The sequence below is a fragment of the Pinus tabuliformis genome, chromosome 2_1 (assembly GCF_031772625.1).
Source record: "Pinus tabuliformis cultivar Carrire ecotype Pingquan chromosome 2_1, CPIR1, whole genome shotgun sequence".
In the NCBI taxonomy this organism is placed as follows: Eukaryota; Viridiplantae; Streptophyta; class Pinopsida; order Pinales; family Pinaceae; genus Pinus; species Pinus tabuliformis.
The window spans coordinates 614,409,507-614,481,595 of NC_142299.1; the positions used below are offsets into that span (position 1 = coordinate 614,409,507).

The following is a 72,089-nucleotide window of genomic DNA, read 5'->3' on the forward strand; positions in this document are numbered from 1 at the left end:
GCTTGCAAAAAATTATTCCACCCAGAAGTTGACCTTCCTATTTTTTGACCATGATTTGAGAGGAAGCCACATCATTCCCTTTTACTCATGAAAAATGAGCTAGCCACACAGGAATTATGGAGAATAATATAGAAGGGTCAAATTATGAATCGTAGTTAAGAGTTGAAGGATTCAAACTTAACCACTAGTTGGCTATCAAGTTGTGTTGTAACTAGGCCACTTGGAAGAGCTGGAGAACTAAATATTATATAACAATAACAATAACCAAGCATTTGAAACCCAAACTAGTACCAAGGAACCAGTGGAATAGGCTACTATTGAGAAGGATGAGCCTAAGAAGAAAAAGGTCGACAACTCTCCATCTTGTAATTTAAACTAACCCTTTCTCTAAACAAAATGATTGTTCAAAAGAAATTGTTGGACTTGAGAAAAAACTTACAATCTTGAAAAATAAATCTCGATATGAGAAACCCTTAAGATTACAAGCTCTCAGTAAGCCTACCAAAATGATGGATACACCATCCTCCTCTCCTGATACTGAGAAATGGAAAATGAAGGAACATAGAAATAAATTATGTGTTGTGTGTGGAGAACTCCTTGGTGAGGGAGGATAGTAGGAGGGTGCAAGAAAACCAAGACTTATCGCAGTAAAGGTACAAATAGATTATTGGGATGCCACTACTCCATAAGTATGTGTGGCACTCGAGGAAAACAAGCTGGTTGCAAGAGAATGTGTTGATATTGAGGGGCAGAGTAATGATGAAAGAATGAAGGCTAAACATAAGAACATATTGACGACATTGTTGTTACACAAGTAACAAATTTTGAGGCAACACAACCTGAGGAATATAAAATCTTGGTTGAACCTACTGATGATGTTGTTGATACAAAAAAACTGGGAGCTGAAGCAACACAACTTGAGGAGGATAAAACTTTAGCTGACTCACAAGAACCTACTGATGATGTTGTTAGTACACAACAAGTAGTAGTTGAGCAATTTCAACCTACAAAAGAAGGAGAAGAAACTTAGCCAAACTCACAAGAACCGGTACCCAAGGTAGTTTATCTTGTAGTGGACTGACACACCCTAGTATATTTATAAAAATATGACAGTGATGTTGTTGTTACTCAAATGACAATAGATAAAGTAGTTAAATTTTATATTGATGTTTTGGTTATAGAGAAAAAATAATGGAAGCAATTAGACCTATCATTGTTGTATGACATAATTACCTAAGTGAGAATAGAAGGATAATTCATGATCTTCAGGAGGATTGGGTGGAAGAACTACATTTCAAATGCTTAGGTGGGAAGAGCCCAAATAGTATAGAAGGAAGGAAAATAAACAATTGAAGGATCTTAAGGATGAAATCCAGATGTAGCAGAAAGAAGAGGAGAAATTGTATGACCTTTCACATGAGTTGTTTAGTTTCAAAGGACCTTCCCTATGCTACCCCCTATTTCTTCATGAGTAGTAGTTCTGTTTCATAAGAAAGTGATAAAAGAGAAAATACCCTACCAATTGACCGCCATTAGGATAATTTGAAACACCTTTCCTCAAATTAATGTTGTGAAACAACATTTTTTATGTGATTTGTATATGCATGCGTTTTTTCTGATTTAGAGAAAGAATTTTGAAATTCTCGCCATATGTTGGAGACAATCAACTATGGGTCTTTACCTCGTTTTCCAATAACTAGTTAAAATGGAAATTGGTTAATGATATTGTAAAAAAAAATTAGGAGTAAAATAAGTTATGGATTAGGGAGGGAGAAATCACTGTTCCTATAGTAAACAATACTTTTGAAGGTATTCTTGGATCCAAAAGTGAGATACTATTGTGGACATCATTCAAAGAAAATTCCTTGATCTCTTCTGTTGAACTCTTTACCTGCAAAAACAAGATACTTTGGAGTGAAGTAGACTTAGATGGGAGACATATTCCATTGGGTTGAAGAAAATATAAACATATTGGTATCCTAATTTTATCCAAGCTGTCTCAAGAGTGATAAGGTACATTAATTATATTAGGATATTTGGACCTAATTGGATTGGCCTTAAAGTATGATTTCCGTTGATATGGCTCCTCGTGAAAAAAAAATAAATAGTATTATAATAATCTCAACCCAGGATATGAAAAACTTTAGTGGTTGGAGTTAATTGTTTCTAATGGTTGTGGAGCTATTGTGGATGGAATTATGAATGCCTATGATTTCACAAAACTTCATTTATAACACTCCTAGTTTGAGAAAGAGTTATATTGATCAATGGTTTGCATGGGGACATGTAGTTGTTACAGTTGGGGGGATATGTTGGTTTTAGGAATTGGCTTATCCATATAGCCTTTTTCCTCATACTTTTTTTCTATTTCATCCTTAATAGCCATATTTTTTATATCTGCTATCCTATCTTTTGATTCATGTATTCCAAATATTTATGTCACTCTAATGCACTAGTTTTTTCTTGAATTTGAAAGGAGCTTAGTTGTTTTAGGTTTTATTACTAAGAATATGTTGAGGAAAATGTTTGAAGGATGATCTAACTGGCCCAAGATGTTGTTACCCCAACATTTTCAAGGTTTTTTTTTACATTTGGTTGACATAAATTTGTTATTCCATCATTTTTAGGATCTTGTTACTCGAGGATGACACATTGTTGTTACTCCAAGATTCCATTGTGATGTTACTCCAACATATCTAGATGTAATTTTACTACCTTACCATTACTGGAAAAACTTCAATGTTGTTTTGGGAAGTTGTTATGTGCACCATTATATAGCCTGGTCAACATGGGTTTCTATGCCAACAATAATCTGATTCTCGTAAATGATGTGGCCAATCTTTTCACGGTGGTTGTAATCCCCCAACTTCCTAGATATTTGATGATTGAGCGATCATTATAGAAATAAATTTATTTGTAATTATTTTCTTGTAATTGGTCATCAAATAAATCTCAGTTAACCTTATTTGGACAACTTTGGAATCAGAAGATTCTCAAAGATATTGTTGATTTGATTTACTTCTAGAATTGGATGTAAAGTAAAACCTATAAGAATGGATCTCTCTACCCTGAGAAGGGTGCTGGCATTATTTTTTCCCGGACACTGTATGTGTACTTCCTTCCAACATTAATTCAAGTTTCATCATGTTCATGGCCCATTTTTATGAATTAGTGTGTAATATGTAGATTGTGTGTTTTCCTCCAACCTAGGGATTGTTGTGACTATACAAAGTAGAATAGCAATTTGTTTTAGTAGCTTGTGGGTTGTAAGTTAGATTTTTCAGAAAAAATTCGATTGTTGTTATTGATTCTATGTGTGATTAAGATATTGTTGTTACTCATGATTTTTGGGGTATAATTCGATTGTTGTTATCTATTCTCTGTGTGATTAGAATATTGTTGTTACTCATGATATTTGCGAGTTCTTGAATATAGGTCCCTATTACTCAATTGTAGCCATCATAGGACTTTATCAAGTTGCTTTTTTACTATTGTTGCCTCTTTTTGTTATAAATTATTGTGGTCCATTGTTGTTGCAGTGTGTTGACTAAGAAACTACCACATATTAATTATTATTGCTTGATGTTACTTGATTCTTGTTACTAATTACTATTATAAGTTACTATTAAGTAGTTTTGTTATAGATCGTTGTATAATTTAGTTATGTTGTACTTTATTGTTTCCAACCTGATATTATTGATTCAGTTATAGTAGTAACATATGATCCTTTTGATTGGATATGCTACTTGGGATTGGTAAATAATTTCTAATTGAATAAGGCGTTGACAGATACCATTTAAACAAGTGAGAATCTATCTATGTTGGGAAAGTAAAAGTTATTTATTTATAAATGAGTGATTAAGTATTATTTGGTTTCTGCAAATAGTGATTGAATGTTGTTTCCTTCCTGCAAAAGTGTGATTTAGATTTTCAGAACAAATTGTAGAATGATTTCCTTCTTATGCAAGTGAAATTTCCAACAATGAGGTTTTAATTCTAGAATTGAATGAAGTGTCCTTTTAATTCTTGCAAGTGTGGAAAATTATATATTTAAATTTGGCCTTTTATTGAGGGTTTCATTCTTGTCGAGGAAAGCATAATAGGAGATAGTATATTGGGAAGTAGTTAATGTTAGTTGATGATTTACGTTAAATGGATGTATTATTATTAACAAAACAATAAAATTCTCGAACATTTTGGTGTTGTTTCCTAAGATATCATTAAAGGTGGAAAAATACAATTGATATTATTTTTTTATGCAAATTGAGATATGTAAGATGCATCAATAAATAAGAATAGAAACATGGTGCCCCAAAAATAATAACTGTGTAGGAGGAAGGGGATGAAGAGGAAGGAGAAATCAAAACTTAGGACGAGTGACATTTATCCAGGAAATAATGTTGAAAGAAAAAGCAATATAGACTACCCCAATAGTGAACTTGTAGAAAACAAGATTCCATAAAGCATCCACCTTCATAATAATATCTTAGAGGATGGAATCTCAAGGGTCAGCAATTCTAAGTATCTCTGAATCATGTGGATTAGTAGGAGGTGAACACTTGGACTTTTCAGAAGGGCATGGGAATACATATGTATATACTTGGGTACACTAAGACCCAAGTATGAAGAATTAACAACCCCTTGATAATTTTATTCCAGATTCAATGAGTCGTACAAGTTAGATTGAAAACCCATCAATAGATCCTTTGTAGTGAGGAAAACTTGTTGCTAGAAAATGAGTGCCTAAAATAACATTGTGAAACTTGTAAATTTTGTGGGGAAATCATATGGGAGATAATATAGTTGCTACTTTTTAATTCCCTATCTAAAACATTCTAGGACAAGATCTAATGAAGAAAAATCCTCTGTCAATCCTCCCAATTTTTCATGGCACGACCCGTGAAAATATTGATAATTTTCTCTTTGAGGTTGACACCTTGTGCTAGAGTTATGAATACAACTCATATGCCAAAAAACTGAAAATTTTCCCTTCTACTTTGAAGGGAACTACATTGATATGGTTTAGTGGACTTGGTGGTAATTCTATGACTTCCTCGGATGCCATGAAGAAAAGGTTTATGGAAAAATAACCAGACTACTCTAGAACAATGGATTAGAGGGAGGAAGAAATTAGAATGTCATAGAAGGAAGATGAGATCATGTACGATTACATTAAATGAATTCAATATAATTTACATGGTCTAGGCATAACGATTTGGATAAAGACATTTCATAAGACAATTATGATCCAAGGAATGAAGGATGATTTTGTGGATATGCTGAACCAAAGGGGATAGGGAGACATATCAAAGGAGCATTATGATGATATCATTTCAATCTTCTTGAGGTGTTAGAGAGGATCATTAAGGAGAAAAATTTTAGCACGAGATGCTTCTGCTAGAGTACAGAAGTCAGCCAATGGAAGAGTAAATGGGGCGTAAATTGGTAGTTTATTCAAAAATTTCAAAACTAATATTATCCGCTCTCTATACAAAAGCAACCCCTAAGCATGAGATGTTTCCTCCAATAGGTGATGATGGGGGGGAACCAATCATTTATTATTTGGGATGATGCCACCTTTTGATTGTGTATATAGAATGTTAGTAGCATTCCACAAGTGGTGGTTGTAACATATTCCTACTTTGTTTGTGTAGTTTTAAAAATGATGTATCGTCACCAATGTGTTATGTGAATGCAAATCAGTAATGAGTGAAATTTGAGAATGGAAATGGTAGGATTCCAATCTATCTCATTATTAAATACATGAGTCAAAGGGATTTATTGTATAGCTTCATAAATGGGTGTAACCATACTAAGGAAAGGTTTTGGAGGTAGTGAATGATTTCTCAACCAAATAAGATTTCTATTCAGAAGGACCTTAGTCAGAGTGACTTGGTTGTTTAGGTGAAAAGTAGAAATGATGAGGTGGATCATTCCGAGGGTGATATAGAATGGTATGGGACTCTATAAATTCTTTGTGATTGGAAAGAATAATGGTACTAGAGCCTACGTATTAGATAAAGAAATGAATGTTGAACTAACATCATAGGAATGAGAAACATGATTCACATTCACAACATCTATAGAGGAAGATTGAAGACTAGTAAGTAGAGTTCTATTGATGTCGAAGCAACATGGAACATAAAAGGCATGTTTGTATGTTCTCATTAGACAATGAATTGGGGTTTGAAGATATCTATCTCATGGTCAATGAAATATAAGCCATGTGTAAGCCATTATTGGATATTTCCACATCAAGACCAATCTCAATGATTGGAAAAGTAAGTCCTTGCCCCAGCATAGGAGATGAACCACAATTTGCAATTAAAAGAGATTATGATCCACTATGAGCGACTTGTAATTCATACACAATAGCAAGTGTATTACAAAAGTGCAGAAGCTTTGGAAGACAATGACAATAATAAATCGACATATTGTACAAAACATAAGCGTGATTTTTGCATAAGGATTTTTTACTTTTTGGAAGATTTAGAAAGGGTGATAACTACCATGGGAATGGATGGGATTAGTTCCATAACATCCAAGGTAATGAGTCCCCAAATCTTGGAAAGAGTAGGACAATAAATAGTAGCATGGAAAATAATATCACACAAAGTAAAAGGAAGGGGTGCCTTAGGTGCATTGATTTGGGCAGGCATAGCTTGAGTTGTCTTATTTGTGCCCCCACTCTTCTTAGCCTTGAACCCCTTTCCAATTGTTATCTTAGAATGATAAAACTTGGGCTATGGTTGAACAAGAATTAAAGTAGTGGGAGGGAATGTAAGAATACGACTAATTTGTTTTAGGGCCAAGTATGGAGTTGGTTGCGAGGGAAAGGTAGGGGATGGAGGATCCAAGTAATAAATTGGAATTCCAAAGGTAATATTAGGTAAGCATAACATTACCATAAATAGTGTACTAAACACTCCTATAGGGTCAAATAACAAAGATATCTAGTCAAATGAGTAGTGACCAAGGGTGGTGTCCCATTGCTAAACAATGAAGCTAGAGATACATACTACCAAATAGATGGCTATGAGAAGGAGGCCTTAGGTATTTGTGAGGCTTGGTATTTAGACACCATGAACACATGAAAGTATGCTAGTGCATTGTTAGGTCCCTATACTACTAGTGTAACCCTTTATTACTATTAGTGCAACCTCCTTATTGTATTATTGTGCCCATATAGTCCCCATGTTGTTATTATTGTTTCCCATAGAAGCCCACTATTGTTATTGTCGTGCCCCTACAATATTATTGTTATGTAGGCTTTGATTGTATTCGGACCCCTTAGAATCCTATATATAAAAAGGAGGCCTTGTCATTTGTATCCTCAAAGAATTGTTCATTTATGTAATGTAAAGGAGGTTTCCCCCTCGAAGAGGCTGAATTTTAAGTCGTTGATCTATCTTTTCTATCTTTTTGTGAGCTGGTTACATAACATTTCGTATCAGAGCTTTGGATTCTAGGGTTTCGCTGCTCCAAACAGGTCATTGTTGCATTTTTGCTATAACTTTTTCTCTATGAAGTTTCAGAAGCTAAAAGAACCCCTTTTGAGTTGAAATCATTATGAAATTCGGGTCCAAATTTTAGATCTTGCCTCACCATATTTGTGGATTTATGATCTGAGGAAGTAATGGTTTTTGCAAGGTCCAGAATTCCATCTCAAATAGGGCATCATGGTATTTTCACTATAATTGTGTTTCTACGAAGGTTCAGGCTCTGAAATTAAAACCCAATTGAGCCGAAAGCCTGGTGAATCTTGGGCCTGAATTTTCAATCTTTTTTCGCTATATTTTCAAAGATACGGTCTAAGACATTTAGGGTTTTGGAAGACTCCTGAATTACATTCCAAACATGTGACCTTGGGAAAATTGCCATAACTTTCTCTCTTAGCATCAGATTGAAATTGTGTAAGACGTTACAAAAAGAGGATGGATTGTACGTTTCTGTGTATTTTTTTCAAATATGAAGGTCGAAACAGGGACATGTGGCACTTCATACAAATTTGCTCTACTGAAAAAGTATATAATAAAAACATCTTGGGAGATTGGGCATAACTCTTTCTTGGAGAATCCAATTTCAACCAAACTAGTGGCATTGGAAAGAGGATGGAGAGGGCTATGGTAGGTCACAATTTTAAACCTTGGAGATTCTAAATTTTAGAGATACAACATATTCAAGATTGAGATCCTAAAAGCAAGAAAAATAATGACTCGAATCAAGAAAATAGAAACACCTGGTAAGAAAAATTGGATGGATGATTTGAAGAATGCAATTGAAGCTAAGATAAATAGTTTTATCTATGCCATGGAAGCTAATATCGATGGTATGGAAGCATATTTGAATAAAGACAAGGAAGATTTGAAGAAATACATGGATGGTTTGAAGGAAGGTGGGACAAAGCTGCTACAAGAAAGACCTCCTAATAATGAAAATGTAGTAGAGGAAACTCATGATGGGAAAAAAAAAAGATGTTAATCATGATTTCATAGAATCTAACATTGGATTGAAGACCCACCATATTCCAAAGAACGATATGAGAAATTTTGATGGCAAGGATCCCATAACATGGATACTACATATGGAGAAATATTTTGATCTACATGATATGGAACTATTACAAAAGGTACGTATTGCATCTTTATATTTAGAACCGAATCAATTTTTATGATATAAAGAGCTTTTTTCCCATAAACCACTTGTCACTTGGTCAATTTTCATAGAGGAAATGATAGCACATTATGAGGATACAAAAAGCAACACCTTCTTTAGCCAATTGATAAATCTCAATCAAAAGGGTTCAATGGCAGAGCACATTGAGGACTTCCAAAAATTGAATATAAGAGTAAATGATATTCCAAAGAAGCAGAGGATTGATTTCTTCATAGGGAGTTTAAAGGATAACATTCAACATGATGTTCGTCTTTGGGAACCTAATTCATTGAAGAAGACATTAAGGCTAGAAAGAAAAATTGAAAGCAAAATTATGGCAACAATAAATCCTACCACTCACAATTATAAAGATGGAAGTGTTGTTTCTCCTAGCCTTCCACAAACTACAAGGTGGACACCACAACAATTGGAAGAAAAGGAGAAAACATCCTTTGTTACAGTTGTGATAGCAAATACATTAAAGGTCATAATTGTGCTAGGAAGAGATTATTTTACATTGATTGTGAAGAGGAGGAAGAAAAGGATCAAGGAACGTCAAAAGAAGAGGATATACACAAGGAACCAACCCCAAAGAAAGAAGAAATTAATCTGACCATATCTTGTAATGCATTGGCAGGAATTACCACTCCTCAAACTCTCAAGATAGAAGGACATATCAAGAAGAAAAAGGATAACCTCACTTTCACGGAGAATTGAATGAAATAACAGGCATATCAACATTGCAGTGAAATAAGATTTGATATAGGTGACTGGGTATTTTTACGAATACAACCATATAAACAAATGTCGCTCAAGCAAGCTAAGAAGGATAATAAATTATCACCAAAGTACTATGGTACTTACAAGGTTTTGTAAAAGGTTGGTACTATGGCATACAAATTGGAGCTTCTTGCATCTTCCCGAGTGCCCCAAGTTTTCCATGTTTCATGCTTAAAGAAGGTTATAGGTGACAAGCTCCCAGTTTAAACAATATTTTTAGAACTTGAAGAGGAAGGGAAAATCATATTGGAACCTGAAGCAGTCATGGAAACAAGAACCTGATAGCTACGAAATCGATCAATTTTAGAGTATCTCATTAAGTTGAAGAACTTACCCATAGAACATTCCACATGGGAGGACGATAATTTTATACAGAAGCATCCAGAATAACTCAAGCATTCAGGACAACAATTTTTGAAGGAGAGGGGCATGTTAGGTCCCTATACTACTAGTGTAACCCCTTATTGTTATTAATGCAACCCCCTTATTATATTGTTGTGCCCATTTAGTCCCCATATTATTATTATCGTGCCCCATAGAAGCCCACTATTGTTATTTTTGTGCCATTAAATTAGTATTGTTATGTCATCTCTGATTATATTATGACCCCTTAGACAACTATATATAGAAAGGATGTCTTGTCATTTGTATCATCAAAGAATTATTCATTTGTGTAATGTAAAGGAGCTTGCCCCTTCGAAGAGGATGATTTTTAAGTCATTGATCTATATTTTCTATCTTTTTGTGAGTTGGTCACATAACATTCTTTAAAGATAAATTATGGGTCATAATATTCATTAAGTATTATAGAGTCATTGTAGATCCTCGGGTTAATTTTTGACAAAGAAGGGATAGCATGGTTCCTGATCATGGAGGAAATGACATTCTTGGGATTAACCTAAGTCTTAGGATAATAGTAGGTGATTTGATCTATGGTGAAAATCTTCTCATTGTGAGGGGAGCTCATTGTTTGGTATACTTATGAAAAAACAACCTTCATGGCAAACATGACGATATGACCTAAGAAGAGGTTATAATCTAAGGGGATATCAACAGCATCAATATACAATAAGACTTGTTTTTCAACAATATTGATGGGATAATTATGGTATAATCTTTATGAATTTGAGGGGTGACTATTATATTCTCATAAGGTGATTGCAGATGAAATGAGATTAGGAAATATGATCTATTGTAAGGCTTGGATATAAATCTTACATATAGATGCATGTTTGTCAGTAACACAACATTGGATGACAAAATTATTAATTGATACTAATATTTTGAAGGATATGGATGGGGGGAGACATGGAGAGTATAATTTATCACATAAAAAAAAAATCATTTGATATCCTAAGGGATCCATAGTTCCCAAAGTAGAGAGTATGGCCTTCCCCTATGAAATACATGTTTGGAGGACTTCAAAATTTCACATGGTTATAAGGGTTCATGCCAACTCATCCATTATGCTATAGTTATGGGTGGCTCACACATGCGCATTAAGTGCACCATGACATGATGGACCCTTGGAAATATTAGTGTAAGCCAAAAATTGATGATTGAGGGATACACATGATTTAATTTATAGAATAAAACGAGTCTAAGGATAGAGTAAGTTGAGTCTCAGGTGTAGAATCATATTGACATGACTAAGTGATATGTTTAACATTGATAGAATCTAACATTAGGATTTGATAAGTGTCATTCCCGGGATGATTAGGAAACAAGTTCTTTAGCACAACCAACATTGAAGTTGGGGGTTGAGTAGAAGATGAAGGTGGTCAACTACAACATTTTTCATTCTCCATTATTTCCCATGCATGATACATTTTTGGAAGGAGAGGAAATTGACGGGTATAATGACCATATGTACCATAACCAATGCAAGGATTATTCATTAGAATAGACTTGTTCTACTTGAGTTGACTACTCTATATCCAGGTCCTGGTATTCAAGCTGCCCCTGTTATTGGAATTATTCTATAACTGGCCCTAGTTTCCTAGGTTACCATATTTCTATACATTTTTTTCGTTTCCCCTGATTTTTTTCTTCAAATTAGGGGATTATTCATGTTATGTTGTGCATACAATTTCCTTTGTTAGGGTGGTGCATGTTGAGCCATGGGACCCTACAATGCTAGTGTTGGAGTGGTTGGAGTACTTGGATATGGAAAAGGGTAGAAGGGATTAAACATCACCCTTTGATAGGTGGGATTAATATAAGTGTGCCTAGGTGCATGTTGATGTGGATTGGTATATGTGCATGAAGTAATAGTTCCCATTTCTAAGGTTATGTGAGAATGATCAGTACAAGAATGAGTGTAGGAGGTACTTGTTCCTCCCCATGGCTAGCCATATCCCATTGGTCCATGTGGAATTTTGTGAGGCTAAATGTATGTGACAAATTATATCATGCCATTAGTGGCAGGTGATGCCTCAATTATTGATGTTTCAATTGAGTGTGAGTGTGTATCATTAAGGATGATAATATATAGGTAGCTTGAAGGGGTGCATATGATATCATATTGCATGGCCTTCTGGATGACCTCTTCCTTAGTTTTTTGGAATGTTGAAGGGACATAGATGACATTGGGAGGAAGGAATTCCTTTACAAACTGATCCATAAATAAGAAATTCTTGAATTTTACAACCTTACATAGGCTCCACCTTCTATGGTACTCCTAGATGTAATCAATAATATTCATGGTCATAGTTTAGTAATAGGTGGTCAGAATTTCAAAGCTAGTGTCATAGTGCACTAGTAACTAAAAGTAATATAGGAAGAAATTCACAATAATTGTGAATGTCTGATAGATTCCATGGGGACGGTCAATGCACCACTTTTCAGTAGCACTAATCATGTGCATTGGACTGAAGATAGATATAAATACTATTTTGTAATGGTGTTAGAGGAAAACCACATGTTGAAGAACCAAATATGGTTGGAGGGATCCTTGCCATAACTCCCCTCAAAATTGGGGATATTTGAGGGAAGGAGAGGATCGTTAATGAGTTGTTTCAAATCCAATAGATTTATTATCCATAAAGGGTAAGAATGGTTGGGTGACATTTGTTATAAGGTTATTTCCTACATTTTCTTTCCAACATTGGAACTTGCATTAATTATCGAGTAATCCCCACTATTGTAATCCACATCAAGGATGACATTATAGTTTCATCTTACACCTACCATGTTGGTAAAGTGTTTAGGTTTATCAAAACTAGAGGAGGAGGAACTACCAAAAAACCATGGAGAGTTAAGCCCAAATGTGGGATAGAGGAAGGGATGTTGACTCAGTGAACAAGTGTAATAATTTATCCAAGAGGAAACAGAGGGTCCAAACCTCTCAATATATGTGATTGAAACCTTGGAATAGTTATAGTTTTGGGACAAACTGAAATAAACGCTGAACCTAAAAGGATACAGAGATGAAGTGATGTTGATCAAGTGAGCAAGCAACACACACAAACTAATACTATGCATATAGGTGGTGCAAAGTTGTTTGATGTGAATTATTCTATATTAAATTAGTATTCATCCTATAAATAAAAATTGAATCTAACCTAGAGGATCAAATATACATCATACAAGCCATAAAATATATTTCACATAACCTTAAACACAATCTGGGTGCCTAGTAGTCATGTCTAGTAAGATTGAGTGACGATAATGATAAATAACTATCATTATGTTCAATCAGGTGGTGAAATCCCGGTGACAAATAAGAATCTATTTCAGGGGAAATTTATTGCCACAACCACCACTTATACAGTAGTTTTACCTAAAATATTAGTCATTATGCTAACTTTAGCCAGTGGGGGGAAGAGAATATTAGCTTCTGGGTGTAACCTATTAACCTAGATTCCCCATCAAGAGTTGGAAACCTAAAGGGGAACAATTAGATTCTAAGTTTGACCCCCTTCTCATATTTCTTCTTACGACAAATTTTGATCATTGGATGGTGAAGGATTTCAAGCTCCCTACAAAGTCAATTGCATTGTTTTAGTGTAAATCAACCAAGGGTTTTTTTGGATTCCTATCCCCAAGTTCTTAACCTATATAATAACTTCCTTTTGTTTCCCAAATTAGCATAAGTATTTTAGTCGAACTAAGGTTGCTTGTATAGAGGCTCAACTTTGGGTTATGAACCAAATGTTGATTAATAAGGTGTGATTTTTGTGTACAGGTGGTGTGTTACAAATTAAAATTAAATGTTGCTTTAAAATTAAATAAAAATAACTATTATTCAATAGATGAAAAAATACTAAAAATAATCAAAAGAAAGTGAAGTTAAATGCACTATAAAAAGGAAAATTCCCTAGCATATGAGGATTTCAACCAAGAATAAATGGCTAAACAAATATACTAACAAGTTGGACATTGTACGAAGAGCAAAGGAGAACTATTTTCTATTGTTTTATAGCTAAATGTTTTGAGCCGAATACCTAAATTGAACCTAGCTATGGGATGTATTCAATGAACTAAAAGGTCAAATAATGGGAGTCGGATCCAAGGATGTGAAGTGGGAGGAAAATGATAAATATTAAATGGAATTTTCTAAGTCCAAAACTTAATGGATGAAGCTTAACAAGTGACCAATAAGTTGTAAAAAAATTCTATACCATTCTACAATATCAAATTGTTCTACTAATTCCCAAGATCTAGTTTGGTGGAAAAATACAAAAAACTCCTAGGAGTCTTTCTCTTTATCCTAAAATTTGGTATTATAAAGGATTTAGTTTACCAAGGGCCTATTTTGATAGAAAGTTAAACCCTAAATTTTAAGGTGACATTTGGATAACACTAGAAAAACACTATAATTTCTAAAAAATGACCCTTGCAAGTTTGTGCCTTGTTCTCTTTTTTGGAAATGCAGGCATCCCCTCAAACATTTGCATTAGGCAGCATAGATTTCCCCAAGACAAAGTGCGTTAAAAGGTACATTTTTTACTAATAAAAACTAGTTCTTAGGTGTTGTTTGTTAGCCCCCTGATACGTGTGACCTATAAAAATAATATAGAAGAGAAAACAAAGAAAAATAATCCAAAAGAATAGTAAATGGGAGTAAATTACAAGGAGAAAGAGGGAGCTTATCCATGGGATACAATTTAAAACTTGAATTTCTTCGGATCCCTCGTGGAGTCACCCATATGTTGGTGTAATCCTTATACAAGGGCTAGCAAAAACTAATTCCTGATTGTTTTTCCTAGTCTAACTTAAAAATGGAATACAAACTCTAGATTTTTATGATTACTGGATTAAATATGTTACTCATATATCTAAAATCAACAATAAAAAAACATAAATAAGCAATATAAAAGATAAATAGTAAACTAACAAACTCCAATATTATATTATCCATGAATTTCTTAATTGTGTGACACTTATGACTTGACTAAAAAAAGTGGTTTCTTTACCTCCTCGGAAGGGTTTTTAATGGATCCAAAACCTAGAGGAAAAATACTCATCTCTATCAAGTGACTAGAAAAAATGGTTATGGTAAAAACTCAATAGTGGAAGAGCTCAAATGAAAAGGGATATGATAACAATGATGAAATAATCAAGGTGAAATGAGGGGGAAAACTTCTTTTATTTATAACAAAATGGTTGGTATATTTGATAGAGGAAAAGGCAAAAAAGGTGGCTAATGACCTTTATTATGGGTAACTAACTCAAGAATAATAATTCATTTAGTTAATTAATGAGAATAATTCATAAAATAATTATTTATTACATTATTTCCATGTCAACGAGTCAAATGGGTGAAAATCAGTTAATTAATTTCACATAAAAGGGTTAAATAATGAAAATAACATAAATTTAATGAATTTTTGGGTCATTTGCATATAAATAGGTATAATTAATGAAAATAACTTAGGAAAAGTGGTTCCTTAGGATATTTTCAAGAGTGAAAGTATGTTTTAATATTGTAAACCCATACTAACATGGTGTATTTCAATAGTCCTATCTATGTTCAGCAGATGATCACTTTTTGCATGATAGTAATGCCTACGAAGAAATACTATAAGGGACCTCTAGCCTATAGGTCAGATTGTTACAGATCCATTTGGGCACATCACTCCCAACATTCAGATCAGTACTATTAGGGCTCATCAAACCCTAATCCAGTTGCTACATGCCCTAGACAAGTCATCAGTTTGAATGCCTCCTTCCTTGAAAGTTTCCTGGCCTAAAGCCCTCCAGAAATGCCTCCTTGAGGGACCAGCACAGCCTTGGTCAGGGGTAAATGCGCTTCAGTGCAAGCAGGTCCATGTAAGGGTGCATTTCAGTAAACTTAGGCCCACTTTGACCTACGTTGGGTGATATTGAGTGAATTCTTCATAGGGTTCTGAGAATATTCTTATCTTTTGGAGCATTCTAGAAGATTCCCACACTTATCATCTCTTATGAGCTTGAAATTGGATAAGGAATTAGTTAAGTAACTTCCTATCCTCTCATCCCTTCCACCATGGAAACGAACTCTAATTTTGGAAGTCCATTCAATACCCTCATTTATGACCAAACCACCTCCATTTTCCTATAAATTGAGCACTCATCTAAGTGATTAGGGGCTAGACTTTGAGAATTTGTATGGAGATACTGTTGGTGTGTGGTTTGAGATTTTAAGCAAGTATTTTTATGTTGTCAGAGTGTTGTGCTTATGCTGTGATGAAGGATGGAACTCAAGCTGGATGAGTGACATGAGATCAGACTTCATGGTTGTAACTCTTCCTTCTACTTAATAAAGTTGTTTACACATTTTTGCATATTCCTGTCTTTATGTATGATGATTATATGTGTAAATTCTTTCAATTCCATTTGCATATAGTAGATAGATCTCTTGCTTTGATTGGTTTTTGTCCTCTGTTTATGATTGCAGGTACTTGTCGAGCAGATTAAGTTCGAGAAGGAGCGACGGGAGCCATACAAAGGAGACAAAGGGAGAACCAAAGATAACAAGTAGGTCCCTTGTCTTATTTATCTTATATAGAAAAAGGATAAATGCTTTGAATATGTTCTTCCAGGTGTAGCTACCCACCTAGGGAAATTGTATTTATCCGTAGATGCAAAAATCCACATAACAAATTGGCGATTTTGCTAGGGAATGATCATCATTCTAGGTATTTTACGTTCATCCTAGTACACCCTAGTAGACTTTACTTGCTTCTATTGATCTTGTTTCAGCCTTTTGAAGTGTTTTTTTTTGGTAAAAATTATGCTTGAAAGCCCCTAGGATGGCCTCTCTGGACCCAGTGCAGGCTTGGTCAGGACACAGAGCACTGTAGAGCACCCTTGGCTTGAGGAAAATGCTCTGAAGCACATTGTCTCCCATTCATGGTTGCGTTGATCCTCCTTAGGTCAAAAATCCCACCTTTGATTTTATTTTTCCAAAATTTACTTCTATTTTTTCTTGCTGAAAGATCAATGATTGTTGTACTTCTGAAAACAATTTGTGTTTCCTCTCATAGCCCTACTTTGGCTTGATTGTTTAGTGTTTCTTAAATGATTTCTTTATCAATATCGATTCATTGTCAAAGTTAGTTTACTATTGATTAATCTTTGTTCAATATAAAGTGTCATAAAAGTCTTCATTTCTTTCGAAAAGGAACTGTTGTAAAGTCTTTGTTCTTGCAAAACAATTGATTGATTGTATTTGCATTACTTTCCTTTTGTTCATTTTAAACATGAAGGAAATTGAAAAGAAAAACTTGCATCGTGCATTGAAAAATTTTGAGTGTGCTCATAGGAATAGTTTAGGGAAATTGCATTAGATGTACTCTTTGTTCTTTGATTAAAAGAATCTGATTTCTCTATCCCTACTAGCTAAGGTTTTCATTGTTCAAATTGAATGAAAATAATGCTTATCATATTAGTTTCATTCTAGGAATTTCAAAAACATCACAAGGTGAACCTTGAAAGGCAAATTCTTAATCAAGATCAACTTAAAATTAACCTCAATTAACCTAATGGAGAATTGTCACCTAATGAAAAACATTTAGAGGTTCTAGGCTAGAGATGTGTTTCAGCATCGTAAAACATAGCAAATGTCACTAACTTGCCTGTGATACATTCCGAGTGTGATACCTCATTCCATGTATGTGAGTATGTCATAGCTCGTCCACGTACCTTTGTGTATATAGGGCAATGTTATAGTATGTAAAGTACAAAGGAATTCTCTCACTATGCAGTTTCGCATTAGACAACGCTAATACTGATTGGGCCTCCACGTACTTTCAGGTATATATGGGAGGACAACACTAGGTTTCTATCCATCCTTAGGTAACCGAGTTGGCCACCTTGTACACTGTGATACACCGAACACAACATTCAGGGAGATTGTGTGCCTGTACTTCTCGGTTCACCGGGAGGTATTCTGTAGTTCAAAGTTGCTTAGTAAACCTTTTGCCTAGCTTACCCCTTTTTGTTTATTTCTTTTTTATAATAAAATCAATCAGCGATCATGGAGGAACATCAACCCATACCCCATCGTTCACGAAGGACAGTGAGTAAACCGCCTTTACTGCCTGAAGCTACACCTATCGGGTCAAAGCGGTCTCATTTGACTGAATCAATACTTCACAATCTTCTTGTTCTTCATTTGAATTACCAGAAACACCTATACCGGTAAGTACTGTGACCCCAGTTACTCCTACAGTTACTGGTACATCTATTACTGAAGTAGAATCTCCACAATTACCTAAAGATACTAGAACTGAATCTAGTGAAACGGTAACCCAAGCTGTCCAACAACAAGTTGATTCTCAACACAAAGTTATTCAACAAGAAATTACTTCTGAACCTGGATCTGTTCAACCAGAATTTGATCTTGAACCTATCACTGTTTAATCAAAAGTTACTTCTGAACTAGAAGTTGTTCAAGAAGCCCAACCTAAACCTGTTCTTTTACCAGAACACTTGGATCTTGAGGTTGAACAATCAGAAGTTGTTACCATACTGGAAGAAGATCAACCGGTACATCCTCAAACATCTATAACTGTCGAGACTTCCTCTTTACCTCAGGAACAAATACCGAAAATCTATTACGGACCTGATGGTGAAATCCTTCCACCTGGTTTGATTTCAATAGAAGAGGAACCTGAGGTAGAAACACCCAGAACTCCATTCCATTTTGGAACTAGACTTTATCTGTATCCTCATACTCCTCATTTTACTACTCCTTTTGATCTTGATTACTTTCAGACACCCGTTGATTCGTTAGGAAATTTATTTGGACATTTGACTATGGCAGAGTCAACATCCTAGACTGTACCATCTGTTATAGATACGGTAAAATCTTCTGTCGCAACCTCTTCGATTTTTACTACGACACCTAATTCACATTTGTATGGTGTTCCGTCCATCCCATCAGGTTAACAATATTTATCTGGAACCCACTCAGGTGTTGCTTCTAGCCCTTGGTCTTCACCATTGTCCTCTACTGGAATTTTATTTGGTTCTTCATTAACGGATACCGAACAACTAGACCCATCAAGTCAATATCAAGTTGGTTCATTTGGTTACCATCTTATCTATCCTCTTTACATTGGACTACCCCCATATGGAGAACAATATGCACAATCTCCTTATCCTCCATTTTCTAGGGGGCAACCATATGTCAGTATGTCGTCATCTTTAGGTCATCCTGGGATGACTGTCTATCAGTGGCAATCAACAATTCCCGTTCAACCTAGGCTTTTGTATCCATTGCAACCTATGCAATTTGTCTCATCCATACCTACTACACTTGTTGTTATAGCTTTACTGCAGTCACAAGATCAGATTGTTGTATTTCAACCTGTGCAAGTTGGTCCTTCAACCTCAGACCCCCAAGTTTCGGGTTTACAGATTCATCCTTCTCAGGAAGTTTTACAACAACCTAAGGCTACTTTACCTTTTACTGGAATGACTCAGACTTACACTGCTTTAGTGTATTCACAAATTGGTCAATCTTACATTGGTGGGCAACAACCATTAAATCAACAACCATTGTATCAGTAACAACGACAGTTGCTTCAACAACCTTGGCAGCCCCAATATCAACAACAAGAATTCCAGCAACAAAAACCTCATCCTCGACTTGGTCAACAAGCCTATGATGGGTTTGGTCAACAACAAGTTTACCCAGGTCCTGGTCAACAAGCCTATGCTGGGTTTGGACAACAACAAATGTATCTTGGTGCTCAACAACAACCTTACACTAGATTTGCTCAACAAACTTACCCTTATCAAGGTTACCAGTAGCAGATGCCTTATGTTGGTATGAAAAGGCCTATTGCCCAGGAAATCCCATCTTACCCTGGATATGATCAACCTGACCTCAAGAGACAGTTTCCTTTTGTTGCAACACTTGAACTACCACATCTAAATTGGCTCACCAATGACCCAATTCTTTGTGCACCTTGGTGGTCGGTGATTCCTCATAAATTACCTTCCGATATTCCGAAATTCAATGGAAGCCCTAGAGAAGACTCGTCCATCCATGTCATGATTTTTCATTTATGGTTTTCATCAAACTCCTTGAATGATGATTCAGTTAGACTACATCTTTTCCAAAGAACGCTTACTGGTTCGGCTGCAAAGTGGTACATTGAGTTACCATGAGCTTCTTTTGATAACTTTACAACCTTAGCTACCACGTTTTTAACCCACTTCCAGTTACCCATACAATATGAAACTGGAACAGAACTATTGACCAACTTTAAATAGACTACTACTACTCATATCTCTGATCATATTCATGAGTGGCATCGTCATCGTCGAATGGTTAAAACTTATGTTCCTGATCAACTTTTAGCTGAGTGGTTTATAAAATCCTTGTTGCCATCTATCACCAAGGATGTGGCAAAAGGTGGAGTTGTCACTGAAGAGCAAGTAATTTCTCGTGCCCAATATTTGGACTTGATTTATACACAGTCTGGCATGCTCTATGAGAAGATTTTGAATGCACACCAACCAGCTTTTACTATTCCTCCACCACCATCTAGTAAGGACTCTCACGTCGGTGACAATGTGATTGGTTCTTCGAGCACACAAACAGCAGGTAGACCATTTGGTCAGACACTTGCCATTTCCAATCAAACATCAAATGCATCTGATAACACTCTTGCTTCCGAAATCAATGTCGTGTCATCTGACAAAGGTAAGAATGAAAAACAACCAGGAATCCTCATTACCCATGTTTAATCTGTAATAATGAGCACTTTACGCGAGATTATCTTCACCACTCCGAATTCTCAAAGATTCTTAAGACTTTTTGTACATCGGTAGTGTTGTCTGATCCTTTTCCAAACCCGGAGACACATATGGTTGCTACAGACCATGCTTCCACTTCCCAAGTGCTTATGCTATCTGTCTCTAGGCCGAAAATTGATGTTTTGGTGTCAACATGAAGTAAAGATTAAGGAAATCAACCGTCGTCTTCAAATAACCAGGTTGATCAACCTAATTCTTCAACTTCGACATCGTCTAATCCTATTCCACCATCTATTGCACCATAGTTAGCAATAAAACTGCCCAAGGGAGTTGTACATAAATCAACATTTAACCCTCGAGCTCGAGCTACACAGAACTATAACATAGTAGAAGATTTGGCTCAATCATCTTCTGCTATGTCAATGCTTGAGGTGATCCAGAATTGTCCCTCCCAAAAGCAGGCTTTGTTGTTATCAATTGGTGGAATCGATCCAACTGATTCCAATCTTGTGGTTTTCAACCATGTGGGTTATATGCCATAGTTACCAGCACAATTAGCATTCCTGATTCAAGTACATGCCTTGAATAAACTTATTTTCCAAACCATTATTGATGAGGGGGCATCTACTTGTATTATGTCTATGAATTGCTAGAAAACACTTGGCTCACCACCTTTGTCATGTTCACCAACAATGTTAAAAGCTTTTGACGGTCACACATATACGCCTTGTGGAATCTTGAGTAATCTGCAAATTGAACTAGGGGAAAAAACAATAACTGTTGAAGTTGAGGTTGTTGACAGACCCCTTGACTACAACATTTTACCAGGAAGACCATGGGTTTATGATATGGCTGTTGTGGTTTCAACATACTTTCATATGATTGCATTCCCTCATAAGGGTGGAATCACACTTATTGTCCAACTCGCCTTCTTCACCTCTAGTTCACAGGCTACTGGAAGCATTTTGTTAGTTCATGGACCCCCGCTATCTCTTCAAAACATTGGTGTAGGTCTCTTCAAGGATTCTTCTCTAATGGGTACTTTTTCACTACCGTCACCATCTTATTTGAGGAAGATTACCAATAGTTCTAAAGTTGATAGGAGTAATGAAATCATGTCGCTAAGCCCCATTGAGCGTGCATAGTAATCAATCTTTCTGGCTTACGCGACGAACCCAAATCCATCTTCACCAATTGTATGGGTAGATTGTTCATTAGAATATGGTACTTCCTCCGATCCTTTTTCACGTATGTTTTCTATTGACGAAGGAATCATCCAATCAATGATGACGGAAGAAGAACCATGGGAAGATTATCATCATTGTTCCCATCTTCTAGATCACATAGAATATTTTTCAAATGAACTTAATCACCATTCAGTTGTTGATTTTCTTTCAAATTTTGTTTTCATATACACAACAGATTATGAGCAAAACTTGTCAAATATCGAAGAAACTATTTCTATCAATATTTTGACCAAACCTAAAGTTGTAGAAAACATTCATGTTGGAAAATATTGTTCTCCATCAAAACTTGATATTTACTGTGCTCTCTTTCATGAATTCCAAGATATATTTGCATGGCCATATGAGGAGACACCAGGTATTGACTCTAGCATAGTTGAACATGAAATCAAAATGTATCCTGATGTCAAACCAGTACGACAACGTCTACATCCTGTTCATCCAAATAAGGTTGTTGCCATTAAAATAGAAGTTGAAAAAATTTTGCATGTTGGTTTCATATACCCCGTTCCTCTTACTGATTGGGTTTCGAATATTGTTCCTATCATGAAGAAACAAGGGACAATACGAGTGTGCGTCAATTATAGGGATGTTAATCAGGCTTGTCCTAAATATAATTATTCCACTCCCTTCATCGACCAAATTATTGATGAATATGGCGGATGTGAAATATTTTCATTCATGGATGGCTTTTCTGGCTATAACGAGATCAATATCCGCCCAAAAGACCAATCTAAAACTTCTTTTATTTGTCCATGGGGCACATTTGCTTATGGGAAACTCCATTTTGGTTTGAAGAACGCAGGGGAAACTTTTCAGAGGGCAATGAACTATGCCTTCCATGACATCAAACATATTTTTCAACCATACCTTGATGATTTACCTGCTCATTCACGAAAGCGGACTGATCACCCGCAACATTTGAGAGCTATATTTTTACGGTGCTGACACTACAAAATACGACTCAATCCACACAAATGTGTGTTTTGTGTTGGTTTTGGTCATTTTCTTGGTTTCATAGTGTCTAAAGAGGGAATTCGACTCGAACCACTTTAGGTTCAGGCAATTCTTGACTTGCCTCCACCTTCCAATCTACTACAATTACAAAGACTTCAAGGGAAGGCTAAATTTCTGAGGAAGTTCATTCCCAATTATGTTGAAATGGCTGAAGGATTTACTCGTCTTTTGAAAATGGGTATACCCTTCTATTGGGATCAGGTTGCGGAAGCTTCCTTTGATGATCTTAAAGATACCTTGATTAGAGCCTCATTAATGTATTCCCTGAATTATCAAAATGACTACTTCCTGTATCTCGCCACTGCAGATACAACCATTGGAATAGTTTTAGTCTAAGAAGAAGATGGGATTGAACATCTGATATATTATTTGAGTCGCAATCTCAATGATACAAAAGTTAAGTACTCTTACATCGAAAAGTTAGCTTTGGCTATTGTTCAAGCTGTACAGAGATTTTGCCACTATATCCTACTCCGAAAGACCACTGTCATTTCAGATTGCAACCCTATGACATATATTTTGTCATGTCAATTGCTGGGGGGAGATTACTCAAAATGGATCGTCATTTTATAGGAATTTGATTTGGAATTCATCAAATCCAAATCAAAGATATCTCTGGTTTTCGGCAAGCTTTTTTGCGACCTTCCCTCAAACACTATTGATTCAACATCAGAACCATTAATTTTGGATGAGTCTTTGTTCCTGATTTCGTCATCTGACCTTGGTATGGAGATATATTGATTTATATCTCGACCCAAACTTTATGATCAGATACCTCTTTCTCGCAACAACAATGTATCCGATACCATGCCAAAGATTATCTGATCATTGGTGACACTCTTTACCACTGTGGTATCGATACGATTTTACAAAGGTGCCTCACACATGAGGAAGCCAAGAAAGTTTTGAATGATTTCCATTCAGGTGCTTGTGGTGGACACCTATCTAGTTATGCTACGGCACAGAGGATTCTCCGTGCTGGTTACTTCTCACCTACCATATTCAAAGATGGCATTATTGTTGTCAGAAGTTTTCATGCATGCCAGATCTATGACCGTAAAGCTAGATTACCACCTCCACCATTGCATCCTATCATTGTTGTAGGACCATTCACCAAATGGGGCATTGACTTCATGACATGTAACCCTCACTCGGCTGGGGGCATGGGTACATTATAGTCGTCATTGACTATTTCACAAAATGGGCTGAGGCGATGCCTACATTAAATAACAGTGGCGAGATGGCACATGGTTGCCCAGTTTGGTGTACCACAATCTATACTTATAGATCATGGGTCAGATTTTTGCAATCGCATGATGACCGAGTTAACTACCAAGTTAGGACTTTCACAAGATAGCTCTACTCCTTACTATCCTCAAGCTAATGGGAGGCCATCAACAAAGTCCTTAAGCGAATGCTTCAAAGAATGATAGGGGTTCGTAAATGAAACTCGAATTTAATCCTATACTCTGCTTTGTGGGAATATCGAACCTTGGTAAGGAATGCAATAGGATTCACACCCTTTCAATTGGTGTATGGTCTGGAGGTAATCTTGCTGATAAAATGTGAAATTTCATCTCTTAAACTCGCAATTGACTTGTTACTCGACACTTCTGATGAAGAGGCATGTTTCTTAGAACTCATCTATCTGAATGAAACTCGTTGTGAAACCGCATTGGCTAACGAAGCATGTAAGAAACGAATCAAGGCGCAATACGACTAAAATGTCAAGCCTTTCATTTTATCAGAAGTAGACCTAGTCTTACTTTATGATTAGGAAGCTGATAAACTAGGAGCAGGAAAATTTGAACCACTATGGACGGGCCCTTACATTGTCAAGCATGTTTTGGCAAAAGGTGCCTACGAGTTGGTGGATTATGATGGAATTCCATTGTCGCAGCCCCGAAGCAGTTGTATCTCAAACGTTACTATGCTTAATTGAGTGTAGTAAAATCATTCTATATATGCTTTAATTTCATGTGTGTGTGTCAGTGTGTCTTTTAGAGTTTTTATGTGGTTAAATAATCCACTTTTCATTTGTTGCAGATGTTAGAATCTCTGGAACCATTTGTTGGCTACGCCGATGGTGCTAGTCGTAGTACACAGAACCTATCTTCTGCAGCATGGGCCATTTTTGCTCCAAGTGGTGAGTTAGTGAGTTTTCAAGGGATTTGTATCGGTCGTTCTACGAACAATATCATTGAGTATAGTGCATTGATCGAACTTCTCTCTAATGCCATTTCACTTGGAATTCGCCAAATCATCATTAGGCAGGACTCACCACTCATCGTATTGCAACTAACAAATGTTTATACCATCTGAAACCTAACGATTCTTCATATGTTCCTTAGAGTTCGTCTTTTATAAAGACATTTTGAGTATATTCAATATCAACATATTTCCAGAAACTTTAACATATTAATTGATTCATTAGCGAACTATGTGTTAAATAGTCATTTACGACACATGTAAAAGTAAATTTTGAATTCACATCATTAATTGAATCGGATTGCACATAACCATATTTAAAAACTCTGAAAGTAAAAAAATAGATAGATGTTTTAAGTTTTTTACAAAATTTGTGTCCAATACCTGTTTGGTCATCTGACCTAAAAAACTCAAAATGCATACAAAATTCATCCTAGGTAGACCTAGTGATGGTCATGATAACAGATCACAGCCTGAGCTATTATGTGCAATAGCTGGATCCAATGGCTAGGAACACCAATAGTATGGCGCTGCAGCCTCATAGGTAACTCCTTGATCTGGATATTTGGAATACTAACGGTTAACCCCTCTACATGATCTTGCAACTCTGCCTGTGTCTCGGTCAAATCCAAATCCTGGAGAACTGCCCTCCCGACATTTGTCCGCGCTGGTCCACCTACCTCCTGTTAATGTCCCACAGGTCGAACAATACCAACATATGTATGCATGAGAGCGATTTTAGTTTAGTCTTGGAAACATTAAAAACACAAAAACATGTAGAAACTTAAAAATAAAAAACATTTGGTCAAAAAAAATTTACCTATAGCACCTCATTGATTTCCCACTAGTAAACTCAGCTCTGGATCCCCACGAAAATCCATCCGTGCATATGGATGCTTCTCAATGACAATGTGTTTTCGATCGAGCCAACTGAAGAATGGAGTAGAAAATGTGATCGATGAGTGACCAACATGTCTAGCCATCAATTTGTCCCACCTCTACATCCGTGGATCTCTAGGACCAGCTACACCCAGTGTTACATGCTGAGGTTGCATCAATGGAATTATCTCTAAGGTAAAAGTGATTAAGAACGGTACATATCTAAAATTCTTCGTCTTACCGCTCTTTACATTTGTCTGCTGCTCTTTTAGTGAAGAAAGTACGACCTCACACCAGTTGAATATAGCTGGCTCAAGACACTCAAGTGCATACTGCATGTATGATCTATTCGCCAGATGAAGTGTCACACTGCCTGCCAACTTTGCGATAGTGAAAAGGATTTTTCTCAAAGGAAAATCACGAATATCTTTGATGATTATCTTTTCGTCTTTGTTAGGCTATGTACTTGGCTAACAGAATTGTCGAACATAGTCACTCACTGATTCACCCCACGGGAAGAACCTGAAAGAGAAATGGTGGCACCACGTCTCGGCAACCCTGTAAGAAAGTAAACATCATAGATCATAATAGGGACCACTTTGTCCCTTATGTGAAAAGCCTGGTCCTTTGGATCCCATGCATGAACTAAGAACTACAATAGTTCTAATTGTTGCCTCATCCCAGACAACCTGAATTATTTGAGAAACACATAGTTTCTGAGGGCCTCAACAATACTCGAATCATTTTGGGCAACCATGTCTTGTTCTAAATGCTCTCTTTCTCACCAATTAATAGACATTCTGATCCGATAAAAGCCTGAAATCAAAACATAAGCTTAGTTAGGATCCATTTCACACAAAAAACCGGAGAAATTTTGGGCCAAACATGTGAAACAAATTTGTGAAACTCGCCCAATGCAGCCCACGCAAGGAGACAGTGCATTGCAGAGTAGCTACCCTTCTGTTTGGGTGCTCTGCAGCACAATTTTCAATGTGGAAGGCTGCGTTGATCCCAGGGAGAAATATTCTAACCCCAAGGGCCCTAAAAACCCAAAAAAATTGCCTGAAACTATAAAAGAATGACATGAAAAGAAAGAGGAGGGGTAGATCTTCTACCTGGTCTGGATGGCACACAAAATGATCCACATAATCTCTTGCAATCAGTTATTGAAGATCGAGGTAAAAAACTGGTTCAGAGCACAAACTGAATGGTAAATATCAAATGGTGAAAATGACATGGTAAATTCTTGTTTTATGTTTATTTCATGATCATTAAATGAGTTAACTTTAGTATTTACCGATTTTTACCAATGAAACAAGTATGTTTGATCTGTTTGGTGTTTCTTTGAATAGATTTAAAACTAACTTACAGAATTTTGCGTGCACGATTGTCAATTGTACTTTAACCACAGAGCATACTTTTATCTCGTTTTCGAGCTCTGTTAAACATAAAAAAAAGCAACCCCCTTGGAGTTCTCTTTAAGCTATTTTCAAACTCTAGAAATATGAAAAGATTGTCGAGCGCTTGTCCTCTTCATCTCGTTAACGAATTGGAAATGACATCTACTCAGTATAAGTTTAACCCTTTTCTGGACTGAGATAGATTATTTACAAAAAAGGAATGCGTTGATCGAACATGGTCAATAGGTTCTCTCCTGTATTATTTTATGCTTTTTTCGGACTTGAGAGAAAACTTACGAAAAAGAACTTGTGGATTTTTCTTTTTGTCCCTTTTCAAACTCTCTAAACATGAAAAGGACCAAGTTATCATTTCTGTTAAACTCGTTAAAGCATCAAATAGCGACAAACTTGTCCATCATGACAAGATCGAGTTTCACCTTCGCTAGACTCGTTAAAACATCACATAGCGATGGATTCACCCGAAGGGTGGAATTATACAACAAGAATATGTTATCCTCCTCAGGCTTGATAAAAATAAAGAGGTCTTGGTCAACAATGACTGGGGAAAATGGGAAATCGGGTAAACCACTTTATGGCAGCAAGTTTCTCATGAACATGACAATTTCACCTCATCATTGTGACTACTTAGGTTGGGTTATCTACTTGATGGTCATCATACCTATGGTCTATCATACCATCCATTATTTTGATTTTGGGTCAATGCTTCCAATTCATTCAGTGTCACCGACATGTTCAAGAGAAGTCACTCAGTTAGATTCATCCTTTGCAATACTCATAAACCTTCATTTTCATGACCGCCATTCTTGAACCTTGTGTTGTCAGTCACATTCTGTCTCCAAAATCATTACACTCGTTTCATCTCATTGATGTGGGATACATCAAGGCCCTCTTGCGACAAGTCACTTCTTGTCGACATCAACACATTATCCAAGAAGTTGACTTAGAAACACCCTTTCAGTACTTTGGGGCTTGCATACATCAATGGAAAGTTTCTCACTTCTGGTGATAGGTTGACATCACTGGCCTTTGACCAAAAGACTTTGTATGGTGTTCGACATCAAAATATTTATTCACACCATGCAGAATGTACTGTAGTACCTTGAGGATCATTATCATTGTCGGTGATTTCTCTCGTGTCTATTAACAACTTACGTCATTGGTTGGTAATCAAACAATGTCTTCCCATGTTCAACTTCAGATCACATATTCACATGGTTAGACTCGTACTTGATCGAACGATTGAACAATATAGAAGACCCCAAATCTATTTTCATCCATTCGGGCTGCTATTTTAGGAGAGTACTAAATCATCCGTACAATGGGTTTACAAAGATGGTCATCCTAACGTGGATCTATATATGAAGATGACTATCTATGTACATGTAATGAAAGTTTACATGTTGAGCATGGGTATGCCTTCCTTCAACAATCCATGAAAAATCCAAAATATCATGATATTATGTATTTTAATTGATGCAGGTCACCATCCGCTTCGGAACCTCCTCATCACATCATAAAGCATATCACCCGACATTATCATTTTCGACTTCATGCTTTAGGGGGCAACTATTACAGATCCATTTGGGCACATCACTCCTAACATTCAGATCAGTACTAGTAGGGCTCATCAAACACTAATCCAGTTGCTACATGCCCTAGATAAGTCATCACTTTGAATGCCTCCTTCCTTGAAAGTTTCCTGGCCTGAAGCCCTCCAGAAATGCCTTCTTGAGGGACCAGCGCAGCCTTGGTCAGGGGTAAATGCACTTTAGTGCAGGTAGGCCCATGTAAGGGTGCATTTTAGTGCACTTAGGCCCACTTTGACCTGCACTGGGTGATATTGAGCGAATTCTTCATTGGTTATGAGAATATTCTTATCTTCTGGAGCATTCTAGAAGATTCCCACACTTATCATCTCCTATGAGCTTGAAATTAGATAAGGAATGAGTTAAGTAACCTCCTATCCTCTCATCCCTTCCTCCATGGAAACTAACTCTAAGTTTGGAAGGCCATTCAATACCCTCATTTATGACCAAACCACCTCCATTTTCCCATAAATTGAGCACTCGTCTGAGTGATCAGGGGTTGGACATTGAGAATTTGTAAGGAGATACTGTTGGTGTGAGGTTTGAGATTGTAAGCAAGTATTATTATGCTGTCATAGTGTTGTGCTTATGGTGTGATGAAGGATGGAACTCAAGCTGGATGAGTGACATGGGATCAGACTTCATGGTTGTAACTCTTCCTTATACTTAATAAAGTTGTTTACACCTTTTCCCATATTCTTGTCTTTATGTATGATGATTATATGTGTAAATTATTTCAGTTCCATTTTCTTATAGTAGATAGATCTATTTCTTTGATTGGTTTTTGTCCTATGTCTATGATTGTAGGTACTTGTCGAGCGGATTAAGTTCAAGAAGGAGCGACGAGAGCCATACAAAGGAGAGAAATGGAAAGTGAAAGATAACAAGTAGGTCTCTTGTCTTATTTATCTTCTATAAAAAAAGGATAAACGCTTTCAATCTTTTGTTCTAGGTGTAGCTACCCACCTAGGGAAATTGTATTTATTCGTAGATGCAAAATTCCACACAACACGGATATGGACATTGTGAAAATATTTTATCTACAAAGGGTTGATCTTAAGGCTTCTAGGTTGGACCTCAATGCCATTTGGAGGTTTTTTACACCATGTATAAGCATTAACCATCATTAAGGAATGAATATAGGGGACCTAGGCCATATTTAAATATTCTTAGGATTAGGCTTCCTAATAATATGCATATAGGTGGTGCAGAGTGGTTTGATGTGAATTATTCTATATTAAATTAGTATTCATCCTATAAATAAAATTGACTCTAACATAGAGGATCAAATATAAATCATACAAGCCATAAAATATATTTCACATAACCTTCAACACAATCTAGGTGCCTAGTAATCATGTCCAGTAAGATTGAGTGATGGTAACAAGAAATCACTATCATTATGGTCAATTAGGTGGTGAAATCTTGATGAAAAGTAAAAATCTATTTCAGGGGAAATGTATTGCCACAACCACCACTTATACGATAGTTTTACCTTAAATATTAGCCATTATGTTAAATTTAGCCGGTGGGGGGAAAGAGAATATTAGCTTCTTGGTGTAACCCGTTAACCTAGATTTCCTATCAAGAGTATGAAGCCTCAAGGAGAACCACTATATTCTAAGTTTCACCCCCTTCTCATATTTCTTCTTGCGACAAATTTTTGACCATTGGATGGTGAAGGATTTCAATCTCCCTACAAAGTCAATTGTGCTTTTTAGTGTAAATCAACCAAGGGCTTTTTTGGATTCCTATCCCCAAGTTCTTAACCTATATAATAATTTATTTTTGTTTCCAAAATTAACTTAAGTCTTTTAGTCAAACTAAGGCTTCTTGTATAGAGGCTCAACTTGGGGTCATGTACCAAATGTTGATTAAGAAGGTGTGAGTTCTGTGTACAGGTGGTGTGTTACAAATTAAAATGAAATTTTGCTTTAAAATTAAATGAAAATTAACTATTATTCAATAGATGAAAAAACACTAACAACAATCAAAAGAAAGTGAAATTAAATTCACTATAAAATGGAAATGTTCCTAACATATGAGGATTTCAACCAAGAATAAATGGATAAAAAAAGATAGTAACAAGTTGGGCATTGTACGAAGACCAAAGGAGAACTATTTTCTATTGTTGTATAGCTAAATTTTTTGAGTTGACTACATACATTGAGCCTAGTTATGGGAGGTGTTAAGTGAACTAAAAGGTCAAATAATGGGAATGGGATCCAAGGAAGTGAAGTGGGAGGAAAATGATAAATATTAAATGGAATTTTCTAAGTCCAAAACTTAATGGATGAAGCTTAACAAGTGACCAAAAAGTTATGAAAAAAATTCTCTACCGTTCTACAACATAAATTGTTCTACTAGTTTCCAAGATCTAGTTTGGTGGAAAAATACTAAAAACTCCTAGGAGTATTTCTCTTTATCCTAAAATTTGGTATTAAAAAGGATTTATTTTACCAAAGGTCTATTTTTATAGAAAGTTAAACCCTACATTTTAAGGGGGCAATTGGATAACACTAGAAAAAAACTATAATTTCTAAAAAATGACCCTTGCAAGTTTCTAACTTGTTCCCTTTTTGGAAATGTAGGTATCCCCTGAAACATTTGCATTAGGCCACCATAGGTTTCCCCAAGAAAAAGCGTGTTAAATGGTACATTTTCTCTTACTAATGAAAACTAGTTTTTAGTTGTTGTTTGTTAGCCTCTCGATACATGTGACCTATACACATAATATAGAACCGAAAACAAAGGAAAATAAATGGGAGTAAATTACAAGGAAAAAGATGGATCTTATCCATGGGATACAATTTAAAACTTGAATTTCTTCAGATCCCTCATGGAGTCACCCATATGTTGGTGTAATCCTTATACAAGGGCTAGCAAAAACTACTTCCTAATTGTTTTTCCTAGTCTAACATAAAAATGGAATACAAATTGTAGATTTTTATGATTAATGAATTAAATATGTTACTCATATATCTAAAATCAACAATAACAAAACATAAATAAGTAATATAAAAGATAAATAACAAAGTAAACATCTCCAATATTATATTATCCATGGATTTCTTAATTGTGTGACACCAATGACTTTACTAAAAAAAGTGGTTTCTTGACCTCCTCCTTGGAAGGGGTTTTAATGGATCCAAAACCTAGAGGAAAAATATTCATCTCTATCAAGTGACTAGAAAAAATGGTTATGGTGAAAAATCAATAGTGGAAGAGCTCAAATGAAAAGGGATATGATAACAATGATGAAATAATCATGGTGAAATGAGGGAGAAAACTTCTCTTCTTTATAACAAAATGGTTGGTATATTTGATAGAGGAAAAGGAAAAAAAAGGTGGCTAATGACCTTTATTATGGGTAACTAACTCGAGAATAATAATTATTTTAATTAATTAATGAGAATAATTCACATAATATGGTAAAATAATGAAAATAGCATAAATTTAATGAATTTTTGAGTTATTTTCATATAAATAGGTATAATTAATGAAAATAACTTAGGAAAAGTGGTTCCTTCGGATATTTTCAAGAGTCAAAGTACGTTTTAATATTGTAAACCCACACTAACATGGTGTATTTCAATAATCCTATTTATGCTCAATAGATGATCACTTTTTGCGTGATAGTAATGCCTACAATTAAATCCTATAATGGACCTCTAGCCTATAGGTGGGATATGGACATTGTGCAAATATTTTATGAAAAAAGGTTGATCTTAAGGCCTCTAGGTTGGACCTCAATGCCATTTGGAGGTTTTGTACACCATGTATACGCATTAACCATCATTAAGGAATGAATATAGGGGACTTATGCCATATTTAATATTCTTAGGATTAGACTTCCTAAAGTGTTGCGTGAGCAAGCATCTTAGACCTCTATAAAAGAACTATGTCTGTTGAATGGAAATATGGACAACAGAAGTATGGTTTTCATATTTAGAATGTCTCTTAGGGCATAACAATGGCTTCGGAAAAATAAAAAGGGTTGTAATCCCTAAAAGAAGATTTCTAGGGCTCAAAGGCCATGAATAAAGCTTCAAACTATCACACTGGTCATCTCCAAGGAAGAAGCAAAATGTTAAGTAGCCACAATATCCTAAAATAAAGAAAATTTTATGAATCTTATTAATTTTTAAAATTCCAATTATAGAATGTTTAGCGATATATTTCTCAAAGTATTCAAATTTTTAAAGATTTTACTATAGTTTCTAGAAAAAAATTGGTAATTTTAAAGTAAAACAATTTGTATTCTATAGAATTTGGGGTTAATATGTTTTCAAAAAAATAAAAAAATAGGAAATCACATTTCATAAAATAACATAACAAATTAACTCATTGGAAAAAATTATACCCTAAAACTTTCCTTGCTAAGAAATATCTATTCTTGTAATATGATATCAATCACATTCAAACAAACAAAATTATCACTTTATAAAGCTTCAATATTTGTAGGAATGGGGTGAAAAGAGGAGGAATATATGTAATATCATAAGAATGGATATGTTCAATGCTATGGTGGGCATTAGACAAAGGGGCAAGAGTTGTATGAATTTTGTATGGTGTGAATTTCTTATCACAAATGTTCTCATTGTAGGAACATGCATGGGCTAATACACATGCATTCTTGAAATTAAAAAATTTCCAAGATTGAAAATTCTATATTGTGTATTTGGTGATTTGGTTTCTTTAGATTTAGGTTAAGCATGATAATCCCAATGATTTAGATGGTAAAAACAACAAATAATTTTTTTTCCCAATACCTCTTTATATATATATATATATATATAATTCAATTTTTTCTTGACACATCAGAATTTCAATATACATATAATTTTTATTTTTATTATAAATCTTATCTTCATAATTACTTTTTATAATATATTTAAAAATATATATTAGATTATGATCAAATAAGAGTTAAACTCTACATAAAAAAAATAGTTATGTGAAAGATCTCAAAAGATGCACTAATACTTGAACTTATTAGCTAATTTAATATTTAAAATTAAATTTATTATAATATTTAAAAATATTTTACTAAAATTTAAATTTTTAATAATATTTATTATTTTTTAAAAATAAAATATCATCATTTAAACACTCAACACTTTCATTGAAATTAACATATAAATTGTCTTTTGTTAAAAATAATAATTCCATAATTCTACAAAATTTAAATAAAACTTATACACATTCTAATTTAATTTCAAACTAATTATAAAAATACCTTAAATCATTACTCTAAATGAATATATTATTATTTTTTCATATTTGTATGGACACCATTGCATTATGAAAATTTAACGCTAACTAACTTCCCATCCTATTATTATTAGCAAAGTTTTGTTTTTGTTTTTAATATTTTATTATATATATTTTTCATATAAATCAATAATTTTTTTCTCTCACACTAAAATTATTGTAAAATAAATATAAATAAAGAAGGCCATTTTAAAATAAACAATAAAACGTAAATTTTATTTTTCCTTGGAATATATTAAGGATAAAGTAAACATGTAACCACGATGACTAAACACCTCCACTAATGAATCCTTGGCTTTTTAAAAACCTAAACTAAACAAGGAGTTAAAACACAGTAATGATGATATATTTAAGACTTCATCCTTCTTCGCTTAAGGCTAACCTTTTGGAAACATCAATAATCTTTTCCATACAAATGGAAAACTGCTGCCAATTAGACTGCAGCTACATAGCGAAATATAAGAGATTGCCAAATTCATCCTCGATTACAGCCGGCGCTTCCTCATCCCGTCCAAGCAGCCCAGAAATGGGCGGCCCATCCTCATCCAGCTCAAACAACTCGCTTACAGACGGCCCATACGCCTGAAACAGTTCGCTGCTTAGATCCAGCCTATCGTCATCTGGCTCAGTTGCCACTGCAAATTGTTCTGTCATGAATTCCTGACAATGTCCTAAATCCTCCAATTCAGTTGCGCTGGCAGGGAACTCCACCGCCTGCTCCGGGGCGACTGGATATTTGTCGTCAACGGATGATCCCTCTTTCAAATTCATCAAAACAATGCTCACAATTTTCTCCACAAATTCCCAATGGTTGCTGGAAAAACAAACGGGTTCATTAAAATATAGCCATTCAAATATTTCCATTATCGATTTCAAGAATATTTCAGATTGAATATATCAACAAAAAAAAAAAAACACAATCTCCAAAATCAAGGTAAAAAAATTTCAACAAAGATAGATAAATTAAGCAGATTAAGTAAGAGAAAGCGAGAGATGAGTAATGTATTTACCTTTCCTTCATTTTGAATGGCAGGCCTTGAAGATCGCGCCAGGGCATCCTCCCATCTTTTCGTCTTTTCCACGGGCCTCTCCCTCTGTGTTTTTCAAAGGCCTTCTGATAACATCCTTTCTCAATCCGACGAAGAGCCGCAGGATCAATGTCACAGAAGACAGGAATAAGCTTCCGTCTGGATTTGATAATGAGATCTAATTCATGCAAGCACCATTTCGATTCTGAATAACGTTCCGAAAATATGGCAATGTAAACAGAGGAACTTTGAATCGCTGTTTCAATTGCTAATTCGAAATCGACTCCGTAAGGAATCTCGTTTTTATCGAAGAAGACACGCAGATTGGGATCTTTAGTTTTGAGTTGATGATAAATGAAGCTGGCCACGCTATTCTTCACGTCGGTTCTCCTGTGATTTATGAAAACGTCGTATTGTAGCCCAGGATTTTGCTTCATCATACCTAACTTAAAAAAAAAAGGGGGGGGGGGGGGGGGGGCGGGGGAAATGGGTCGTTTCGAGTGTGAGAGAGATGGGTAAGGTATTGGAGTAATAGGTAACATCGAAAATAATAAATTTGGAATACATTAGATCGGCCATCCTTATCGGCATTGAGGACCCACGATACTGACTTTAAAGCTGGTCCCTGCTTCAACGAAACTGCAATCTGAATAAGTTCATGCTATCTCTCAAGAATTGGGTTAATAGGAGAAATATACTCTTGAATTATTCTATATTATGTATTTAATGTTCAAAAATATTACAGAATGCGTAATTTAATATATTACTAATTCTATGACATTTAATATAATATTGATTTTTTATTATTTATATATATATATATATATATATATAATATTTTATTAATTATATAAATATAAAAGTAATTAATATTATAAAAAAACTCAAGGAAAAAAAGCTTAATTTTCATTAAATAAATTTTAAAAATTACATGTTGAATCTCTAACCTGTATGAGATGTATTCACTAACAGATATAACAGAACATGTTCAGACACACTATTTCAGCTTGATAATACAAAAATTGTCTAAAATTGTAATAAACTATATAGACCATTATGAGTCCAGATAATAACTAAAAATTGCAAGAAACAAAAAAAGAATGATCATCAAGGTCATTCCGAGAGGTTTCCCTCCCCATTGATGAAAGGACGATGAAAGAACTCAAAGAAAACCCCATCCTTGAATTCCTGAATCAACCAATGACCTTTGTTCAGCTTCTTGGACTCTTTGGATAGTAGATCGACGACTTCATTCCTTTCCCTGTATATATGAGAGCATACAATAAAATAAAATTGTGATTTTAAAGAGAGGGCATCCTCAGTAAGTCCCTAAGTGTGTGCAAGTGATTGTGATAAACAACATTGATCCAATTTATGGCAAGCTTTGACCCCAAAGATCTGAATCTTGTGGCAGTTTTGTTCCAGAGCAAAAACGAGAAGGTGTCTTAAGTTGTTTAACTCTGCAAAGTTGTTTGTGCCCCTCCCTAGACCCACTTTGATTTTGAAACAAAGGGGTTCATTAACATGTCGTACACCACCCTCCCCCCCACAGCCCTCTGCTTGCGTCGAGCCATTGAAGTAAGCCCAAGGAATGCTTTTGTCAATAACTTCAAGAATGATGACCTTGATACTATGTCGAACCAAATCCTCAGGAATCAGGTTGTAAATGGCTAGAATGTGGTTACAAGTGACAGACCAGTGAATCAGTGTCTCATGAAAAATCAGGTGGTTCTTGTTCAGCCAGATTCCCCAGCAAACGATCAGAGGCAGGTTCCTGACTTTTTGGGAGGCTGCCACCATCCACCAATGTTGCCAGGCTTCACCTATATTTTGGCCCTCCCATTTTTTATCTAAGTTGAGAGCTGTTGTAATGAAAGACCAAACTTCACTCAAAATCAGGAAATGGAGAAATAAGTGGTTTGTATCCTCTACTTCAGCTTTATAGAGACAACATCTGGAGGGACCTTGAACCATACGCTTGCTTAAATTTTCTTCCGTATGGACTTTATTTGAGAGGATGCACCACATGAAAAGCCGAGTCTTGTGTGGGGCTTTTAATTTCCATAAATGACGCCACCACCAACATCCCTACCCAAATGCCCGAGCCTCCATAATGGTTGCAAAACCTTCTTTTGGGGTGTACCTGCCTTTTGGGGCCTTGGCCCAGATGACCTCATCCTCCCGGTTAGAGATTCTGATTTTGGCTTCCTCCAAGGCCCCCATAAACTTATACTAGACCCTGCACCATCTTTCCTCTAAACCCAAGGTCCCGAAATCTAACCATTGCAGCTTCGGCCAACCAGGGCACATTACTACCAAAATATGTGCTAACTGGGTGAAACCAGCCTCCAACAAACAAATACGCATTTCCTGTGGGAGAATATGCACATTCCCACTTCCAGCCCAAGCATCTGTGCCAATTCTAGCCTGCTCGTCATTGCCAATCCTCCAGGCTAAATCATCCTTGATAATGCTAAGGGATTGGGAGATGGTTTTCCATATGATCGATGCACCCGTATATTTTGATAGGGACTTCGGATCCAATCTATAACAGATAAGGGGTAGATGTACTTATTATAAATCACCTCCTTCTAGAGACTCTCAGAGATGATAATTTGCCAACCCATCTTAGCCCCCAGGGCTTTAGCAAAAACCTAGGGTTCCTTTAGCCCCCATCCACCCCACTTTTTTGGTTTTGCAATCTTGTCCCAGTGAACCCAAGCAAAAGTATGCCCCATGTTTTGACCCCGCCAAAGGAAGCGACAACAAATCTGTTGAATCCTGCTGAGAATTCCCTTTGGGATCTAGGCAAGGGACATCCAATATACCGGGATGGCCTCCAACACCGATTTTATCAGAGTGAGCCTACCAGCTCTGGAGAGCCATCTTTGCTGCCAGATGTTAATGCGACTTTCAATTTTTGCTAATAGCCATGACCAGTCTGCAATACGGTAACCATTCGGCTTCAACCTAAATCCTAAATATTTGAGTCTGAAATCTGTCTCTTGCTTGACGAAAGTGAAATGTTGAGAAGAAAATCTTTGCTCATTTTGCAGACATGGATTGAATATGATGGTAGATTTTTCATAGTTTGTCTCCATACCTGTTGCTTTACAAAACAATGATAGAATGATCTTGAAACAAGAGGAATCACAATATGAGCCATTTAAAAAAATAAGTACATCATCTACAAACAATAGATGTGAGAGGGCGATCTTGTCTGAAATCGAGACCCCTCCCAGATCTCGAGATGAGTGAGCATTTTTTAACAACCTACTTAAGCCTTCCATTATCAAAAGAAAAAGCAATGGGGATAGAGGGCATCCATGTCTCAACCCATGTTCTGCATGGAAGAAACCAGATGCAGCCCCATTTATGAGAATACTAAAAGAGGCAGAGGTGAAACAACACATTATCCAATTAATGAAGAGATGGGGGAAACCAATATGAGTGATAATGAGTTGAAGGTAAGACCAAATCGCATGGTCATACGCTTGGGAAACCAATATGAGTGAGAAAAACTTTAATTTAATAGTATTTAAAAATTCACTATAATGTAAAGAAAATTATATGACTATGGGTATTATTCAATAATTTCTTTTTTCCTACGTTAAGGCTTGAGAGGGTATTTATAATAATAATTTTTTTTTTGTAAGTTGGTTTTGGGTGTTTTTATTTCTTTTTTAAAATGTAGATTGTATATGCAATTTCAAAAAAAATAACTAGATGGTCTCAACCTTTTCATAGGGAAACTAGTTATGTTGACCATCTAGTGGAGTCCAAAAATTAAAAGTCTTAATCAAGTCTACTAATGCTAAAAACACTTAAATGTCATGACGTCCTCTAACACTAACTTGACAATGCCCAGAGGCTGCTAACTATGAATAAAAAGCACTAATCATCAGACGATTCTACTGGGGCTAGATCCTTTCTAGTGGATCCCTACGAGGTCGATGGGGGGATACATGGAATATGAGTCTTAATTCTCGCTAGGTGCCATATCACCTGTTTCATGTCAAGATTCATCTATTTTATGTCTTGACCGAGCAAGGCTAGCTCTCCCTCTGTCTACAAGAGGTATTATGGTGCCACTACCATAACTTTAACCATAAAGATATTCATTCTCGCACTGTTTGAGTGTAAAGCACGGAAAATTTTAGGGGCTAATATTCGTTGGTGGGCTAATTTTCCATGATTTTTCCAAAAAAAAGATTGTCAAATTCCATTTTTTATAAAAATGATTCACCCAAATTTTACAATATAAAATTATTTTACTGAAAAAAATCGCCAACATTATTTTACTGAAAAAGATCGCCAACATTTATAGTTTGCAATTTAGGGACTAGTGAGATTCGCCAATTTTTTTATACTTCAAGATAATTTTCCATCCTTAAAATTTTCCTTGGTGTAAAGATTCCTTCTCCCTTTGGTTTGTCTTGGGTCTACTACAATGTTTCTCCAATCCCGCACTAACTCTGCCTTTGGTTCCAGTCCAAAATTCAACATTTCCTCCCACCCTCCTAGTCTAGAGCCAAGAGGGGCTGAGGAAGAGGCTTTGTATAATGCAACTTCCTCCATCTTTTGTTTGGACCCACCTCTGTGATCCCTCCCTTTTCCAGCTCAGCGCTCACTACCACCTTGACCTCCATTGTTTGACTCCCTTCCTCAACCTCAGCTAGGTGTGGTGGTATCACGACACCTTAGATCCACACAAGCCATATCCTTCTTTATGCAACAGTTCCTTGCATCCTAAGGGTTCTGTTGTGAAGACCAACCAACGCAACTCTTGGAATTATCTTCAACAAGTGCTAACCCCATAGGTGTTCATTCCCTGATGCTTGACCTTGGTCATCCTGGAACAAGATGGATGCTCTTCCTCCTCAGGTCCCGACATTATCCCTACGTCTCTCCTCTCAGCAAGCTTTAAAACTATTTCCACACTGCACCATAAATGATACCCAAATGCCAATGTTTTCCACCTTACCATATTTTGCCTCACGGGAGATCTCACTTCCATTAATCCTGCGTACCACTCTAAGTCTCTTTACACATGTTGGTGCATGTGATGGGGTGGTCATGCCATCCCATCTTTTGTTTCCCTTAATCTTGTAACCATGACATTGGGAATCCCACGGTAAGATTTGTTATGGCTCGCACCCAATCAAGGGTTCTTCTTTGATAGTCTTAATTATATTATAATGAATTGTTTATTACTTAATTTTTTTTTTTTTATCATTTATATTATATAAAAAAAATTGTGTAAGCTTGGTAGTACTTCCCTTTTCTATTAGTTATCTATAAGTAGGTAACAAAATATATGTCTGGTGACCTCAACCTGCCCGAAGGAAACCAGGTATGTTGGCCACTGATTAGCATCAAAAATTGTCCAAAATTTAAACAATTTGATCCTTATCATCCATGCTAAGTTTGTTGCTATATCTACTATATACTTAATGCTTGTAAAATAAATGTTATTCATCATAATAACAAAAATTAACTGATTGTCTCTCTGCTTTAGTCATCAGATGATTCAAATGGAGTCGAGTCTTTAGCACTTGACCCGGGTGCTTCACTTAGCAGCAAGGTTTGGATTTGCGTTTCCATCCTCTTAAAACAAAGGTTTTGGTGATATTGTTGCACTTGCACTGACTGTATTTCCTTCTGAATATCTTTTAAACTTGGTTCCTCTTGCCTGTCCCTCTCTGGTTCTTCTCTATCCCTATATGTTATCATTGCCCTGGCTAGTAGGTTTTTCATCACCCTGTACTATTGTATGGTCTTCCTGAACAGAGTTTGGTGGCCTCTAGTATGGCTCGGGTCACTGAGCAATGACTCCCATTCTGCCATTGGGAGTTCTTCATTTTCCACGTTGGCATTTAAATCTTCTTCCCACGATGCTATTACTACCTTTACTTGTGTTGGGGTGCCTGCATGGTAGGCATGCAGTAAATTCAACATGCTTTCCTCTCTCATTCTTCATCCCCTTTTCCTTTGTGTTTTGCTCGTTGATGCCTCCGAGCTCTTCATCTTATGATCTGCCTTCTTGCCTACTCGTCTACCTCCTTTTCTTCCCTGTTGCCCTCCTTCTTTCACCATATTTTCCTGCTGCAGTTTCCTCCGTCCCCTCCCCTCCTGCAACCTCACCTGTTTCTGGTGTCGGAGCTTTGAAGACTAAAGAATACTAGAATTAATGCTACCTGTAATGTTAACATGAATATATTCATTAAAACTAGTACTAAATTTTTCCATAACATTCTGTCATTCCTTTTTAATCTGTTTTTCAACATTAGAACTTCTAGTTTTCTTCTCAGCCACCCAATTTCCCACAATTCGCAACCACTCAGTTATCACTTCTCGCCTCTGCTCTATACCCCCCCCGATTCCCATCCCTTGGGGTCTCCACAGAGGTCCCCCACCTCTCTTGTGATCTAGCCGGCTAGGGGTTAGCTTTCCAACTATAGGGGAGCTAGGTTTTTGCAGCAATTCTGCCACATGGACAGACCCTCTTAGTTTGCTACGCTTCACCCCCCTCCTCTTGGCTTTTCGAGGTTGCATCTTCCTTTGAAGACCATCACTAAATAGAGTCATAGAGGTTTGATTTTCCTCCGGCCATGCAAAGTCCTTCTGGTCTAGAATTTTCCCCTCCCTAAACCACTGAACCTTTTTTCTTCCCCATTGGTGTAAGTATCCCCCCCAAAGCCATACTATCCTAGCAAGGCCTATTTGCCAATTCTGGTTCCCTCCTCTCTCCCCCCATTATTTCTGGAGGCAACAGGGCCCTTGAAAGCTAACAGAGGCATCATATCCTTTTCTCGGCTCTGGTCTGCAGCATTTCCTTGTGACAGGAAGCATTATCTTCCCCCTAGGTTCTAGCTACCCTCCAAGCCCTTCACAGGTCTCGTATTCCCCCTCCCGCCTCTTCCCTTCATGGAATACAGTCAATTCATACCGAGGAAATATCAATAGGAAATTATACTTGAATTCATGAAAATTTTCATTTCTTTCCATAGTTACAAAACTAGACATTATCTTCTTAAAACAAGACCAACATTTTCCTATTTCATTCAACACCTCTCTCCTTATTTGCCAGACTCTCCTCCAATTGCGCGACATTGTTGCCAAATCTACATAGAGGGGAGCTTTGTTTACATACCAATTGCTGCAAACGAAGTCTAGATGTTGGTCGTCGCACCCTCTCCAACTCTTCTCTCGGCGTTCACCCGCTGCTCCCTTCGCTTGTTCTCCCTCTACCCTTTGCATGCATTCCCCCAGCTGCCTTGCCACCTTTCTTTCCTGACTACTCACCCACCTGCCTATTATCATTACTGAGGCATCCTCCACTTGCCACTTTTTCCTATCCTCCTCCCCTTCCTTCGTGTGAGGTCCTCGATAGAGTCGCCCACTTCCCCTCTATTTAATGCCCTCCGTCATGACCTTCTGTTTTTCGGCTGCCCTAACCGTAACCCGTCTTCCCTCTCCATTATCCGGTTATCCTACCCACCATCTAGCTGTCCTTCCCATATTCCATCTGGCTCCAATGGCCCTGCGCACCCCGATCGGGGGATTTATATTATATAAATTAAAACATATATATTTTTTAATTTAAGAATTGTAATTAATATTATATAAATAATATAAAATTACAATTTTAAAATATTAAAATTTCATTATAATATAAGGAAAATAATAGAACTTGGGGTATTATTCTAAATTCCATGAACCTAACCTAAGAGTCAATGAATTATTTTTTTGGAAAAACTAAATTAAAAGGAAACAGCGGCTACATAGTCGCTGCTGCTTAGTTTAAATAAAGCTAAATTAAAGTAGAAAACAATAAAAATATAAAGATTTAAAATTTTAAAATTTTATAATTAGATTATTTTTAAATTGTAATTAAATGCATTATTAAATTTTGTAAATTAAACATAGAAATAATTATTAATAGTTTACATTTGACTTTTTATAGTTTGTGGATATGGCTTTATGAAAATCTTATTATTAGACCTGGGTATAGAGGTCTCATAAATTTCTATTATACCTTGGTTCGGGAATATGGGAAATTTTATATTTATTCATATTACAAATATCTTATTATTATAAATATCATTCATTAATTAATAGTGTAAAATCTATCGTATGTGGTTAATTTCGCACAAAAACCTAAATGACCTCTACCCCTTAAAAATATAATGTAAAAATAAAAATATATCTCTCACATACCATTAATAAATCTTTTTAAATTACATATGTGATTTTAAATAATCATTTTAAATTATATATGTAATCTTAAATAAAATATTTTTTATTAGATTATATTAATCATTAGTCATTTTTATGAATAGGAATATAAAATGATTATACTCATTAGCAATAATTTTATCACCTTCCCAAAACAAATTGTATCATAAATGATTATCCTACGCCTTGACGTGATCTATGTATTTCTGGTTAATTAATAGAGGTAATGGGCACATAGATAAAGGCAAAGGGCAATAACATATTCAATTTAATAGACAATCAAATTGAACATAAATAAATTAAATTATTTTAAAAAAATCATATATGCAATGTTATACTATAGAATTTTCTTTTATCAAACTCAACTAATATAGATTTGACCAAAAACCCATTGCAATATCCAATGCCTTGAAACAAAACTAATAAAATATTCTACTTCTTATTTTTTTTTCCTTTTTTTCTTTTTCACTTAATCAAAAAAATTAATAAAAAGAACTAATCTAGAAAATATTGGTCTATTGTGAATATTCAATATTTACAATATTCAATATTTATTTTAACGAACTGCAAACGCTACCTTCTATCTTAATTTTGGTACCAAATTTTGCCGTAGGTTGGATCAACATACTAAGAAATAGAATATATATATTTTTAGGCAGGTGAACCCGAGGATATACAAATTATAAGTTCGGTGAAACAGAAACTTGGATCAACATACTAAGAAATAGAATATATATATTTTTAGGCAGGTGAACCCGAGGATATACAAATTATAAGTTCGGTGAAATAGAAACTGACGTGACAAAGGTGCACGGGATAATCGCATACTCACTTGGTATATTATTAAACAAAACTTTGCGAGAATTTGCTTTAAATTTGATAAATATTTTCGGGATTCTAAATTCGATATCTGTAATATACATAATTATTTTGTTTTTCAAAAACTCTAAATTTATTTATATATTTAAAAGGGTATTTAAAATAAAATAACAGATAATTTTAAATAACATAAAAATGGTTAGGGTTCAAAAATTCTAAATTTATTTATATAATTAAAAGCATATTGAAAATTAAATAATATATAGTTTTAAGTAACATAAAAATGATTAAGGTTTGAAGTATGCTTTAAAATTGCTATTATTTGGTTAAGAGTTTGTTTTTTAGGAAGACATAAAGAAATAGGTTAAAGGTCCAAGACTAGAGACATAGTCTGTTGCTTACTTATCACCAACAGGCTATTCCAGGTGGCCTGATTTTCCTTGAATAAGGGTGATGAGTCAACCTACATTCACCCTAGCTGCACCGCTAATTTAACAACTAAAATATGATAAATTTTCCCACATGTGAAAAAAACAAAAACATAAAATTGACCATCTTAGTTCATAAAATATATATTATTAAATACAATTAAAAAATAAACCAAAACTTTGAATAATAAAAAAAATTATAGCGTAAAAGGGTAGCATGTTGAGACCAGTTTGGTCACACATTTGCGTGAAACTACAGACCCGCAGTCACAAATAAGAGGGAAATAAATAAGTGAGCGGGTATCATTGGTTTATTATTTGCATGTAAAAACCATATTCGCCAACTCTTGGGCATGTCGCTCAAACGCGGCGCAAATACAAAAATAAAGGAAACCCAAAATCAAGCGTTTTAAGGTACATGGCTCGTTTGAAGGATTTTGTACGATTTTATATCGACGTAGACCATTATTGAAGTTATAAATTTAAAAAAATTATAAATGGAAAGCAAAACTGACTTATTAAATAACGACCTTAAAAACAAAACTCCAATCTTATAAGTTTAACATACTCCCGTTCCCTGTTGAGTGAGTATTCTTAAATGCATGTGAAAGTCCAACACTAAAATCTAGGCATCTCAAGACTATTCCTGCAAATTTTGGTATCTCGCGGCAGCAGACACGGGAAGTAAATCCGTCAGTCATCCAGTAATTTTCTTTTTATTTGAATTAAATAAGCGCCATAAAACACCAAGTCTTTGTCATTTTGCAATCTCGTTTTTATAGATTTTCAAAAACGGCGTCTCAAATTCTCGGTTGGGTGACAATATGAAAAAGTCGTAACACTAAAATTTAATAATGTGAAATCTATAGTTGTAAATTTAAGCATCTTGCGGCATCAGAGATGGGAATAACTGACTCTCGGACGTTAGGTCATTTTTCATATATATATACTGTTGAGAGGGCAAGTAAAAAGAGAGGGCAAGTAAAAAGAGATGTTATAATGTTATATTATGTAATGTTAGGTTAGCTAATTAATTATTAATTATTAATATTTTTAATAATTAAAATTAAAAATTAAGAAATAAAATTAGAAATAGTTAAAATAAAAATTCTATATTATATAAAGAAAGAAAGAAAGAAATTAAGAATGGTTAATAAACTTATGTATATTATATTGTTATATTATTTTATGCTTTCACATGCACAGATACATGATTAGACTTTATATATTAGTTTTTGTACATATATTTGGTTATTAGATTTTGCTGATATATGTATTGGTTTTTTTAGTTTAATGAAAATTATTAGTATTTTTTCATTTGAAAAATAAATGTTATATATCATTTTTCAATTTATATGATTTTTTTTTTTGAATTTTTATTATTTTTTGTTGGGTAATTCAGGTGAACTTGACTTGGTCAAATTATTGGTATTGATCCATGCATGGTATTCATGTGAAATGTAGCTCATTTAAAGGGAGAAAGGCTCAAGCTAAATATGTCGTTTAGTGCCTTTGCATGATAGACAAAAATGAGTAGTGTTACTTTCGTATTTTGGTGGATACTCTTTCAGAAATTAGTATCTTAATTTTTTCATTGTTATATATTTAAATATGAAAATTAAAAATTAACTTTTTATTTTATTTATAGAAATTAAACCAATCTAGATTTATTTTAATTTCACATCTATTAAATCTCTAGTATGTATTCTCAATTGCGTTAATAAACACGATTCAAATATTTTAAGATATTAAATTTATCTACCTTTTAAATAAAGAAAAATCACAATCTCATTTTAGACATATTTTAAGTCTAAAATATCACATAGTTAATCACTGATATTAATATGCATTTAATGATAATTTTACATATCTTTGGCAATACTGAGCATAGGATTAAACTTAAAAACAAAATGGATAGAAACATATCTTTGGTTTATTAACGATATATCTTTGGTTTATTAATGATATGCGTTTGAAGATAATATTTACATACCTTTGGCATCTCTTAACGTAGCATTAAAATAGAAAAACAAAATGGATAGAAGTTTCATTGCTAATCCCGGACTATGCAAATCCAATAGAAAATAGTGTAACGTGTTACCATCTATTTGACGCTGCTCAATTCAAACATAAAAATGAGTTAACAATTTTAATTCAATGTTTAAAATGTGATGATATTATAATCACAGTTTTTACTTTTGGATCTAAGGGTTAAGTAACATGTTTAAATTTAAAGAGGATCTTGTGTTTAAAATCATAAGTTTCAAGCCAGAAAAAATAAATTAACAAATTTAATTCAATTTTAAAATAGGATGATATTATAATTATACTTCATCATAAGTTTCAATCGAGGAAAAATAAATTAACAAATTTAATTTAAATTTTAAAATAGGATGATATTATAATTACATTTCATTATAAGTTTCAAGCCACGAAAAATAAATTGACAAATTTAATTTAAATTTTAAAATACGATGATATTATAATTACAATTCTTGTTTTTAAGCAACTTAATGTTAAGAATATGTTATATATTTAAACCTAAGGTAGATCTGGTGTTTAATTTAGTTGTAAATTCAAAATTAGATGATTATTGTTATTATTATTAGATTACATTTGTAATGAACATAAATTTAAATTTGATGCTTGAACATGTATATAATATTTTTATTTTGTAATAGAACATTTAATTAAGTGGTCTGAAATAAATAGTGAAAGTTAATAAATACAAATTATTAATAGGTAATGGATTTCTTTTTTGTATCATAGTGAAATTTGGTACTAAAATATATAATCAATATTACCACCAAAGATCACATAGTATTCTTACCCATAAAACCCTTTAGAATGATATAATATGCCACAAATCATGCTCAACAAAGCTAGGCATGATTTGAATAGAGGTGGGTGGTTTTATGACCATGAATCTCAACCACTCTCCATGAATTCAAACCACCCTTGTGACTCTTAATGAGTTGGTAGGTAATGAATATTAAATAAAAATAGTTGGCCAATTAATTCCTAATAGTTTCTAAGGTATATAAAGGGTTTTTACCAAGAAAACATTGTTTAATGATTTCATGTTTTTGTGTTGTTTATCACTGTAATTATGTCTATTTAATTTTTACATATTCTTTAAGGAGTGTAAGGGGCATAATTGTTTAATGATTGCATGTTTATGTGTTGTTTATCACCACAATTACATCTAATTAATTTATGCATAATTTTCTCTCATTAATGAGTGTAGGAAACATATTCCATACCTTTGCTTCTTTTAATTAGGTATGAGAACCTAATCACCTCAGATCTAAAGAGATAAGGACAATTTTTTTTTGGTCTAGTCTTAGTTTGAGTAAGGCTTAGTCAATTGAAAATATTGTTCTTAGTTTGAGTGGGGCTTAGTCAATTAAAAATATTGTTCCATTGAGACGGTGAGAATATCAAAATTAAAAATGGAGAAATTTAATGGAACTAACTTTAAGTTGTGGAAGCCCAAGATGGAGGGAATATCAAAATTAAAAATGGAGAAATTTAATGGAACTAACTTTGAGTTGTGGAAGACCAAGATGGAGGAATTTCTCGTAGATCAAAATTTGTGAGCTAAAGTATATTAAACCAATTCACTAGTTTGGAAGATAAAGAGAAAATGTTGTTAGACAAAAAGAAAAGAAGATATATTAGGCTTTGTTTGGCTAATTTGGTATTATCAAATGTTTTTAAAGGAAAAAAATACATTAAATTTCTAGAAGAAGTTGGGTTATTTATATCAAGCTAAATCCTTGGTTGATAAAAATCTTCGTTGAAATAGGTTATTTTCCTTGAGAATGGTTGATGGTGGTTTTATAACCAAGAAATTGAATTTATTTAATACTATTGTGACCCAACTGATCTTAGTTGGAGTGAAGATTGATGAGGAGAATCATTGTATGACCCTTTTGTGTTCTTTGTCAGATTTATGAGACAACCTAGTAATGGCCATTGTAAGCATCAGAAAGACAATTATGCTTCATGGAGACATGGTTATTTTACTCTTAGATGAGGTAAGCCCATGGTTTTTCTTGGATGATCAAAGGATAATGACAATAAAAGAGAATATAGTAGATTTAAATCATGTGGGAGAGACATAAGTACCCAAGAAACTCTAAGGAAAATTGTTGGAATTGTGGATTAATCCTTCAACTAGGAGGGAAAGGTCCTCTCAATGGGTCAACCTTGAATTTTTCCTAACATTGTGTAAACCCATGATCCACCCCCTATAATTCACCAATGTCAAAGTAGTTGAGATGGTGATCTATGATAAATTTAGCCCATAATTTTCTCAAGAAATATAACTGGACCTCCCTATTATTGCAAGGAGGTTTGTCAAATTACATGAACCATCTATTCATCTAGTTGTTTAGAAAGTTTTGGTAGGTACACCAATTCATGCAAATGCATTTCTTTCTCATTGGAGATTATGTCCTAGTATTGGGGTTAATAAATAAGGTCATCAAATATTGTTTTGAAATGTTTAGATATGTGACTTAATTTGTATCTAAACCGATCCTTTACTAAAAAATTCTAGCCTTATAGAAATACGAGATAATTGGTGTTCAACAATAGGATTGGAAGAAACACTGATATCCAATGATGTAGTGACTTAAAGATGTGAGGGATCTCTAGTATTTCTTAAACATTATATTTAAGGATCTTAATGATGCAATCCATGCCTCATTTTAAAATTTTACATTTTATGGTTATGGGTTATAGTTTGGTTTATCTTCATTTGGTGATGGTTGGTTTTCATTTTGTTGAAGTGTGGGATCCATGTGACTTATATGTTGCATTTAAAAGATCAAAATATATATGATCTTTATTTTCAGAATTTGAGAAAACCATAAAATACAAAAACAAGAAGATTTGGAAAACCTACCTAAAACCAATTAAATAAGAAGCCAAAAATAGAACTCAAATTGATTTGTCAACTAATGTGGATATTTCACTAAAATAGTTCATCATAACAAATCTAATAAAATACTAAAATATTTACTCTGAGGGTTAAGTTCTTTTAAATCTCAAATTCTTTAATCATTGGTTTATGCTTAAATCTATGAAATAGAAGACATGCAAAAAATAGAATCACACACCATCCAAAAATAGACTTTACTACGGGAAAATCGTATGTGAAAAAAATCATCTAAAAGGCGAGGCATCTATGCTCTCTTTCTCTAGTAACAAAGTTACCTCTTAACAAGAAGTTGACCAACTTCTCATTTTTTTGGAGGTTTCATCAAATCATTATTTTCATGCTCACTTCAAGGTGGAGAGAGAACAATACCCTTTTTTAATTTCATGATTAAAATTCCAACATTTTTCAACCATGACATTAAAAATCAAATATCATGATATGGAAAGATATAAAAAAAACCACACTAGAATGCAAAAGTGGTAATGTAGAATCATCTATTTTTTAGCAGTTAAAATTCAAACATTTTTCATTCATGGCATTAAAAGCCAAATTTCATGACTACGAAAAACATGAAAAAATACACCTAAATGCAAAAGTAGTGATGCAACATCACCCCTTTTATAGAGTTAAAATTTAAACGAGTTGTCTTTAGTGTGACTTTTTGGAATCTTTTCACATGGGTTTTTCCAGTCTAATTTCTCTAAAATCTGGAAGGAATTTATTGAAATCGAAAGTTTGATAAGTAATTCTTGCACAAACCAGATGCCCTAAGGGTTTTTTAGGGTTCTGAATCCATATATACAGTAAAAAAAAACAGTTTAAATAACACAAATCAAGATTTCATCTCAAATTTTTCTGACACATTTCGGCACCCGAAAGTTCAAAAAGTCGCACTAAAGACAAATCAAAATTTAAACATTTTTCAACAATGGCATAAAAGACCAAATATCATCACTATAAAAAAACCCTAAAAATTAGTGTCTAAAGTTTCTCAACCATATTTTTTTAAATGCCTATATTTTAAGTTTTTTTTCAAATTTGTCTAATTTTTATTTTCTTTTTGGGTTAAAAAGTCAATTAATTGGCATTATAACCTTCACAATCGTTACCATTGAAAATATAAATCATAAAGTCAACTATAAATCTACAAATTGCATTAAATAATTTTTATTTAATTATTAATTAATAATTTTTAAATCCTGATGATGGATCCCAGTTGGGATTTGAAACGTTGGCATAAAAATGTTCATACTGTGGATTCTCCGGTAACTGATTCAAAAAAAAAAAAAAAAAAAAAAATTAATAATTTACATCTAAAACTTTGAGTAAAAGTTGTATACACTTTTTTTAAAAGGAGAAATCAATTTAAAAATAAGTGAAGATATAAAATAAATGACCCTTTTATTCTTTAAAAAAATGAAAAATGAAAACTTAAAAAAAAAATTAGAGAAAAACATTAAAAAGTAAATCACTTTTTTATTCTTAAAAAAATTGAAAAATGCAAACTTAGAAAAAAGAGGAAAATGGAGAGAGAGAAACGTTGTTGATGATGATGGTGGTGGTGGTGGTGGTTAAAGTCCACTGAGACCAAACAAATTAAGGGGATTTAAATCTTGGATCTCTTAGTTTACACAATACTTTATATCACAACGAGAGTAGTGATTTCCTGGATGTTGAAGTGTGTGGGTCTGTACTTGTGGGTGTAACTTTAAGTTACACAAGTATTGGACTATTTTAAACTTAATTAATATACATAAAGATGAAGTTAATGTGCATATCAAAGCCTTATCCAAGGCTAGTACTAGTGTACTCCTAACTATTATGAGAGACATATCCATCATAGTTGTCCATGGAGACCCAACAATACCAAAAATACAAAATAACAATAGGTTTCTACGAAGAACATATGACCCTACAGTAGTATACGTTAAATGAGAGCAACCAACTGATAGAAAAGGCCATGAAGTATCAACCTAAAGTAGAGACATCAATTGACATAAATTTTGTATAGAAAATTCATAGCAGTACCTCCTTGCACGCAGTTAAGAACCATAGGGATGATAACCAAAATGAAAACCATCATGCTGACCTTGAAATGTAGAATGTTAGAGCAATTTAAGGTGATTAAATGAGCCATAATACCTATTGATACTGAGGAAAGGACCCTTGTCATACCTCGAGAATGTGAACTGCCTTAAGCGGCTCAAATTTGTCCTGTCAAGAGAGTTTGGTAGTGCTAATACCCCGATTGGGATATATATATATATATATATATATATATATATTTCTGAAATTTATTTTTTTCATCTTTTTTTTTAATACATTTATTTTACCTCGACGGGGGTGGATAAACCAAGGTCATCAGGAGTTTTGCCTAGCCTCCCACTAGACCCTCCATGTGTGTGAAAGGAAGGAATACTGCTTGGAAGTAAATGCAACAGACTATCTGTGTGAAACCAACCATTGACGATAGAAAGCATTTATTTGAATGCAGGTGGGTTCAGTGTTTCATGTGATGGATTATGGGTCTCACAATGTTATTATGGTGGTTACATTTCAGGGTAAGTAAGCTAGAATGAAACCATAGGCCAACCCTTTGACTCTCTGGTAGTTATTGGAGAATTGAATGGTCGATGTGCTATAAATTGGAGGGATATAAGGGTGGCATGAGCCTACAGAAGCGAGCTAAACACAATCTTTTCTCTTTCTTTTCCTTGTATTCACTGTGGTGACCTCCTGAGTGGCTAGGTAACTTGATTTTTATTTGCTCTTGGTTTTCAACTGGTAATCTCTATAAATTTTGGTCTGTCTTATTTCTTGTTCTCTAGGGTGTCATTGGAATTGGTAGAAGTGGAGAAGGGGAAATGATTGGGATTTCCCCCAATTGATTCTCATCTCCTAGGTTTTTTGTTATCTAGGGTTTTTGTGTTCCTCTGGTGCAATGGTGGGTGGCATTGGGTTGGGATTTTCTTACAGGCATCAAAGTTTCCTCCTGAGGTGGTACCCTCCCCAGAAGCAAAACTAGAAGCTAGTGGTTTGTATTATGGGTAGAAGGAGATTGGACTTGGTGAGCAAGGTTCACTGTAGTTGGAACTTAGCCCATTAGTGGCTAATTTTGAGGTGTGTGTTAGATACATTGGAAAAATTTGTGAGGCTTTGGTGCAGACATGCTCATGCTGAGTGTTAGGCGGTCCAAGGGAGGTTTGCGACATAGGTAGGAAACATAAGTGCATTAAGTTTAGGGTGTAGTTTGGGTCGCATTGCAAGAGATTCCTCCTTTGAATTTCCTTCTTATGGCTCCACGTAGGAGCTCCCATCTGGGAACCAGTGCCAAGGGAAACTCCTCGACACGAAGCTATGACATCACTATCAGAAGAAGGATCATGTTGGCATGAACATGGTAGGAAAGGGGCACATTTCGAGCCCTTGTTGAGGACACAAATGAGCCCAAAGGAGGTGAGTCTATCTCCCTCGTGCAACCCCTACACCTCTGTGACAATCGGTTAAATTGCAACTTGAGACTTATGAGAAAAATCATCGTGAGGAACATGAAGTAGTGATGGAAACCATAACCCAAATTCAATACTTCTATTGTCATGTGCAGGAGTGATTGGCAGTGGTATGGGTACGACACATGTGCATTTTAGAGAATTGGAGCAGATGGAGGCCTGGATGGATCACCTGGAGAAACACATCAACTGCCCTTTTCGTTGTCACCCTCCACCAGGAAAAGGGCTAGATAATCCAGCTTCTATCAACTCTAATGATTGAGTATATCCTTCGGTGTATTGTTTATTTTGTTAATTTTTTGGAATTTTTGGCCTCTTTGATTATGGTTAGCTAACTTGTGTCTTTATTGGATTATTTTTCATGGTTTAGTAGCAATGGTCAACAAACTTGGTCAGGGTGAGACCAATAGGATCCTATGGAATAACTATGTAAATATTTACATTTGTAGTTAATAGAAAGTTCTGACAAAAAGAAAAAGATGCCAAAAAAGAAAAGGGGTGAATTCGAAAATAAAAGGATGGAAACCTTTTGATCTATACATCTAAGAATAGGAAGAAGAGGAAACCATGGAGAACCCTACAAACCAAGGAGTAGGGGGTACAATGGCTTAGAATGAAAACACATTCCATATGTAGAAGGGCACCAAATTAGAAGACATATAAGCACCATAACAAGAAAAAAAGGAGGCATACAACGAAAACGAGACGAGGCTATAAAAAGAGCACATATTTTTGAGTGATCATTCTCAAACAAAGAAACCCCACCATAGACATTAGGAAATGAATTGGAGATGGTTTCAGTTAACCCCAACTCAGAGGGTTAGCAGAAGGTCTAGGAAAAGAAAGGAAAAATATAGAAGTTAACTAATTATTAGCACACTTAACTTCAACATTTTAATGTAATTTTTACATTCTTCCCTTTATATTGCTCATAAGTCAAGAGGCTTATATTACCAAATACTTTCAACGTCTACAAAATGTAATTTTGTCCCTTGTTCTAAGTTGAATACAATTATGATTTTTTTCTTGGAAACAAATTTCTTTTTTAATTTACTGTACTATAGGAATTTTTTTTTTAATTATAATTTGCCTTTAAACTTACTTTAAAGCTTTAGTTTTTAATAATTAAAAAAATTTTAAAGGTGTTTTTTAATCATTTATTTATTTTAATTCAAATTTTCATGTTTTGAATTACAATTTTTTTAAATTTGTTTTTCTTTCATAATTTTATGTATACTAATGATAACAATGATTTTATATACAATAGTTTAAAAAAATATTGCAATTTTAGTGTCCCATTGAATAGGCTAAATCATCTTATGGTAAGATTTCAAATGAGCTATAATTTAAACCTTGAAAAACTAAATTGCTCTTGGTAGAGCTACTATTGGTTTGTAGGGTTTTTCATAGCTATGATATTTAATTCCATGGTTGAAAAATATTGAAATTATAAGAATTTTTGTAATTGCGATATTTAGTTTTAATTCCATGGTTGAGAAGGGTCAGTGTTTTTAGGTTTTTGGTGCTCATGATATTCTATCTTTTAATGTCACGGTTGAAAATTATTGTAATTTTAAGGTTTTCCATAATCACGATTTTAATTTTTAATGTCATGGTTGAAAAATGTTTGAATTTTCTCTCAAAATAGGGTGATATAACACTTGTTTTTTTATTTCAATGTGTTCTATTTTCATATATTTTGGACAAGAAAAAGAGGGATTTTGGGTTAGTGTTTTTGTTAAGCTAGTAAATTTGTTTATTATAGAAAATATGAAAATACAAATAAATAGTGCTCTCTTTGCAGTTACCTGAGACCTATGACCTATAAGACTACTCTGTAAATTCCCACTCTGAGATGTTCGACCCAACTATGGAACAAATAAAATGACATAGAATGGAACCTCTTCTCCTAGTGGTTCGGTATTTAACATTTCTCTATAGCCATCTAGGTTAGGTTTCTAACTTCGTCAACCCCCAATTAGAGTTACAATTTTTGGACCCTCTAGTATACTCTTGAGAATCCACATTTTGTCCCATATGCATAAGTAATGGCGGATGACATTTTAGATTTTAACCATCTACAATTAATTTTTGCAATTTTTTTTTTTAATACAAATAGAAAATATGCAATGGAACAAACACATTAAAACATATATTTTACCTTGGTAACCTGAATTAGGAAAAATAGAATTAATTTTTATTATATCTCTTCTTTACAGTGTTACAACAATGTGTATATCCCACAATATTATTCAATTTTCAATCCATTTACCCTATATTAGAATACAGTTGTAGTTCCTTAATTGAAATTACAAAACCATGGGAAAAATCACCATGTTTTAGAAAACCACACAAAAATAATCGTGTGCAAAAAAATATAAAAATTGATGTGAAAAGACCACCCAATTTTTTTTACGGGTCTTGCTACATCCCATGACACCCCCACTATCCATGATGCAGTGTACAATTCATGGAGGTAGACATGCAAATAATACACATACCCAACAAATATGGCATCATCTCATACCATGTTGCTCAATATAATAGGTCAACTTGTGGGAGGAATAAATTTTGTACAAAGACTCTAAGTGATGCAATTGATGTGATGTTACAAAGATCTCTAAGTCTAGATCAATATCAAAGGGTATTGACAAAAATAAGAAACTTTTAACCCCAAAAATTGCCATTTGATTCCTCGAACTGGATTTTGAAGGGTTCAAACCCTAGTTTTCCAAACTAGGAAAATACTTCATATCATGACCATTATCCATTGAGCGGCCCCCTTAGACATAAAAATATTAAAAAATAAAATAATTTTTTTTTTTTTTTTTTTAAATTATAAAATAAAATAAATGTATGGAGTGATGCTAAGCATCTCTTAGACTATGTGGAAGATGCAAGCTAACCACATGGGTGTAGGGGAGATGCTCGACATCGCTTGCATGATATTTGGTAAGTTTTTTTTATCAAATTTTTTATAATATATATATATATATATATATATATATATATATATATATATATATATATATGATTTTTTAAGGTTATGTTTTCATTTTTTTCTAAAATTTATTGTTTTTCATTTTTGCCATAGATATATATATATATATATATATATTTATTTTTTTATTTACTGTATTTTTTTTTGTTCGCTTTAAAATTTTAGTTTTTAATAATTTAAAAAAAATGTAAAAGTTGTTTTTTAAATCTTTAATTTAATTTAATTTTTTAATTAAGATTTGTTTTGAATTAAAAATCGTTAAAATTTTGGTTTGTTTTTTGTTTTGTTTTGTGATTTAGTGTACACTAATGATAATGATGATTTTATAGGCCATAGTTTAAAGAAATTATTGCAATTTTAGTGTCCTATTGAAAAGAGGTCAAGTTAGCTTATACTAAGATTTCAAATGAGCTATAATTTAAACTTTAAATTTTTTTCTCATAGTAGAACCACTTTTCGACTCAAGCATTGATTTTCAGGATTTTTCGTAGTTATGATAATTTGTTTTTAATGCCATGGTTGAAAAATGTTGAAATTTTAAGCTTTTTCATAATCGTAATATTTAGTTTTATTTCTATAGATGAAAATTGTCAGTATTTTTGGGTTTTATCTACTCATGATATTCTATCTTTTAATGCTATGGTTGAATATTATTGGAATTTTGAGGTTTTCCATAATCATGATTTTGATTTTTGATTAAATGGATGAAAAATATTGGAATTTTCACCCTCAAATCTATGTGAGCATCATTGTTTTTTTTTTCGAAGTGTTTTTTCCTGATTTTTGCACAAAAATAGGGGGTTTTTGAGCTATATTTCTCATTAAGTTGGTAAATTTATTTAGTATAGAAATTATGAAAATACAAAGAAATAATTACTCTCTTTGGAGTTACTTGAAACCTATGGCCTATATGGCCACTATAGAATCCTATCCCCCTCTACTCTACTCTATAAATTCTCACTCCAAGATGCTCTACTCAATTATGGAATAAATACAATGACATAGAATGAAAAACCTTCTCCTCCTAGTGGCGTGGTATTTAGTATTTCTCTATAGCTATCTAGGGTAGGTTTCTGACTTTGTCAACCCTCAATTAGAGTTACAATTTTTGGAGCTTCTAGAATACTCTCGAGAATCCACATTTTTTCCCATATGCATAAGTAATGGGGGATGACATTTTAGGTTTTACTCATGTACAAGTAAATGTTGGAAAAGGAATTTTAATAAAAATAGGAAATATGCAATGCAATACACACAATAGCACATATTTTATCTTGGAAACCAAAACTAGGAAAAATAAAAATATTTTTTTGTATATTTCTTCTTACAGTGTTATAACAATATGTATATCCCAAAACATCCGTAAATCATCAATCCATTTACCCTACAAGAGAATATAACCATAGTTCCTTAATTGAAATTACAAAACCATGGGAAAAAACGCCACGTGCAAAAAAATGCAAACATTGATGCCAAAAAACCACCCAAATTTCTTTTCGGGAGCATTTCTACACCACCTATGACCCCCCACTACACATGATGTAATGTACAATTCACGGAGGTAGACATGCACATAATGCAACACATACCCAACAAACATGGCATCCTCTCAATCCATGTTGCTCAATATAATAGGTCAACTTGTGGGAGGAATAACTTTTGTACATAGGCTCTAAGTGATGCAATTCTTGTGTTGTTACAAATATCTCTAAGTCTAGATCAACATCAAAGGGTATTGAAAAAAATGAGAAACTTTTGACCCCAAAAAGTGCCATTTGATTCCTCAAAATGGATTTGGACGGCTTCAAACCCCAATTTTCCAAACAAGGACAATACTTCACATCATGAAGATTGTCAATTGAGCAACCTCTTTGTACATAAAAATATTAAAAAAATTAAAGAAAATTTTAAATTATAAAAAGTATAACATAAACAAAATGCATGGGGCGATGTTAAACATCTCTTAAACCATGTGGCATATGCAAGCTAACCACATGGGCGTAGGGGTGGTGCAATGGAACACACACATTAACACATATTTTACCTTGGAAATCTAAACAGGGAAAAATATAAATATTTTTTAGTATATTTCTTCTTTACAGTGTTACAACAATATGTATATTCCACAACATCCATAAATCATCAATCCATTTACCCTAAATGAGAATACAATTGTAGTTCCTTAATTTAAATTATAAAACCATTGGGAAAAACACCATGTGTTAGAAAACCACTAAAAGAAAAATTCATGTGCAAAAAATAGCCAAAAATTGATGAAAAAAACAACCCAAATTTCTTTTTAGGGGCCAACACCTATGACCCCCCCACTATGCCTAATGCAATGTACAATTCATGGAGGTAGACATGCAAAGAATACAACACATACCCAACACGCATGACATCCTCTCATACCATGTTACTCAATATAATAGGTCAACTTATGGGAGGAATAAGTTTTATACAGACGCTTTATGTGATGAAATTCTTGTGTTGTTACAAATATCTCTAAGTCTCTATCAATATTAAAGGGTATTGAAAAAAATGAGTAGCTTTTGACCCCAAAGTATGCCACTTGATTCCTCAAAATGACTTTGGAAGGTTTCAAACCCCAATTTTTCAAACTAGGACCTACTACTAAAATAACCTTACAATTTCTCTAAAAGCAATGAAATGGATGACCAGAGAAGGTAAGTAAATACTAGCCTTGGAACCAAGGTCCAAATCATCTCTCTCAGTTGGTGGACTACTTCTTTCTATTTGAGCTCAATTTGGGCTAAATTCTCTAAAGTCCTATTGTTTGATACCATTGATAATGTTTCATTGTGAAGATTAACTACTAGATTATGAAGCATGTTGTACTCTGCAACAAAGATGTCAATATTTTCTCTCTATTATACAAATAGATTCTTCATCTTTACTTGCTAAATGATGCATATATGCTTATTCTCAATAAATTTATAGGATACTAAAAGAAATGTTTTTCTAATGGATTGAATGAATTCCTCATGTCTTCTCAAAACTCTTTGAAACTCATGCACATTCCTATTTTGCATGTTGACAAATCTGCATGGTGAATCTTTCATAGAAATGATAAACTAACACTATAATTTCTGTTCAAAAAAACATAGGGGAAGATACCAAAGCTTCTATGAACACAAAAGTTGAATCCTTAAATATCAACAATGAAATCACTATGTCTAGAAAACATAGGTGTTGATTTAGAGACCAGACTAGGGAACTAAATACTAGCCTTGGAACCGAAGTCCAAACATGTCCCCTCTTTGATAATTTTCTACCAATCTTTACTATAGTTCTAAGCCTTAATAGTCACCCAATTTTCATCAATTGTTTTGGAGGGATTGAACCAAGAGGAGTAGCTAGCGAAATATGAGAACCAATGTAAGCCCAACAATCACACTGAGATTTCTAAATAGGGACCAAGATTTTCTTAATGCTTTTCCTCTAGACTCAAACACTGTTAACTTGTAGAATTTCCAAATTGGAACACAAAGAACAACATATAGTTTCTAGACTTTGAACAATACCCACTCTTCCTTGGAATTAAATAGAAAGAATGAACCAAAGAGGAAAGGAACATATAAAGTATCAATACCCTATCTCCAAATATATATATATATATATATGGCAAAAGGTTAGGATTTCACTAATACCCTATCTTCAAACTTGGTCATTGTTAGATTATAAACATTCCAATTCAAAAAATAGAGAAAGAAAAACTACCAAATACTAAATACATCACTCACCAAATGGCCAAACACACATATAAACTAGTGAACTTTACACTCATAAATAAACCTTAACCAAATTATTATTTGACAGAACCCATACAAAACACTAGTAAAACATTCAATTATTACAAAATAAAATAAAAATAAAAAGCATTCACATACTGCATGAAATATAATCTATTTTGGATTCACCCATCCAAGTACACTATGGTACATTGTAAAATTTTAACTCTAATAAATGAAATTAAATTACTTATTTAACATCCATAAATAAAATTTAGCCAAATTATTATTTGACAAAACTCATATTTGAAACATTCATTTATTACGAACAAAACAAACATTCATATACTACTTGAAGTACAATCTATTTTGGATTCACCCATCCCAATACACCATGGTACATTGTAAAATACAATAGGGTAACTTGTAAAATTTTAAATCAGGTTCTAATAAATAAAATAAAATTATTTACTTAGCAAAAGAACTTGTAGAATAAGTTGGATTGATAACCTCAATTTTTAAACAAGCTACATACTTTATAGTTTGTTTAGACCCTTAATAAGTTTCTTGTTTGATTTTTTTTCAATGTGATAATAAGATATTATCATCAAAATTTTGATTTTTTCTTTAATTCAAATTTATATTTAAATAAAAAATTAATATATTATAATTTAATTGTATTTTATATATTTTAAAATATTTTTATTTTACTAGTAAAACCATATTAAAAATATTAATGTGGTTGATATAATGAAAAGATTCATAAATATAATAATTTGCAAAATTTACAATGATAATTTTGACCTAACTTTTTTTTAAATTTCTCCGTTGTCTTTTTCTTTGCGCTGTATGACAATAGACACAGATTGCCAAAATACGCGACGATATTCTAGAGTGTACATATCACTAACAAATCAACGATACCTGCTCATTGACTCTTTTTTATTATTTTTTAAACTAGGGTGCCGCGAAAGTCTTCGTCTGCGCTTGCGTGACCGGTTTTAAAACACTAACACTCTTTCACATGCGTGTAAGAGCCTTCGACATCGTCACGCAAGTGGGGTGTGACGTCGCCACGGTATGACGTTTCTCGTGAACGTCATAATCATCTCTTGTTTTTTTGAAGTTGGTAAAACCCCAGGGACATTATATTATAGCGTCCTTGGCCGAATCTTCGATAAAAAAGGATCATTTAATTAAATTATATTATTACTATTGGACACATTATTCAAACCATTTCCAAAAGAGAGTTGCGTTGCGTGTTATTATTTTACACGTTGACGAGAAGAAAGTTACGTTGCGTGTTAATCTGGATTTGAATGCGTCGGAGACCTACATAATGGCGAGCAATAACGAAATGAAGAGTAGGTTCAAGTTTCAGTGAAGTGTGATGTTGGGTTGATCCTTATCTTCGCTTTCCGAAGAAATATAAGACTCAATCCACCGATTCTATTTAAGTGTATTATAATATTAGTATAATTATATTTAGGGTTTATATAGCTGAAGGGATATATAATAAAATATATTAGTATTTGTACTAAGAGGTGCAAAGGAAGATGGATAGGAGAAGTGGAAATATGGAAATAAGTAAAACTAATATTTGAATAAAATGTCATCAAATAAATTTAATTTGTATTTCCAATTGCAACACTTAAACAATATCGACCAATTGCTTATAGCTCATGTTCATCTCTTCTCACATTCTAGAAATGCTTGAAATCTATGAATGTGGTAAAAACTTTAAATATCTTTATGAAAGAATGTTCATGACTTCATGTAACAACCAGAGCCATAACTTCATTCTTTGGATCTGGATCCAACAATCTTCATCCACTAAAACTTGAATAGGTTTCAAATATGCAAAGTATGACATGCTCTTGCCTCAAAAAGACCTAAAAACTATATATAGTTGAAATATTATTAGATTCAGGCACTTTCAACACAACATTTGGTAAAGTTCAAAGCTTCACATATAAGAAATTCAGAGATTTGATCCATAAGTAGTTCCTGTATAGGGAATGGTTTCACATTAAAATAATCCATATCATGTTCTTTTGGTGGAAATCTTCTAGGAAAAGGGTCTATCCTAAACATTATCCTCTGCAGCATAGGCAAAGCCATGTCTTTTGAGGAACTGGAAGCCATTGTTGTCGGAAGGAGGAGGAATAGCCCCGAGCTCTCCTAAACTCGACGTGTGTTTGTTGCATCCTATGTCACCTTGTTCGATTTCGAATTCGAGTTCGACGACCTTGAAGTTAGATAAAAAATCGATAGCAAATTTTTTTGGAATAAAATTCCACATTAAATTTGATATATATATATATATATATATATATATATATATATATATATATATATATATATAATCAATTTTAAACCTTAGTAAATGTTAATTATCATCAACATCACTAATATATGTAGATTGATATTAATTCTAATTCTAATTTAAAAAAATAAAAAACATATATTAAATATTGCACACTGACTAAAAAATAAAAAAATAAACTAAAACTACTTTTCTTTTGTGTTACATTATTTCCCTAATCATTCCCTTTCATTAAAATCAAGTAAGGAGAAAACTAAAAGAGAAGCTACATTATTTCTTGTTGACACCTAATCCGAAACGGATGAGGTGAAGCCGGACAGTCATCTAGAAGATGAACTGATCCGTTTCTTGTGTATATAAATAATAGTTATCTAATGTGAAATATTCAGTTGTCTAGCGTTCATCAATAGCTGGAGTTACCCTGGTCCACATCCGCCAGCAAGGTCACTCCATTCACATGTTTGATGGCAAGCTTGAGGTAAGAAAGGCATCTGACCACTCACTTGTCATGAGGGGTATAGAAGAAGAAAGACTCCTTAAACTGCAAGGAACCTCTGCTCATGCACAGCATTTCTCATATATTTCTCATCATGAAGAATGTACACTTCCATCAAGTTTATTATGGCATGCTAGATTTGGACATTTAAACTATGATAGTCTCCGCTTGTTGAAGAAAAATGGTGTTGCTGGTTTGCCTACAATTCCTAGAAAACATAAACAATGTGATGCTTGCATTCTAGGAAAGCACAGCAAACAGTCTTTTCATGATTCACATTCAAGAGCACATAGGAAGCTTGAACTTATTCATTCAGATTTATGTGGTCCAATGCCTGTTTCTTCTGCAAATGGAAATAAATATATCATGACATTTATTGATGATTACACCAGAATGTGTTGGGTTTACTTATTGAAGAACAAATCTGATGCTTTTCAAACATTCAAGAATTTTCATAAATGGATTGAAAATGATGCACAATCTCATATTGGATCTATTCGCACTGATAATGGAAAAGAATATACATCAAATGAATTTGAACACTATCTTCGCCAACATGGGATTAAACATCAAACAACTGTGCCTTATAATCCTCAACAGAATGGTGTAGCTGAAAGAATGAACAGAACAATTTTGAATATGGTACGATCCATGCTTTTCTTCAAAAATGTAAAGACAATGTTTTGGGCTGATGCTGTTCTATGTACTGCATATATAAAGAATAGATGTCCATCTAGTGCTATAAGAAACAAGACTCCTTATGAATTGTGGTATGGACATGTTCCTTCGGTAAAACATCTCAGGATATTTGGTTCCACCTGTTATGCTTTAATACCAAAGGTACATAGAAACAAACTTGGTGCTAGAAGTCGTAAGTGTATCTTCCTGGGGTATTCAAACACATCTAAAGCATACCGCCTTTATGATGAAGTAAATAAAAAGTTTGTTTTATCTAGAGATGTCATTTTTCTTGAATCATCCAAATCTGACAGTGTTGTTGAGCGGCAACTTGATCGCTTGGACAGATTCACAAAACCAAAATCATTCCAAGAGTTTGATAATCAGATTCCACATCTTGAAGGGGGGATTCCTATACTAGATCAACATGTGGAATCTTCTTCTGAAGAACAATCTCCCCTACATGACACTCCAACAACGGATGATGCTTTAAGTGATGTAATTGATAGAATTGGGAGACTCAATCTTGATTCAGACCCAACTCAATCAACAGAACAGCCTGGACCATCTCAAAAAGGTCCCCCAAAGTGGCTGACAAAGACACTTGAAAGTGTTCATCCTGATGAAATTGGAAAAACAGGAACCCGAAATTCAAATCGACAAGATGGAGGTGATGTAGATAACTCTAATTCACCTGTTGATATGGATGTTACTTATGATTGTGAATTGAACTTGTCTACAGATTTTGAACCAACTTCCTTCAAAGAAGCTGCTTCTTATGATGAATGGAAAGAAGCGATGCAGAAGGAGTATGATGCCCTCATAAAGAATGGCACTTGGAAGCTGGTTGATCCTCCATTTGGAACCAAACCAATTGGCTGCAAGTGGGTCTACAAGAACAAGTACAAAGCTGATGGCTCACTTGACAAGCACAAAGCTAGGCTTGTGGCAAAAGGTTTTGCACAGAAAGAAGGGGTCGATTACGAGGAAACTTTTGCTCCCACAGCAGAATGGGCCACCATCCGAACACTCTTTGCACTAGCTGCTCAGAACGGTTGGAAAGTCCATCAAATGGATGTAAAAATTGCATTCTTGAATGGAGATCTAAAAGAGAATGTTTTTATGTCCCAGCCTGAAGGATTTGCTGTGAAAGGACATGAACACAAAGTATGCAAACTTGTGAAGTCCTTGTATGGCCTCAAACAAGCACCACGAGCCTGGTATGAAAAACTAACTGAGCATCTTCTGAAACTCAACTTCAAACATTTTGATCTTGATGATGCAACTTTATTTGTCAAGAAAGTTGGCAAAACAGTTGTATATCTTGTGGTATATGTAGATGATCTTTTAATGACACGGAACAATGAAAGCTATATTGCATCCATAAAGAAAGAATTAGGAAAACTTTTTGAAATGACTGATTTGGGCTATGTTCATTACTATCTTGGCATTGAAGTAACCCAACATCCAAAGTCCATATTTCTTTCTCAAAAGAAATACATTGGAGATTTGTTATACAGATTTGGCATGACAGAGTGCAATCCCCTTTCTACTCCAATGGAACAAAACTTGAAGCTCACATCTACTGAAGGAAAGGAATTTGAGGATGCAACAAGGTATAGACAGCTTGTAGGAAGTCTCATCTACCTCACTACTACCAGACCAGACATTTCATTTGCTATTGGAATCCTCTCCAGGTTTATGCAAAAGCCTTGTGAGGGACATTGGTCTGCTGCAAAAAGAGTTCTAAGGTACTTGAAGGGAACTCAAGACCTTGGAATCAAGTATACACAGGTGGACGACTTCAACTTGATTGGATACTCTGATTCAGACTTCGATGGAGACAAAGAAACTGGGGTATCTACTTCAGGATATGCTATGAGTCTTGGATCAGGAGCTGTCTCCTGGAGATCACGCAAACAATCAGTACCAGCAGATTCCACAACAGAAGCAGAATACGTGGCAGCAGCTGAAGCAACGAAAGAAATTGTGTGGCTCAGGAAAATTCTTGAAGATTTGCAAGTAAAACAAATACAATCTACTCCACTCATGATTGATAACACATCTGCAATAAAGTTGGCCAAAAATCCAAAGTTCCATGATCGTACTAAGCACATCAATACTAAATATCATCTGATCCGACATCATGTTGAGGCCAAAACAATCCATCTCCGTCATTGTTCCACAAACGAACAAATTGCAGACATCTTCACCAAAGCGCTTGGAAGAGAAAAGCTTGAAAGATTCAGAACGATGCTTGGACTCACCAACATCCCTTCAGATTAAGGGGGGGAATGTTGACACCTAATCCGAAACGGATGAGGTGAAGCCGGACAGTCATCTAGAAGATGAACTGATCCGTTTCTTGTGTATATAAATAATAGTTATCTAATGTGAAATATTCAGTTGTCTAGCGTTCATCAATAGCTGGAGTTACCCTGGTCTGACATTTCTCAACCATTCCTTTTATTTGCATCTAGTCTCCTTTTATACAACTTTTCACTTTAAATTATAATTATAATTAAAATTAATTATATATAAAATAGATGGGAGGGGAATAAAAGGAATTGGTTGGTAAATAATGTAGCTTCTCTGTTAATTTTTTCCTTGCATGACTTTAATGAAAGGGAATGATTAAGGAAATAATTTAACACAAAAGTAAAGTAGTTTTAGTTTTTATTTTTATTTTTTAGTTAGTGTGAAATATTTAATATTTGTTTTTTATTTGTTTATGCTAAACATAACACAAAAGTGGCGAAAGTCTTCATCACAAGCTTCCAAAGGTCATTTTATGTTAAACATAGCACATCTCCAAGCTAAGGGTTCAACTCGCAAATTAGAAGACAACATAACTATCATTGGATTGATCAAGTGATATACATATTACTATGTAAATTAAGTAAAGTAACGAATAGAATATATATAAAATTAAAATTTCATATAGATTAACGAGTTTATATTTTCATTTGAAAAATGATAAATTTAAAATTAGAAATGGGTAGAATGTGTATATTTGTAAATTTTAATAATTAGATTTATTATCAATTTAAAATTAGAAATAGGTAGAATATCTATATCTGTAAATTTTAGTGATTAAATCTATTGTCAATTTTATAACTATAAGTATATATCCATCTCTAAATACATGTTATATAGTTGGCACATAGACATAGTAATATTAATTATTAGTTAGTATTTTTTATATAAACAAACCATTGAAAATGATACAAATCTACATTATTGAAGTCAATAAATATAGACTCATCAAGTGTGTGCACTAAAGCTATAACTTAGAGGCAATATCCCTTGAAATCAATAAATATAGACTCATGAAATGTGTGCATAGAAGCTAGAACTTAGGGGCACTGTCCTTTGAACCTACCTATAGAACTTAGGGGCACTGCCCCTTGACCCCACCTATCAACCATGGTAAGAGGATGCCAAAGGAATTACATAGTTCAATGCCAAGAGATTGGTTTATGCAATTAGTAAGTAATACTCACGTCTTTTTCAAATAAAGATTTTATTTATACATTTCTTTCGAAGGATAAAGGATATCACATTTTTTTCAAATAATCTTGATAAAAAAACACATTTCAAAAGATTTCAACCTTAATTCAAATTCAAATAGTTTAAAATTAAAATACAACCCTTAAATATTTTAATCTAGATTTTTAATTTATTATAAATTAAAAAATACAATTTCAACTATAAAATATAAAATATAAAATATATATATATATATATATATATATATATGAAATTGTATTTTTTGGGCGCTTCTGTGTTGATGGCAGTCGATTTCGATACGAGGAAGAGCCCAGGCACTACTGATCCCAATGACAACCATGTGGGCATCGATGATTCCGCCATAAAATCCACATTTCTAACCTCTCTGGACCAGTACGCCATCAATTTGAAGGGCGAGTACGATATACAGGCATAGATAACTTACAACCATGATAAGGTTCTGAACGTGTACATGGGAAACCATTATCGTCAACAACGTATGCTCTCCTATTCGATCGATATCTTCGAGAGTATTGGCGAACAAAATGCTTATTTCGGCTTCTCCGCTTCCAAGGGTAATCCGACAGAACTACACACTATCAAATCATGGAACCTTACGGTTGATGGATCCCCCGACATGACCACTACCATAGGTAACCCATCAGCATCAATGCGCGTAGGTCTCGTATACCCATCCCCATCAATACAGGAGGGAGGTCACACAAATTTTGGCTGGTAAGTTGCCTCCACCATACGTACCTCCTTTCAGACCGACCTTCATCTGGGGCGATTTGCTTCTCGATATGAGCTTCACGATTGTAAGCGGAAACAAGAGCGCAATAAATAGAAACAGAAACGGAAATGTATGGAGATTTACAGTTGACGTTGAAAATGGCCACTGACAGACTGTCTCTGAACAAGATAGGCCACAGTTTCTATGGTACAGTATTGGTAAAAACTGGTTTCCATCTTCAGTACTGGACTAGCGAATGTGACGAATACGACTGTCATTTTTTTCGATCAGGTTCTCTATTTTGTTGTAATTACGCAACCCAAAAACACTGCTGAATATCAAATTTATTTTAGAATCTAGTTGTTTTGCGATCAGGCATGTTAAAAAATGAATAGTTTCTAAACGTTTATTTCGAAGAGCGCAAAGATAGGACAGAGGTTTATACGTTTCAGAGTGGCAGTCTCAAGATATCAACCATGGAGGCGTACAAAGTCAAGTCCGCGGCTGCACTGTCTCAGAGACTGCCCAATCATGGCAAGAGTTTCCAGTCCATAATTGCAGCAATCGAAAGAAAACGGTCGGATATTGAGCGGTTCTATGACTGGAAAATAGAAGAAGACGAGAACTATACGAGCTTCGCTCTGATGATGGTCGTAGATTCAACCTTTCTGTTATGTTTCTTGTTCAGCTTGTTTATATAAGGCTATCCTCAGTCAGAGACCTTGGGTACTTTTCGTCCTGAAAGCTCCCATTCAGATGATGACATGAGCAATTTCAGTGCGCTTCAAGTATGTATAAAATGCGACATTCTCAAGCTTGAGAATCAGATCTCGTTCTCTGTGTTGAAAGAAGTTTTCGAGAACGTTAAAGAAGCTTTAACTAATGCAGATCACGAGCGACAATTCCCTTACCTGTTGAAGAAGACGTACACGGTATTGTCTCCTTTTGATGTAACCAACATAGACAGTTTAGATAATGCCCTGATGCAGTAGCAAAGAAGACACATTTGTTGGATTGCATGCAGGCAATGGTTTCGCCCTTCGTGGATATGAAAGCCGACAGAAAGGGCGAGGAGCCAGATCTGCCCCTCTTTCAAAAGTTGAAACTCTTTCTTGAAGACATTGTTGCAACAGTTTGTGGTATTTTTATCAGTCACCCAAGCAAGACAGGTCATCATGATTTTCTGAATGCGTATAACGCAGGGCATTTGGACAAGGTCGGGATTAAGTTCCAGTCCTCTTATTCGCAGCAAGACATCTGATTTGACAAATACTTAACGACCATGTACCTGCCGTGGATCACTGTATCAAAGACACCATACAAACCAGAAACCCCAGCATTAGGAACGATGCTATTTTACCCGATATGATTAGGGCAACATATCGAAGCATCAGCCGACCGATAATGCGTCAGTGTTGTACGTATTTCCCAGTCACACTACAAAGCGTATTCACAGGTCGACGAATCTGCTACATCAGCCGACCGATAGTGCGTGAGTGTTGTACGTATTTCCCAGTCACACTACAAAGCATATTCACAGGTCGACGAATCTGCTGCTACAGTATCGCTACGAACCTCAACTTAATTAATTTTTAATATAAATATTAAACACTAATAAATAAAATATTAATATTAATATATAAATATGTTCTGTCATTTATAGTTTACATTGATGCAAATTGATATTTTAAATATATAATTTTATATTCTATATTTTTTCGATTCATAATTCACTATAACAAGTTGGAGTTTAATTTTGAACTAGCAGACATTTGTGGAGATTGATCATATAAGAAATCTGATCTTAGTTGATGCTCAAGATAACTATTCAGTGTTTATGTAAATGGTGTGATAACTATTCACTAGCATTTGCGTTAAATGTTGTAAAGGAAATGTGGATCATTTAAGAAATCTGATTTTAGTTGATGCTCAAGGTAACTATCCAGTACTTATGTAAATGGTGTGATAATTATTCACTAACATTTGCACCAAATGTTGTAAAGGAAATGTGGTAAGTCCGTAGAGCATATGGAAGAAGAGCATAGATGAAAAAAGATGTGATATGTTATGTGTTCTAACTATAGCCCAATTTGAGTGAAAAATAAATGTTAATGTTAAATGTAATACAATCAAACAATCTACTCAAACATAACCATGTGCAATTATGCATCATAGGCATCCATAAATTGTTCCCACGAAATATTGTTTCGTGGGTACTGGAAAGGCAACCCCTCATGCTTGCAAATGGAAATGTAAACACACAGTGTGCCTAAAACATTCATCAAGCTCCTAAGGAGAGAAGCCAAATATGTGTTAGATGGTAAATGGACGGAATAAATCCTTAGCTTGAATTAATTGAATGTATGGTTCAAGGTTGGAAGATTGCAATAGAGTATTAGAAAATTGCTAAGATGAAAAGTAGATTCTTTGTTCTCATCAATTTCCCTTGGGAACTATTTTCTCAAATCTATGTGGTTATTTTTCATAATTGCTTCTAATCAGCCCCACTAACCACAAAGTCTCACGTATGAAAGTGTAATTTTTTTCACACTGCATTGGAAAGAAAACATCATATTTTATTGAAAAACAGAGCCTGAAAATGTCTTTAACAAGTTGTGCATCATTTAAATTGCAAAATCTGCAAATACTCATCAAGTTCGTTTATTAGGAGGGTCAATATCATGAGGCCATCCATATTTTATTGATAACATCCAAAGACCTCCAGAAAATTTGTGTGCCAAGCAAACTCTGTAATTGTTGCTCATCGCTTGGCAGAGGCCTCTTCCAATTTAGGAGAGGAAGATATCTTTAAAGTTTACGGTTGTCTTTCAAGAAAATCAGACGAGATCCTATCTTTTCAAGTGGGTCAATGTTAGAATTTTGTACATTGTGACGTTTTCCTGAGATTAAAAATTTATGCGTTACAGGCGGCAATGCGATGATAACCATAATTCCTTTCAGATAAGCATCTAGTCTTCCCGCCTTCTTAATTACTTTTCCTAGCTCCTATGTTAATGTAGGAAGTAGAGATTAGGGGAGTATTATGTAAATAACTTGGAATTATTCTCATCCATGTGTTATGTTTCTGGTGCAGGTTTTCCTACAAGAACAAGGATTTGAGTTGGAGAAAATTTCAGTATAGAATGAATTGCAGTCTGCAGTGGAAGTTTTCCATTTGGGATGAGGATATTTTGGGCCATGGTGGAGGGTTTCAACATGTGCACCTCTGGGTTATGGGCATTACAAGAGCAACGATATTCTGTTGCATTAAATAGTGTAAATTGTTTAGTGAGCTTAGCTTTACCGTTCAGTTTCTATGAGCAGACAACTTCTCAGAGAAATTTCCTCCTCATCAAAAGTTGAAACCTTTGTGTGTGTCTTCTTTATACTTTTGAGTGAAAAGGTCAAATTTGATGCCTATGGTCTTGTTGCATCATCCTGCGATCAAAACTTTATGGGATAAGTCTTCGTATTAAATAACATTATGGTGTTTAAACACTCTAACATGGATGCTAAAAGCAAGACAATTACTAACCTTAAACTGTTCACATTCTATTGGAAGTTCTTTAAGAGAGATAAAACTTTCAAGAACTACAAGAAAATCCACTTGTCTAGTAAACCCACAAAAGAAAATTTCTTCAGCGAGTTTGTAGTAGAAAGGTACTTAAACCTCCATCATGGACAAATGCAGAGACCCACAAGACTTGAGCTCTAACATTGACATCATGAGACAATCATGCACTATGAAATTCATCAGCTTTGGGCATCTTGGGACAACCATGCACTATGAAATTCACTAAATTTGGGCAGTTGACTACCACTAAGCTTTCATTCTCAAATTCAATTATATATAGACACTTAAGATTGACTCCAAAAAAAAAATCACATTGCTCAGCCCTGTACAGTCTTGAATATTCAAGTTTTCAAGAAGAGGGAATTTTCCTACAAGATGCTCAAGTATATCATCATTTGTATCAATGAATGACAAAGAACAAGTTTCAAGGCATCTGAAGCCGTTGAAGTAGGGGGTAGTCGTGTTAAGTAAAACAAATCGAGTTTCAACGTTGTTAGGCATTGACAAGAAAATAGATAAGTTGGAACATCTAAGAAAATGCCAATTCCGAGATCGATTTGTTTTGCTCGTTTTAAAGATGCAGATTGAACCCATCTTTGCAAACATTTACCAATTCTCCCTTTGTCAAGATCACCCATGAAAACTAAAAGATCAAAACTTTCAAGCTGAGGAGAATGAAAGAATAGGACAAAATCAATTTCCTATTTTATTGTTTCTCTATCATGAAAAAAATTAGGAAGAAAAATTTGAGATGAGGAAATAAAGTGCAGAGGTACCTCCATCTAACTAGAT

General features: G+C 34.4%; 1 pseudogene; it reads right to left on the bottom strand.

Moving 5' to 3' along the window:
* Positions 1-34,701: 34,701 nt before the first annotated feature.
* On the bottom strand, positions 34,702-35,722 carry LOC149202011 (toll/interleukin-1 receptor-like protein; annotated as a pseudogene).
* Between the last annotated feature and the right edge of the window lie 36,367 nt (positions 35,723-72,089).